This window comes from Balaenoptera acutorostrata, chromosome 2 (genome assembly GCF_949987535.1).
Source record: "Balaenoptera acutorostrata chromosome 2, mBalAcu1.1, whole genome shotgun sequence".
NCBI lineage: Eukaryota > Metazoa > Chordata > Mammalia > Artiodactyla > Balaenopteridae > Balaenoptera > Balaenoptera acutorostrata.
Genome location: NC_080065.1, coordinates 38,996,262 through 39,068,350, shown reverse-complemented (window position 1 = coordinate 39,068,350; position 72,089 = coordinate 38,996,262). Strand labels below are relative to the sequence as shown.

The window sequence follows — 72,089 nt, the reverse complement described above, 5'->3', positions numbered from 1 at the left end:
CAGAAGGCTAATGGCAAAGGAACTCTATTTCTTGGTCTCAAGCAAAGTCAGCATTTAAGTCTTGGGAGTGTGATTAGGGTGAGGAAGGAACCAGATTAAGCATGAAGTCTTTCTCACAGATAATTTTCCCTCTTGGTCTAGCTAAGGAGCTGCACTTTGGTCTTTAGTTTCAGGGTTCTTTCAACCCTCCACACTCACTCTACCACTAGGCTCAGCCCCTCACCACGAGACTCCGGATGCCCCAGTCTCTGGGCTACTTCAATGCCCAGCAGGGATTAGAGAAGTTCCTTGCTCCTGTCCCAGGAGCCCTGTGTTAAAAAGGTTAACACGTACAAAAGAGATTCAAATGTCTTTATTAGAATGGTTTATTTAATTCGTGATGGAAGGACATGTAAGAAAGGAAAGATGTAAAATTTCAGGATAAAATACTGAGGGAGCATTTTCATCTTTTAACCTTATGGTCTCATCTAAAAACCAGGATGAATATAAAACAAACATTCTCAAAGCATCCTGAAGAGCAAAAGAAAAATGTGAACATTTACATATGCTATTAAGGACCTCTAGATTCATTCTTCTAAGATTTCTAAAAGAAAAAGATTGTAATAAGTAAATATAATGTTGGCTGTGATGTCCCTGTTGTATTTCTTTTTGTGGTTTTTAGGAACAGAAATGGAATAACTCAAACAGTTTAAGCATAAAATAATTTATTAGGGGATAAAAAAATAACTTGTGGGGCCTCCACCGGGCCCCGCACAGCGGCCGCGGTGGCCCTCGGCGTGCGGGTGGCGCCTGTGACAGCGGCGCCGCTCTGCTCGCGACCCCGGCTCCGCGCCGGTGTCGACCTCCTTGGCGCGGCAGCGTCGCCCGGTAGGATGGACGGCGAGGCGGGGTCCGCGGCGGGGGTGGGCTCCGAGGGCCGCTGTTCGAGGACAGGCGCAAGGGCTGCGACTCGAGCGGCGAGGCTGTGGTTGGGCACGTGCTGCTGGAGGCTGCCGAGCCGGTGACCCTGCGCGCGCAGCGCCTGGAGGCCCAGGGCCGCGCCGCCAGCGCCGCGGACCCCGCCGCCGCCTCGGGGGTGGAAAGCCTGACCGTGCGCCTGAGCCTGCGCGAGCCCCCGGCCGGTGAAGGCATCCTCTTACTACAGCCTGGAAAACATGAATTCCCATTCAGCTTTCAACGTCCATCGGAACCTTTGGTAACCTCATTCACCTGGAGATACGGAAGTGTTCAGCACTGTGTGAGAACGGTTTTGGAACGACCTGATCAGATTGTTAAGCGGGAACTCCAGGTCGTCAGTCACATCGATGTCAACCCACCAGCATTACTAACCCCTGTACTGAAAACTCAACAGAAGATGGTTGGCTGTTGGTTTTTCACTTCTGGTCCAGTCTCGCTGAGTGCCAAAACTGAAAGAAAGGGATACTGGAATGGAGAAGCTACTCCAATCTATGCAGAAATAGGAAATTGTTCCTCTCGTCTGATTGTTCCCAAAGCTGCCATTTTCCAGACGCAGACGTACCTGGCCAGCGGGAAAACAAAGACCGTGCGGCCACGGTGGCCAACGTGCGGGAGAACCACACCGCCTCCGGGAGCACCGGCACCTGGAACGGGAAGACCCTCAAGATCCCGCCCGGGACGCCGTGCTGCATCATCCGAGTGGACTACTCCTTAGCTGCGTATATTCACATTCCTGCTGCTAAAAAATTGATGCTTGAGCTGCCCTTAGTGCCTGGCATGGTCCCATACAATGGTTTTGGCAGCAGGAACTCCAGCACTGCCAGCCAGTTCATTATGGATATGAGCTGGTTGACACTGACTCTGTGAGAACAGCCTGAAGCACCACCAAACTGCGCAGACATGGTATCTGAGGAAGAATTCTCTAGACACATTCCTCCTTACCCTCAACCCCCTAACTGGGAGGGCGAGTCATGCTGTCCTGTTTGCCTGCACTCAGGAATTCAGATTTCAGCCTCTGCCTCTTTATTCAGAGGTTGATCCACATCCTAGTGACATAGAAGAGACCCAGCCTGTTTCCTTCATTCTCTGAACATATTTCAGAAATCACTGTGTTCATCATCAAATTAGAATGTCAGTTCCTCCCCCCTGCCTTTTTGGGGAAGAGGGAGGGAAGATTAGCTTAAGAACATAAATGAACATCAAGACTGAGGTGATAGAAATTAAAGCAAGAGTGAACTTTCCAGTCGGCGAACAGGATTGTTGCACAAGTTTGTGATGTGGTCTTGTGTCCCCTTTGAACAATGGGACGAAGATATGAAAAGTCACAGAATGTAATGGAAGTCCCGATGGTGACAGAGTAAGTGGAGGGATGCCTGTGCTGGCCCAAGAGAAAGTGCCTGTAAATAGTGGAAACACTATGCGAGTGTATCTTTACAAAGGTTTCTGGAAGTGGCACAGATGTATCCTAAGCTTTAAGGCGGTATGGACGCACTGCGGGGAGACTCGATTTTGGAGAAATAGCAACACACGGTTGTATGTACATGGACAGGAAAGGGGCCCAGTCTACAAAGCGAGACCCTCCGGTGTCAGGGCCTTCATATTCCATAGGACTGAAGTCCTTAAAAGAATCCTTTTCTGAGGTCATGGTCTTATGAGGTTCTAGTGAAGTAAAACAGTTTTCACTCTTTTAATCGTAGTTTAATAGGTAGTTTATAAATTGGCTATATGGTATTATGAAACCAAGAAAGAGTTCCTTGAAAGGCTTGTCAGTTGAAAGGGGAAAGGTTGCACTTTTTATTCCCTTTAAGTACTTTAGCAGGGTACCTATTTGCTTTTCCTCATCTTATTTACCTAGAAGCATATTAGAAAAAGAAGAGGTTTTATTTTTTATTTTTTATTTATTTATGGCTGTGTTGGGTCTTCGTTTCTGTGCTAGGGCCCTCCCTAGTTGCGGCAAGCGGGGGTCACTCTTCATCGCGGTGCGCGGGCCTCTCACCATCGCGGCCTCTCTCGCTGCGGAGCACAGGCTCCAGACGCGCAGGCTCAGCAATTGTGGCGCACGGGCCCAGCCGGTCCGCGGCACGCGGGATCCTCCCAGACCAGGGCGCGAACCCGTGTCCCCTGCATTGGCAGGCAGACTCCCAACCACTGCGCCACCAGGGAAGCCCAAGAGGTTTTTTTAGAAAAAAAAAAAAGGTTGCATTCTTAGGATGCCTTGATAACTGCACAGGGGTGGGGAAAGGCCTTTTCTTACCTACCTCTAGTGGGGTTATCAGAATCAGATATGGTTGAAAACTCCAGGCCTGAGAAGTCTTCTTTGGAGTTTCTGCTCATTTGCAGTAGCAATCTCATCTCTTCTATGCCTCAACCTGAAACTGGACCAAGGGCAAAATCTATAAGGTTAGCACTAGATGAAAGTTACTATGCGTATACCAAAGGGTATTTCAAAATAAATACAAAACCAAGAAGGCAAAATTACCATTTAAAAAAAAAGTCATAAGCTTAATTTCCGTCAAGAGACTTAAGTCGACTGACAGTCACTGTGTTGTACATTGTTATTCCAGTTCTTTAGTAATTCTGTTCAAACTGTGATTTTTTTTATTGTTTTGGTGCAATATTTTATTACCATTCAACCTCAGGATATTCAGACCAACAATATTGTGTTGCTGCTAAAAGTCTGAGCAGTGTTTTTACTGTTCCCATCTCTCTTCCTAGTCATGGTCACATGTTCACTTGTGAACATTTTGGACCAGCCCAGTACTTTGGTTTTCTCCATGTCCTAAGTGTTTGATCTAGAAACCCTGGTACTTCCCATGCAGAATACTGTACTTCATTCAACCGAATGATTAGCTTTTCTTTCAATCAGTATATTCAGTTAGAAATAGAAAAGTTCTAAGGTTAAGTTAAATTTTGTATGTAAAAATTAGTTGGACATTTGATCAGGGATTTTTATACAAACATTAGGTAAATGTATGCTTTTCACCCTTCTGGATATACCTCTCTTTTTTGTAATCATGTAAGCATCTTAAGCTGTTCTTTCATTGTAAGCCACTGTTGAAAATCACCGTGCAAACTGTTTTACCAATAATTGTGGTACTGAAATTGTCACAAATTTTTATTCCCTGCTTTGGTTTTTTGGTGATCTTTTATTGTGCTTCACTTTTGTGTGTTTGTAGCTATGTGCTGTCTAAACTGTTTTATTTTTACTTTAAAAAAAGATCAAAAAAAAAAAAAGATCATCTTCAGCTATTTCTTGACCTCTGAGTTGTAGTTTATACGTTTTGTCAAGGCGTTGTCTATCTACATGGTGCCAAAACAAAGTGAAATAAACAAAACAAAATGATATGGAGGAAGAGGAAGTTTAATTGTCTGGTTGCATGTAGAAAAGCAACTGCTTACTGGAATCTTTCACTAGGATTGTTTTGTCACCTTTTTAAAAGAAATCATGAAGTGCACCCACCAAATTAAAACAAAGCTGATTTTGCAGCACTTAAGAGAATAGCTAAAATGTATGATTTGCCTTTTTGAATTAATATTGGTATATCTGACCTTAAGAAGTAGGTTGAAACTGTATATCTTTTTGTAATCAAGAAATTATTTGATGAATGTTGAAGACTCTACATTAGAACAGAGAATACTTGGGAATGAAGATAAAATTTTAGCTGCTATTGGCTTGTTTATTCTCCTCTTGTTTAGTTTGCAAAGAAACCGTGGCCTTAGAATTTTCTTTTTGATGCAAAAATTTTGAAATTGAGAATGTGCATCTTTTGGCACACAGAATCCTTCCATGAGCAGAACTTTACTTTCATGTTTTTGTTTTGCACGATAAGAAACTCAGTAGGCAGGGGTTATGTTTTCAATAAGTTAACTATGAAAGCTTTTTATTTTTATTATAAAAATGTAACAATTTAACCCACAGGGAGAAAAAATGAAGATTGTATTTTGTACTCTGATCTGAACACCATGGGTTCCTTTTGTTAATAAAATGATTACACTGAAAAAAAAACCTTGAAATTTAATGGAATAACGAAGAGAGATTTTTGCCTGAACTTCAGGAATGGCTCCCAGAACCAAACAGCCACAAAGTGGCCCCCAAAGATAGACACTGTCAGAAACCAAAAAACACTGAATTTACCATCAGCCCCAGAGCTGCTCTTTTCAGATTCACGAATCCCCTGGGAAATGTTAAAAGACTGTGGTCATTCCAAATGTTTGCGGGAATGTGTGCATCCCGTTATCTTCACACATTATTGTTGGAGGGTCAATGTCACATGCATCCTGAAGAATAATATGGCAATACTCAATAAACTTAGGTGTATGCATTTTAATGACATAATTCTGCTTATGGATATATATCCTAGAGAAGTTCTCTCACGAGGGTTCTATCATATGTGATGAAGGTGGGTAACTGGCAATGTGTTTGTCCACTGTGGGACAGCAGATAGGCAAAATGTGTCAGGGGTTCACCAGAGGTTAACATGGCAGCATTGGAAGCAATAGATGAAATGCACAGATAACAATCTTAGAAACATGCAAATGAATGAAAAATAATAAACTGTTATTAGTTTATAATAAACTGATAACCTTACATGAACTGAAGACATATGTACACAAAAGTATGTCACATATGACAAGTCTGATACAAAAACACACATAGAAAATAGCTTCAAATGGCAAGAATTGCAATAGAAGTAGGGAGAGCAGAGAGAAAGAGGAGCTTCTAATAATAGAATGAACACAATTACATAAAAAAGGATAGGAATTCTGCAAATAAACAAAAAAAGGAAAAAATCTTGAAAATGTGGCATTAACTCAATGCATTTGTGAATTAGGTATGAAAAGCACAGTATATATGGCATCTCCCTTTGATTCAGATCTTCTAGTGAACAAAAAAAAAAAAAGAATATTGCAATTCTAAGTAGGCATGGGACTCTCCTTTTCCCACCCCAACCTGATCACTCCTTCACTTGTTTCCCTTCCTGATATGCCTGCATGAAGACCTGGAACCTCGATCCAGCTAATGCCCAAACTAGCTTTGTGTCCTGGCAAGAATCTATCATCGCGGAGTCTCAACTCTGAAACCAGGCAATCCTCTCTAATATGCTAAATTATTAGACATGCGAAGCGTAATTTGTCAGCCTTTCCTGACGAGTGGAGAGCTTTTTCCCCCAGTGAATGGAAAAGACCAGGACTGGACCTCTCTCCCCAGGGACCCTCCTTCCCCTCCCATCCCCCTCCTTTAACTCCATCACTGAAACCACTCGGAATTTCCAAACCCCTCCCAGCAAGATGCAGTTTTCTCCTTAATCTCGCGAGGCGCCGAGGCAATTTGAAAGGCAAATGAGTGTCTATGCCCACCTATCTGCGCAAGGGTTTCCGATCTCCTGTACTAGACAGACCCTATAAAAGGCACACTCAGGACGGGGCTGAATCACTCGCCCCTGTGCTTAGACCCGCTACGCGTCTGGCCTGGGAGGAGGCTGAAGCCATGGAGCCGCACGCGTACTACACCTGGGAAGAGCTGTCCCGGAGGAGGGCGCATCCAGAGCCCCACGTGCCACCGGGCCTCAACCGAGAACAGGCCTGGGCCTGGGCTCTGGATAACTTCCCTGCGCTGAGCCGCCCCTCCTGCCGAAGCCCCCGGTTCTGCGAGGACGCGCACTACTGTGCATGTGGGCTGCCGCGGCGCGCTTGCCCCGGACACGCAGACGGTCCCCAGGTGGAGAGCGGCCACAAACGCTGGCGAGACCCACAAGTCCAGGAGCCAACGGCTAATCCGGGGTGGAGCGGCAGTCCCGTCAAGAAGAGGCCGAAGCCACACACCGCAGGGCACAATCGGGCCTGAACAGCCAGGAGATGCCCGCAGCAGCGGAGGCCGACAGACACGCGGCCAGATGGCCTCCAGGAGCCCAGGACGATCCCCGTCCCCTACCCCGAAGCTGCGGAAACCCTGTGGAGGCTGGAAACCCCGTGGAACTCGGCAAGGAAAGGAGTCGCAGCCTTCTGTCCGGCCCACGGCGCCCCTTCAACCCATGCCCTGGCCTGGAGCCTGAGTCACCCCCGTGGAGGCCTCCTTCTGCCTGGCTGGGCTTCTCCCCTGGGCCCTGCTTCGCGCCTGGATGAGCCTGGAGGACTCTGTGGGGCAGACCAGTCCTTATTTGTCCCTCCTTTCCTGGATTACTGACAGCTTTCTCAGAGATCTCTCTTCAGGGAATTCATACTATCTTAAGGAACTTTCTTGCAGTTGTACTCAGAATTGTTATGTTTCTTACGTTGATTCCAATTATGAGCAATGATTAAAACGTGCTTCCTTATTCTCTGCCTGTGGATTGATTTGGGTGGGTAGAGTCAGGCCTGGAAGCGGTATAGGGGGTTCTGTGGCTGAAAGGGGAGCTGGGACCCAGGTCAGGGCTCCTTAAGATCAAAGAAATGTAAAGTGAAACCATGACATATAACTTTGACTACCACAGTGGTCTGTATTAATCTTTTCCATTTGTTCTAATATTGGTAAAGTAGTAACTCCCCAACGCAGCTTTTGAGAAATGAATTTGAAAGGACCTTTGGAAAGCCAGCATGACAATATGCATTAAGCATTTCAATATGAATACCCTTGGGGACTTCCCTGGTGGTCCAGTGATTAAGACTCCGAGCTCCCGATGCAGGGGGCCCCCAGGTTCGATCCCTGGTCAGGGAACTAAGATTCCACATACCACAACTAAGCCTGCTCGCTGCGACTAGAGAAACCTGCACACACCAATCAAGAGCCTGCACACCAAAACGAAGACCCAGCGCAGCCTAAATAAATAAATAAATAAATAAATAATTCTCCAAAAAAATATATGAATACTCTTGACCCAGAATTCCACTTCTACAAGCCAGAAATTGTGGTTAACAGGCGATTTTCCAATATAAGATTAAAAATAAATGATAGTCATATTTGCACAGTTCCAAACTATGCTGCTCTTAGAGGTAAAATGGAAGGCATGACTTTGAAAAGATACCCAGAAGCTGAATGTACCAGGCTAAGCCCTGGACAGGTTGACTGTAGCAACTAAGGGTGGTTCTAAGCAAGTTGGAAGGGAAAGCACTAAGGCACAGCCACCCATTAGGCTGAGAGAGGGCAGGGTTTCCAGAGCCTTGCCTATGTAAACACTCTGCTGCAGTTCCTTCCACGAGTGCCTACCTTGGGAATTTGCAACTGAGACTTAGAACTTGATCATGATATGTAAGTCAAGCATCAGGTTGCCTCCCAATTCCTTGTTACCTGTCTCAAGTCTACGTGTAAAGGGATTTTCTCACATCTCTTCCTGGATTGACATACAGCCACACAGTCCCCACTGCAGTCCACCCGGATATTCCCAGCTCCTCTATAAGAAAACTTTGCATCACTGCTGGTCTCCCCCTGGATGCCAGGACACGGTCACCAATAGCACACTGTTGTCTGTGAGCTGGTTCCAAAAAAAGGTTGCTCTGTTTCAGGATGCATTTCATCTAGTGCCCATTCTTTAATCCCACCAAGTATCATTACACAAGGTTGAACGGCTGTACCAGTTTTTATTGAAGGATTGGGATAACTGAAGGAAATTACACAGCAGAAGGGAAAAATTTAAACTAAATATTGAATTTTTTTGAAGTTATCATTACTGAGAGTACCTTATGACCTACTATAGAAGACGAACCTCTTTAGAATTAGTTTCCTTACAGGGCACAATAATGGTTCCAAGGAGAATCAGAATGTTTACTGACCCTGTGCACTAAACAGTGCCAACCAGGTTTCCCAGACTCTCCAGACCATAGTTCTCCCTTAAAAAATGTGGACCCGTGGCTGTCACCTAATTGTGCTGCTAGGGCTGAGAGATAACACTGTGGTTTTCCTCTTAGGAGCCTGCGTTTTGTTTCACTTCTTTCTCAAAAGCAAAAAGATTAGCAATAAGAAGACAATCCATAGGCAAGACCTCCTCACCCCAAAACTGGAATCCCAACCTGCAGGAAAAGGGACCCACTTTTTGAACCATATACTTAGGATCCCTGAGAATATTTTCCCCACACTAAGACTGTCCCTGACTCTCTCCCAGAAGGCAATCCCTGCCTATACATGTCCTTGTTAACTCTTCTCACAGATCCATCTATATTCTTTCATGACACCCTTTTCCCTAACAGTAGACCAAAACTTAGTTTTGGTATAGGTGGAAAAAGAAATGGACTTATTTTATTCTAAAATCCATCTACTTTATTTCACATCCATTTCAATGATTATTTGTGGAGTCTATAAAATACTCTTTCTGCCTTCCCTTCTTGAAATCACCTCATTCCTGTCTTGAGAAAATAGCTACCTGGTAGATACCTTGCTATTTCACATGCCCAGTATTGAAGGATGAGTTTGCTCCATGCTGGTCTATATGGTCATTGGAACTTTCCTATTTTTGATGCTTAGAAAGGTTGTTTATGAATGAAACTTTAAAAAAAAAGGTGAGACATTGTACTTGACATACCCTTTTCTTCAAAAAATAAAAAGGAAAAAAAATAGAAGAGTTGGGGAAATCCTACAGATTAAAAGAAATATTAAGACATCCCAACTACATGTAATGGGTAGACTTTATCTGAAATCAGTTGTTCCCCACTTTGTTGGTGACTGATATTGATCATCTGCAGTCTGACCACATTGCTGGTTCTCACTGTAGTGGCTTCTTTCTGCTGCATGTATAACACAGGCTAGCTGCTCCTAACCTCTGTGGGGAAAACCAAATGTCACTGGTGTTCAAACAACTTTCTGAGAAGGTTCTACACCACCAGGGCCTATTAGCGCCATGTTGAGCCTTCAAAGGAAACAGTGTTGTTGTCCTTCCCTTAAACCCGGCCAAGCAGAGCTTTGTGTCTTGAATATCTTTATTAGATTCCCCCAAGTCAGTTACAGCCATTGCATGCTGGTCTAATGAACCCCTTCAACTTACCACTGTTGGCTGCCTTGACCAGAACTTCCAACTCTCTGCCTCTTGCATTGTCTATACATTCATCTTCTTTATTACCTTATTTCTCATTTTTGGTTTTGATTCTCTTCCCTCTTTTCTCTGTTTCCTTACTTCTCTCTTTTTTTTTATATATATATTTTTTAAGTATTTGTTTTTTTTTTTTTAATTTTTATTTATTTATGGCTGTGTTGGGTCTTCGTTTCTGTGCGAGGGCTTTCTCTAGTTGTGGCAAGCGGGGGCCACTCTTCATCGCGGTGCACAGGCCTCTCACTATCACTGCCTCTCTTGTTTCGGAGCACAGGCTCCAGACGCGCAGGCTCAGTAACTGTGGCTCACGGGCCCAGCTGCTCCACGGCACGTGGGATCTTCCCAGACCAGGGCTCGAACCCGTGTCCCCTGCATTGGCAGGCAGATTCTCAACCACTGCGCCACCAGGGAAGCCCACTTCTCTCTTTTTTTTAAAAGTTACTTCTTTTTTAAAAAATTTATTTATTTATTTATTTATTTATTTATTTATTTTGGCTGCATTTGGTCTTCGTTGCTGTGTGCAGGCTTTCTCTAGTTGCGGCAAGCAGGGGCTACTCTTCGTTGTGGTGCGCGGGCTTCTCATTGTAGTGGCTTCTCTTGTTGCAGAGCACGGGCTCTAGGCGCACGGGCTTCAGTAGTTGTGGCACGTGAGCTCAGTAGCGTAGCTCGCGGGCTCTAGAGCGCGGGCTCTGTAGTTGTGGTGCACCGGCTTAGTTGCTCCACGGCATGTGGGATCTTCCCGGACCAGGGCTCGAACACATGTCCCCTGCATTGGCAGGCGGATTCCTAACCACTGCATCACCATGGAAGTCCCCTTATTTCTCATTTTTATTGATACCATTTCTTTTTATCTCAGCTCATGCAAAACACTGGCTTTGGTGGGAGTCATCTTAAATGTTAGAGTTTTCTTTCCTGGCAGAGAATCAACTACCATAAGGAACAAGTTTTAGCTGTGTCCTCATGGTCTCTTAACTGTGACTTTGCTCTCCCCTTAAAATTCAGCTCTGCCAAAGCAGGACCCAGTTCTACAACTCTGTATGTGTAGCACCATCACAGCAGCTTGCCCGTGGCAGGCTGTCAAAACATGCTTGTTAAAAACTCTGAATTTAACTGACTTTGTTACATTGAAGATGAATGACTGATCAAGGAAGTCTAGGCTTAGAGGCACTGACATGTTTGCCAACAGAATGTCTGAAACATCTCAGGAAGGATGTAAGGGAATACGATTTCACTATAGATCTGACACAGAAGGAAAAAGCAATCCATTCAGATTAAACACACACAAAAAGACAACATTTTGAGTTTGTTATTCATTGATGTTATGTTTAATATCCATGTTTAACATCACTAAGAATGACAATGAAAATAATAATAATTCTAATTGAACAACTTATTTTCTGCCTGGGAATATCTAATTACATGACCTTTGTTATTGAATTTAATCATAAAAGTTACCTTGTAAAACGTTAAATTTTAGCTACCATCCAGGTAAAAACATGAGGATAAGAGAGGTTAGGTAACTAATTGAGTCATATAGAAATAATAGACAGAACTTGTACCCAAACAGTCTGCATCTAGATCTCTAGACTTTGAGCCCTCCCCTCCTACATGTTGGCTGAAAGTCTGAAGCAATTTTAACTTAGAATTGAAGATCAGAGTGTCAGTGTGACCAGCAGTGTGATTTCATGCAAAGGTGGCCAACTTCTCATTTTGATCATCTGGGTAAAATCTGATGGTACTTTCCAAGCAGAAGGGCCCTGAGAATCAATGGACATACAGTTAACTAAAAGTGTCAGGCACATAGGATACTTTTCCTAAAAGAGTAACCTTCCAAAGAGCTCGTCTTGGCAGAGTCCCTGTACCTGTAATTCTTTAAAAAAAAAAAACAAAAAAACAAAAATTTAATTCTATCAAATCAACAAAATCGATTCAACTTCGAATAACTCCATCCAAGATGACTGGATTTTCCCCTAATCTCCTCAGGGCCCGCCTTCTGAAGCAATCTGAAACCTGACAAAACGGCACCACCCATCCTCATATCCTCTGGTTGGACCCCTAAGAGCCCGGGAAAGTATATATCCTCAAGGAACGGATCCCTGAAAACTTCTCCTCCTCTCAGGGGCTGAAGCGATGGAGCCGAACTTTCCCCGCTGCGTGCGCGAAGCCTGGGATTCCGCAGAGGAGTCCCAGGAACCAGAGACGCTGCAAATCTTGAGCTTAGCGGACCCTGAGGAATGGCAGCTCTCTTTCTATCCTACGCTGGGCCAACTCTCTGGGGACTACGAGGACTTCAGTGGGGAACAACTTTCTACCCCCTGCGGGCGTCTGCACCCACACTGCCCGAAACACGGACCCCGAGCGCAGAGCACCTGCAGGCGGGGGGGCGCTGGGCCGCCCGCCCCGGACACGACGCCCGAGACCCGCCAGGAGCCACAATCGCCCTCAGGAGGTGGGGCCGCCGCCCACCCGCAAAGCTTCCCTGGGCGGGTCTTGCGGCATCGGGGACCCAGCATCTGGAACCCGAGACCTCTGACCGCGGGGACCCTTCCGGAGCATCGCCCTCCTCCTGGCCTGGAGAGACACCACCGGACGTCCCAAGGCTGGTGGCCGCGGACCTACACGCAGTGGCCGGCAAGACCCTGGGCTGCCTCTCCCGCCGCCTTTGGACCCAGGAGCCCTCATCTCCGCTGAGACCCGTCATTGGATGATCCCTTGCGATAGATGGTATTACAACAACACCTCTCCGTTTAGCAATCATGGAAGAATTCGTCTTCAGAGACATTTGTGAATTTTCCTTTCGCTTACTTAATAAATTATACCAAATTCCAACGCCTTTCTCTCTCTTACTTTGGCTTTTGGGGAAGGACCCGACGCAGGGGCGGGGTGGCCGGGGCCAGTTCTCACCGGGGACCCTCAGTCCCCTGATTTGCTGGGCGGGGGGAGGCCGGTGGGGTCTCTTGGGCACACCGGGCGGCCAGGGGTCCAGCATAGTCGTTGCCAAACTGGGTCCCACGTGCTGGGCTCCGAGACATCCAGCAAAGGGCGGCCAGCAGCCCTGAGAACTCCACTTCGCCCGATGAACGCTCCTGCGCCCTGGCCCTGGCCCTGGCCCTTCCAGTGCATCTGTGGGGCCGTCCAGTCACCTTCACGTTGCTCCACGGCCCCCAGCGCCTGTCGCCGCTCCCAACGCATCGAGAAGCACTGGCCTCCGGTAGCGCAGAGCTTCCGTCTCCCTCAGGCACTCTCCTGGGCGTGTCCCTTCTTCCTGACTCGCCCCAAAGCCGACTTCCAGCTCCCACCTCAGAGCTGACCTGCAGCCAGAGCGCTGGGGCCCCCGACAAGAGAAAACTAGGGATTGTCTTTCGCGGTGGGGCGTTTCTGCGGCCAGATTCTGGAGCGGTTAGGCTCGCGTCACTTCCTAACTCCAACCTGGCCACTTTCCAAGGCGCCTGACTTCTCATTACCATTCGGAGTTGAACTAGAGTGTCCACCCAATCCGGGGTTTGAAATGGGGCCTGAGACAACAATGGCAGGCAAAGTGTAAGTGCTTAATAAATGTTAATGCAATTATACTGAGAATTTCTCAACTGCTGTGATTTCTCTGGGGGCAAAATCCTTCACTGGGATTAATCTCACAGGAGTCTGAATGTGGGGACTCCCGGCCTCGGGAGCGGTTTCCTGGAGTCCCTTCCCCTCATCGCTCTGGTTTCTGGCGTCCCACCCAACCTCACCCTTTCTCTCCTTTCCCTGCCAGGATTCCATGGGTCACCTGTGCAGCTTGGATGCTGGGGCTCAACCAGTATGTAACCCTGGCCTGTCCCCAGGGAATTGCAAAAGTATTCTTTTCACCCATCCATTGGACCACAGAGTGATATTTCACTTTTTCAGATTCAAACAGAACTTTTCCATTGAGGCCTGAACATGGGAAACATACAGCTCATAACGAGGATGTGATGACATGGGTGTGTGTTGTAGACACTGCTATGTCTTTATTAATGTACTTTAATTTCCTACTTTGTCTTTTATTTCTTAAAGAGTGTATATGAAAAATGAAATCAGTGAGAACTGGAAATAAAGAAATCACTTTTAAATTTCATCCTCACTTTTTCAGTAGTCATTTCAAATACTTAATCTTTTAGGCAAATAAATGAAATATCCCTTGAATTCATGGAAAGACACAATTGTCCATAAACCCACTTGTCAGGAATCACTAGCAGAATTTGGAGTGCAGTTCTACAGTTTCTTTAGCAATTCTAAAATCCAAAATTTTATGCAACCTACACTTTGGTGTGTAAATTTTGGTACAAAACTCTTTTGACAGCAAAATATGGCATAGACTGATGTGAGGCCATAGTGTACTCTATCCAAAGTAGCATGAGTATTCATAGGAATGATTGATTACTGGGACTGTCCTAGACCATGCAGACAGGTACACTCTATCAGGCAAGCTCTTATTGTCACTTTATAATTCCTTACATTTTAAATTATAACATATATCTAGACCCCAGTATTTTAATAAATATATTAGAGTATCTTTAATATTAAATAATGTATTAGCAATACCTAAAAATACAATTTTAGGTTGTTTTTGGTTGTAAAACTGACTAGTAGTGCTGAATACTGTAGAAGTGCCCTTTACTGGTAGAAAGCTGGAGTCATTGCAGTATTTGATCATCCATAACATTGTTAAAGAAAATTCTGTTCTGGAATAGATTGCTTCTGCCATTACCTGTAACTATTTCTAGTAATGGGGTTTGTGTGATCCGTTTTTTCTTTTCTTTTTACTTAAAAAATTTTTTAAATTGACTTGAATTAGCCACCTCTACCTCTGCCCTTTGTACTTCCCAACAGCCAAAGCAATGACTCACAGTATAAAGAGAATTTTTTTAAGCTGTTAGGTTTTATTATCAAAAAAGATTGGTTTTTTGTTTTGTTTTTTTTTAAAATAAATTTGTATTTCTAGTATGTCTTCTTGATAATGTCAATTTTTTGGTCAACTTCTCATCAGCTCTCACTAGATCATGCCAGTTTTTGCCTTTTCGTGTGGGTGATGATGCACCTGTAATCGGGAGCGGGAGAAAGCGTCAGCTCTGATGTTTTCCTGTGGCTTTCTTATGCTTGCATTGTTAGTTTTTTTTTTTTAAGATTTATTGATCGATTGATTGATTGATTGCTATGTTGGGTCTTCGTTTCTGTGCGAGGGCTTCCTCTAGTGGCAAGCGGGGGCCACTCTTCATCGCGGTGCGCGGGCCTCTCACTATCGCGGCCTCTCCTGTTGCGGAGCACAGGCTCCAGACGCGCAGGCTCAGTAGCTGTGGCACACGGGCTTAGTTGCTCTGTGGCATGTGGGATCTTCCCAGACCAGGGCTCGAAACTGTGTCCCCTGCATTGGCAGGCAGATTCTCAACCACTGCGCCACCAGGGAAGCCCAAGATTGTTTTTTTTAAAAGAGATGTTTCTGTGTAATTTTTAAGTAAGGGAAAGGAATTTTCACAAATGTACACAATGTCAAAATTTCTTACATGATTGCTAATTCATGCAATTCAATATGGGGCATGTGAACAGCAAGGTAACTGTATGTAGCTATTTCCTCAAGTCTAGAAATGGATAATTTCAAGAAGGGAAGGCAGGCAGGGGACACAAAAGCAAAAATAAACTAATGGGACTACATCAAACTAAAAACTTTCTGCACAGCAAAAGAAACTATCATCAAATTGTGAAGGCAACCTACTGAATCAGGGAAGATATATCTAATCACATATTTGACAAGGGGTTAATATCCAAAATATACAAAGAACTCTTACATCCTCTTAAGGTTTTAACTCAAGTTATACAACTCAATTTACATGATTTAAACTCCAAAAAAAGCAAACAACCTCACTGAAAAATGGGCAGAGGACCTCAACAGACATTTTTCCAAAGAAGACACACAGATGGCCAACAGACCCATGAAAGATGCTCAGCATCACTAATTATCAGGGACATGCACATCAAAACCAGAATGAGATATCATCTCCCACCTGTCAGAATGGCTATTCTCCAAAAGACAATAAATGACAAGTGTTGGAGAGAATGTGGAGAAAAGGGAACACTCATACACTGTTGGTGGGAATCTAAATTGGTGCAACTACTATGGAAAACAGTATGGAGGTTCCTCAAAATCTAAAAATAGAAATACCATAGGATCCAGCTTTCCACTCCTGGGTATACATCCAGAAAAAACGAAAGCATGAATTCAAAAAGATACATGCACCTATTTACAATATCCAAGACATGGAAGCAACCCAAGTGCCTAAAAAAGGATGACTGAATTAAGATGTGCTAAGTATATACAGTGGAATATTGCTCAGCCATAAAAAGAATGAAATTTTGCCATTTGCAGCAACATGGATGGACCTAGAGAATATTATGCTTAGTGAAATAAGCCAGACAGAGAAAGACAAATAGTGCATGATATCACTTATATGTGGCATCTAAAAATAATACAAATGAATGTGTATGCAAAACAGAAACAGACTCACAGATACAGAAAACAAACTTGTGGTTACCAGAGGGGAGAGGGAAGAGTGAGGGACAAATTAGGGGTATGGGATTAACATATACAAACTACTATGTATAAAATAGATAAGCAACAAGGATATACTGTATAGCACAGGGATTATAGCCATTATCTTATAATAACCTATAATGGAATATAATCTGCAAAAATACTGAATCACTATGTTGTATACCTGAAACTAATATAATATTGTAAATCAACTGTACTTCAATTTAAAAGAAGAAGAAGATGTGGTATATATACACAATGGAATACTACTCAGTCATAAAAAGAATGAAATCCTGCCATTTGCGACAACATGTGGACCTTGAGGGTATTACCTTAAGTGAAATAAATCAAAAGATAAAAGACAAAAACTATATGATTTCACTTATATGTGGAATCTAAAGAAACCCCAAATCAACCCCCCCCCAAAAAAAACTAAAACAAAACAAACAAAACAAGAGAACAGATTGGTATTTACCATAAGGGATGGGGGTTGGGGGCTGGTTGGAATGGGTGATGGGGGTCAAGTGCATGGTGATGGATGGTAACTAGATTTTGAGTATGATCACTTTGTAATGAACATATGTGTTGAATCATAACGCTGTACACCTGAAACTTCTATACCAATTTTACCTCAATAAAAAGGAAGGAAAGGCAAAAAGAATATTTTATAGATTTCATAAGTGATCATTAAAATTGATGTGAAATAAATGTAGATGGATTTTAGAATAAAAAAAGTTTCCTTTCTTTAACCACTATTCCCACCTACAGGATATATCCGAAGTCATATACCTAATGAATGCCTACACAATCTATTCAATTTACTTTTTTTTCAGGAAGGAAAGATAAAAATAATATACATTTCCTGGAAGATTTGGGGGAAATAATGTGGCTTCAAAAGAGTCCCTGTCCAGCAACAAATCCAGAGAAATGAGCCTGCACCCTGCAGTGTAATATCCAATCTAGAGAAAGAACAGATAAATACTATTTACGCTAGTAAATAGAGAGCCTTACTTAGAAAGTAGAACGGAAACTCCTGAAACCAGAAATTTCAAGAGTCTCTGTAAGTGGACTCTAGGTGTCTAGATGGTGGATCCTGAGAGCCGGAGAAGCTTCGAATGGCAAGTGATTATTGGGGAACTTCAGAAGTGGCTCCAGGAAGCTGACTGCAGCTTTGCTGTGCTAAGTAGCAGAGATACGTCTGTCCAGGTGTGAACAGTGAATGGACGTTTGCATCGTGGAGAAAGGAAGGTGCCTGGATGGCAGTAACACACAGAGGAGTGAGGTTTCCCAATGGGGAGCCCGATTCCCTAGACAAACACCTACTGAGCAGCCCTCCAGCTGACATCTATCTCCCTCCGAACTGTGCAAATCATGGCACTAGTTCCTTTCAACTTCCCTAGACAGAAGCTGCTCACTGAGAGGGGAGATGATGTATTAGGGGATCTTCAATGTACACACTCCAGATTACACTGTTATACTATTTAAATCAAATTTTACTGCTCTCTAGTGTCTTGGAAAAGCTTCTTGAATAATCACAATATTTTTCTCTTCCATTTTATTTATTTTGTATCTACCCTGGAAAATACCGTGTCATAACATAGAAACTAAATAGCTCGGCTCATATATGGGGTCATATAATCTGACAGAGTGAAGAAGAAATTGTGAACACACCTTCAAATACCATCAGTTAGGTCTCCCCTATCAATTCCTTGGCTACATCTATGGTCAATCTGATAACTGATTAGGTCAATAGCATATATTTGAGCAGTCAAAGTCAGCAATTAAACTATTCAATCAAATCTAACACAATATTTAAATCTTTCATCATAATTACCTATTAAGTATGATTGGATGCTAGCAGAGACAGAGGACTCTGAGATTGCTGTGGTACAGATATATCTCACTAGGGCCACAGAAAGCCAGTATTTGCCTTCCCTCCATCAATGACCATATTAATCTTTTTCTAGGCTGAGCCTGTGAACTGGATGTTCTCTCTCGATGATGAGATTTTCCTTCCTCTAGATTTTCCATCACACTACTGAGATCTAAGTTGAAAGGACATGCTCATATCTCTAATAATGCTATTTTGACTCTTCAAAGTTAGTACCCTCTCAGTTACCTTCTTTCAATTAACTTAGAAAACATTCTTTATAGCACTTATACTAAAATAGTTCTATTTGCTTATTTGTTGGCATGTTTACTGTCTGTCCCTCCCATGAAAGTCAGACACTTTAGGACTTCCCTGGTGGCGCAGTGGTTAAGAATCCACCTGCCATCGCAGGGGACACGGGTTCGAGTCCTGGTCCGGGAAGATCCCACATGCCGCAGAGCAACCAAGCCCGTGTGCCACAACTACTGAGCCTGCGCCCTAGAGCCCGTGCTCTGCAACAAGAGAAGCCACCACAGTGAGAAACCCACGCACCGCAGTGAAGAGTAGCCCTTGCTCACCGCAACTAGAGAAGGCCCACGCTCAGCAACGAAGACCCAACGCAGCCAGAAATAAATAAAAAAGAAATTAAAAAAAAAAAAGAGGGACTTCCCTCGTGGCGCAGTGGTTGGGAGTCTGCCTGCCGATGCGGGGGACATGGGTTCGAGCCCTGGCCTGGGAAGATCCCACATGCTGTGGAGCGGCTGAGCCCCTGCTCCACAACTGCTGAGCAACCCCCACTCTCCGCAACTGGAGAAATCCCACACGCAGCGACGAAGACCCAGTGCAGCCAAAAATAGATTAAAAAAAAATAGATTAAAAAAAAAAAAAAAAAAGAAAGTCAGACACTTTACGGCAGATCCCATGTCTGCTGGTTGATGGCTTTAGCTCCAGGATCATGTATACATGTAGTATAATATTCGTGCTTAGTAAGGCTTTGGGGATGAAGAAGGAATGAATATAGAAAAAAATATTCTCCAGCCACAGGCTGAACAGAGGAAGATCAGATATCACTGAAAAGGAGAAAAATAACTCTTGGGAGGATTTATTTGTTTGTTTTTCCTTGCTGCTTCTCAGAAATGCTGGTAAACATGCTGTGAGCATCAAATGCTGGGATGACCCAATCAATCAGATCTGAACAAAGCCACATTCAGCTCGGTTTTATTGGATGTCATTCAGAAGAGGATATTAATTTGCTTCTTCTCGGGGGTCTGGTATCCTGAAGCAATGTGCACTGAAGGTTAACACCAACGTCTGTGTTTCAGCATCTTAATTCTGATGTCTTAGAGGTCCTAGGCTAGAGGACTTCTGCTTCCTGCTCCTCTCTCTTGGCCCAGACATGCTGTTTCACGGTATAAGAGAGTGAAGGTTTGGAACTTCATCTGTCTTGCTGTGAGGGTTCGGTTGTCTGCAAGCAAGAGGCAGGAACCTGGCTACTGCCTTCCCTGCACTGGGTAGAAGCCTGGGTCTGGACAACCTCCAGGGACTGAGCAGAGGCTCAGGGGAATGCTCCACTTCAGGTAGGATAGGACCTACTGTGTGGGAGAGAAATAATGGGACTCAGAGACTTTCTCTGTGCCATGAGTAGTTCGGAAGCTCCCAAAAAGGCCTACCTGGGAGTTGACACTTGGGTTTCTGCCTGGTCCAACTTCAGCCCCAGAGAAGCCGAATACGGCAGATCAGGTGGCTGCCTGGATCCAGAAAAGCTACAAAACCCCGGTGCAGGTAGTCACGGGGTGCCCACAGGGCAAGGACATGGAATTCTGCCCTCTCCGAGCCTACCTAGTTGGTTACCTCAGCGCTTTCGCCTCTAACTTGGTTAGAACCATCCCCTTGAATTCAAGTCCCGTTGCTACAGTCACCTCCTGCCCAGTGTTCTAGTCCCCCTACTCTACATTTGTTCTCTGGGATATCTTTTCATAATCATGCCTTCCATTTTATTTCTAGGGCTGCATAGTTTGGGATTGTGCAAATATGCTTATTGTTTATATATTTTTTTATCCTGTATTGGAAAAAACGTCCGTTTTTTGTTTTGTTTTTTTTAAATTTAATTTTATTTATTTATGGCTGTGTTGGGTCTTCGTTTCTGTGCGAGGGCTTTCTCTAGTTGTGGCAAGCAGGGGCCACTCTTCATGGCGGTGCGCGGGCCTCTCACTATCCGGGCCTCTCTTGTTGCGGAGCACAGGCTCCAGATGCGCAGGCTCAGTAATTGTGGCTCACGGGCCAAGTTGCTCCGCGGCATGTGGGATCTTCCCAGACCAGGACTCGAACCCGTGTCCCCTGCATTGGCAGGCAGATTCTCAACCACTGCACCACCAGGGAAGCCCAACACGTCCGTTTTTTAACCACAATTTCTGGCTTGTAGAAGTGGAATTCTGGGTCAAGAGTATTCATATATTTTTTTTGAGATTTATTTATTTATTTAGGCTGCGCTGGGTCTTCCTTTTTTTTTTTTTTTATGGGGTCTTCGTTTTGGTGTGCAGTCTCTTGATTGGTGTGTGCAGGTTTCTCTAGTCGCAGCGAGCGCGGGCTTAGTTGTGGTATGTGGGATCTTAGTTCCCTGATCAGGGATTGAACCTGGGGGCCCCCTGCATTGGGAGCTTGGAGTCTTAACCACTGGACCACCAGGGAAGTCCCCAAGGGTATTCATATTGAAATGCTTAATGCCTATTGTCATGTTGGCTTTCCAAAGACCCTTTCAAATTCATTTCTCAAAAGCTGCGTTGGGAAGTTAACACTTTACCAATATTAGAACAAATGGAAAAGATTAATACAGACCACTGTGGTAGTCAAAGTTATATGTCATGGTTTCACTTTACATTTCTTTGATCTTAAGGAGCCCTGACCTGGGTCCCAGCTCCCCTTTCAGCCACAGAACCCCCTATACCGCTTCCAGGCCTGACTCTACCCACCCAAATCAATCCACAGGCAGAGAATAAGGAAGCACGTTTTAATCATTGCTCATAATTGGAATCAACGTAAGAAACATGACAATTCTGAGTAAAACTACAAGAAAGCTCCTTAAGATAGTATGGATTCCCTGAAGAGAGATCTCTAATTGAGAAAGCTGTCAGTAATCCAGGAAAGGAGGGACAAATAAGGACTGGTCTGCCCCACAGAGTCCTCCAGGCTCATCCCAGAGCGAGGCGCGGCCCAGGGGAGAAGCCCAGCCAGGCAGGAGGAGGCCTCCACGGGGGTGACTCAGGCTCCAGGCCAGGGCATGGGTTGAAGGGGCGCCGTGGGCCGGACAGAAGGCTGCGACTCCTTTCCTTGCCGAGTTCCACAGGGTTTCAAGCCTCCACAGGGTTTCCGCAGCTTCGGGGTTGGGTATGGGGACCGTCCTGGGCTCCTGGAGGCCATCTGGCCACGTGTCTGTCGGCCTCCGCTGCTGCGGGCATCTCCTGGCTGTTCAGGCCCGATTGTGCCCTGCGGTGTGTGGCTTCGGCCTCTTCTTGACGGGACTGCCGCTCCACCCCGGATTAGCCGTTGGCTCCTGGACTTGTGGGTCTCGCCAGCGTTTGTGGCCGCTCTCCACCTGGGGACCGTCTGCGTGTCCGGGGCAAGCGCGCCGCGGCAGCCCACATGCACAGTAGTGCGCGTCCTCGCAGAACCGGGGGCTTCGGCAGGAGGGGCGGCTCAGCGCAGGGAAGTTATCCAGAGCCCAGGCCCAGGCCTGTTCTCGGTTGAGGCCCGGTGGCACGTGGGGCTCTGGATGCGCCCTCCTCCGGGACAGCTCTTCCCAGGTGTAGTACGCGTGCGGCTCCATGGCTTCAGCCTCCTCCCAGGCCAGACGCGTAGCGGGTCTAAGCACAGGGGCGAGTGATTCAGCCCCGTCCTGTGTGTGCCTTTTATAGGGTCTGTCTAGTACAGGAGATCGGAAACCCACGTCCAGATAAGTGGGGATAGACACTCATTTGCCTTGCAAATTGCCTCGGAGCCTCGCGAGATTAAGGAGAAAACTGCATCTTGCTGGGAGGGGTTTGGAAATTCCGAGTGGTTTTGGTGATGGAGTTAAAGGAGGGGGATGGGAGGGGAGGAGGGTCCCTGGCAGTTTCCATTCACTGGAAGAAGCCTCACTACTTGGGAGGAACAGCTATGCATATCACACCTCAGGTTCTCTTCTTTTAGCACAACAGAGAGGATGGCCCGGTGTTAAGAGATGAGACAGCCAGGTTCCATCTTTGCCAGAACACAAAGGTAGTTCATGCTGCAGCTGGACTGAGATTCTAGGTCCTCCTCCTCCCACATCAGGTGGGGAAATGAGGAACGGAGTGATTAGGTAGGGGCGGGAAAAGGAGAGTCCCATGCCTACTTAGAATTCTAATACTTCTATTTTGGTCTACACTAGCTCAGCCGAATCAAAGGGACACCTCAAGTTTGCCCTGATTTTCAAAGCTACAAGGCACACTGAATTGAGTGAACACCATGTTTTGAATCGTGTTTGTTGGTAGGGCCCCTATCCTGTTTTATGTAATTATGGACCTTCTATCATTACTGATTCTCATTTCTCTGCTCCCCTTAGGTGTAATTTTTCCTATTAATAACTATTGTATTTTTAATATGTATTTGGTATTTTTCAGTGTTGTACTGTATAATACTGTTTTGCATGCCCACATATTCAATTCATGTAAAAGGAAATGTGTTCTATTCTGATTTTTTTCATTACTTTCCATTCGTTTGGTAATTTACAATATCTCTATATGCAAATTTCATCTACTGCTTCCAACTCATGCCTATTCCCCTCTGATGAGTTTCTGCCACACTTCACCCCTCCACTGTACCCCAGGGGACCCTCAGATTGCTACTGAGTTACCATTACTGTATGGAATCATCTCTTACGGATCAGTGAGACACTTTCTCTAGGATAGGTACCCATGAGCAGAATTGTGGCACAGAAAATGTATAAGCCCAATTTAAGAAGAGTACTACCAGATCATTCTTTGGGATGACTGTGTTACAGCAGGCAGGTAGCTAGATATGAGTAGAGGAATGGGGGCAGGGGCCAGGTGGCAGGAAATTACGCATCTTGTAAACAGCAGGGGTCCATGGGAAGACAAAGAAAAGCAGGAACCTCCAGACTGACAGGAAACCACAAGTTTGGGGTGATATGTGTCCTGGAAGCAGACAAAGAAAGGCGAGGAAAGGTGGGAATGTCCTGCACCTGAATGTAACCTGTTGCTCGTTATGCTCTCATTACAATAAAATTATCCTTGCAGATAAGAAGTACCCATCATCTTTTCAATTATGTTCGCAGCCACCGCTGCGATGCCGTTCGCTCTCCAACCCTAGCGCCTTCTCTAGCTCCCCGAGCTCCAGCTGAAGGTGAAGTGGGGTAAGTAAGGAAGTCTCTATACCATGGCTCTTACAAAGCAGACTGCTCGCAAATCGACCGGTGGTAAAGCACCAAGGAAGCAAATGGCTACCAAAGCCGCTGGTAAGAGTGCGCCCTCTATTGGAGGGGTGTAGAAACCTCATCGTTACAGGCCTGGTACTGGGGCATGCCCTGAAATTAGACGTTATCAGAAGTCCACTGAACTTCTGATTCGCAAACTTCCCTTCCAGCGTCTGGTGCGGGAAATTGCTCAGGACTTCAGAACAGATCTGCGCTTCCAGAGTGCAGCTATTGGTGCTTTGCAGGAGGCAAGTGAGGCCTATCTGGTTGGCCTTTTTGAAGACACCAACCTGTGTGCTATCCATGCCAAACGTGTAACAATCATGCCAAAAAGACATCCAGCTAGCGCGCCGCGTATGTGGAGAACGTGCTTAAGAATCCACTAAGATGGGAAACACTTCATTCTTTTAAAAAAAATTCTCTTCTTCCTGTTATTGGTAGTTCTGAACGTTAGATATTTTTTCCCCCACGGGGACAACAGGTACCTAAGTATATGATTGCAAGTGGAAAGATAGGGGACAGAAATAAAATATTGGCAGTTTTTCCATTTTCATTTATGTGTGAATTTTTAACATAAATGCGGGGTCATAAAGCATTAATGCAGGTCAAAATGTTTCAATGAACAAGTTCCAGCAGTTCAACTTTATAACAATTATAAATAAACCTGTTAAATTTTTCTGGACAATGCCAGCATTTGGATTTTTTTAAAACAAGTAAATTTCTTACCGACTGAAATTAAATGGTGTTTGTAGCATTTTTATCATACAGTAGATTCCATCCATTCACTATACTTTTCTGAGTTGTCCTACATGCAAGTACATGTTTTTATTGTTGTCTGTCTTCTGTGCTGTTCCTGTAAGTTTGCTATTAAAATACATTAAACTATATTTAAGAAAAGTACCCATCATGCACCGACGCCATGACACTTCTGATCTAAGCTAAATAAAGACAAAAAGCCCTCCTCCCCTCGGGAAGACGGAGCTGGGATGAAAATCACGGAATATGACCCCCAAACTCCTCCTTCCCCAGTGAATACTCCGCCCCTTCATTTGTAAGCCCCTCATAACCAGCTTGCCAAAGAAACCCAGGGCAGCCGCTCCTCACCTGCCCGCTCTCCTTCTGAGAGTGTATTCTTGCTTAAATAAAATCTCACTTTACTTTCTTAACCTCCCTGCTTCATCTCCGAATTCTTTTGCGACAAGAACCTTAAATTCACCGGGACCAAATGCAGCCTTGACACACAACAGTGCAGGAGGATTAAAGATTACTCTATGCATACATTCCCCACATATTTGGTACGACCCAATATTCTACCTCATGCCATGAGCTGCACGGTTCCGAAGAGAGCAGCTATGGTGGGTGTTCTGATTCAGCGTTTTTTTTTTGATTTCTGACAGTGTCTCTTTTGAGGGGCCAGTTTACAGTGTGGTTCTCAGAGTCTTTTCCCAAGGAATGTTCAGTCTGATGTCTGCGTCTTCCTTTTCCATCAAATTTCAGTTATCTTCTTTGTCTAATAAATCGCATGTGTAAACAATTCCAGGGTTCTGTTTGTTTCCTAAAAAGCATAAAATAAATAAAACAGTGACAGCACACTCATCTTCATCCTTAACTAACTTATTACAATCTTCTTTCTTTAATTAACCTCTTAAAAATGAATCTAGGTGCCCTGAATGAAATATATATTTTTGAAGTTTACTTTCTGCGTTCAGGGTATTTTGAGGATGTTTGTTTTGTTATGATCATGATTTTTCAATGAGAAAAAAGGAAAAAGGAGAAAAATTCCTCACAATATTTCATCTTGAACTTTTACAGTTTTCCCTTTGTACATGTATTTCCATCAAGAAATAAATAAAATATTTAAATAATGACGTTTTGTTTTTTTTGTATGTGTTACTTTAATTAATGTAGGATCCCAGGACAAAGCCAGGAGCTCCTCTGATCTTTGCTGGTCACTAAAGTAGCCCAGTGATTGGGGCATCAGGAGTCTGAATACGGGGAGGGGCCAGGAGTGGTGGTAGATGAGGGGCGCAGGGAATGGAGAGGAATTGAAACTGAAGATGGAAGAGCAGCTCCTTAGCTAGACCCAGAAGGAAAATTATCCAAGAGGAAGGTTTCTAGCTGAACCAGAATCCAGAGCCACATTCGTCTTGGTCCCAGATTTGAAGGCTGACTTTGAGACCAACAATTGGAACTCCTTTGCCACTGGCCACTCTGGACACCCACCTCATACACACACCAAGCCTAGGGCTAGGAAGGGCACCTGCCCACACACCAAGAGGAGGAAAGAGCTTCTGGAAGTCCATGCTAGCATGACCCTCGCAAAAGTCAGGATCAGAGATCTGTCCCCTACCCCTTTTCATTTGCAGACTACTAATTTGATGCAAATCATTAAGAAGCCAGAGGAATGAGGTAGAGATGCCAGAGCACCTGGAAGATTTCAGAAAGGCCCCCGAGGAGGGCTAGGACCCTAGGAGGTACAGGAATACTTAGCTGGGGTAGATCCCAGACCCAGTGACTTTCTCAGAGATCCTGTCTGCTGGATCTCCTAGACGACCAGTGCAAGTCTGCAAATTTGACAAGCAGCCACCTGGCCACCTCCGTGTGCACAGGGGACTCCACCACCCTCTTCACACCCAGGAAAGCGAGAGCACCAGCCACCTCCACCCCTGCACCTCTTCCATCGTCTACAAAGTAGGAATAGATCTGAGAAAGAAGAATTTCGCATTTATGGACAATTTTATTAAAAGAGCGGAAAAATGGGTACACATTTTTTGAAGACACAACGTCGCCCATCGTGTGAGCAAACGGAGGGATGTTGCTGCAATATCCGTAGCGGAGGATCACCCAGGGAAGGGTTTCAGCGGAAATCTCACGCTCCTAGGTGCCGAAGATGGAGGCAGCTTAGGATCCGCTACCACCAGCATTGGGACGTGCGGTGGTGGCTCCCGGGGCAGGAGCAGGGCGATGCTCCGAGGGGTCCCCGCCGTCAGGGTGCTAGGGTTCCACTCATTCATCCTAGGAAGCAGCGTCACCTGCTGAGGGAGGCTGCCTGGCCGTGGCTGCGGAGCTCCTCGTCATCGGCGGCCACCTCTCCCGGGGGCTCCTCTGGCTCCTGGTGGGTCGCGGGCATCCCGTCCTGGGCTGGCGGCTCTGCGCCCCGCCTGGAGATGGTCTGGTTTCTGAACCCTAACGCAGAAGCTCGCAGAGACTGGAAAGCAGTTTGCAGTTTAAATCCAGGTGATCCCAAGAGAGGTGGCTCGGGCGGGGTCCAGAATCTATCGATCTTTAGGCTGGGAGCGTCTTCGGCGCTGGCGACTCTTTTGCGCAACCCCAGGCCCGCTGCTCACCACCGGGAAGTTCTATTCCAGCACGTAGCTCTCAGACCAGCTGACACAGAGCTCCATACTAGTAGTGCTGGAGTAGAGACTGAAGCGCAGGTCCCTGCCCAGGGGAATGGCCATGGAGGGGACGCCTAAAGGATGGTCTGGGATGTGGGAGCCAGGAGGACTGGGGTTTCGGCTTCTGATCCTATCCCACGGTGAGCCAGCTCTCTTGGGACCTCCAGTGAGAATTGTTTTCCGGTCTCTGGGCTTGTGCATTGCAACTGTCGGCGACACAGACCCAGATCGCAGCGCATCCAGTGGCGGGGCGCAGAGACGGCCGGGGGCCGACCCCCGCGACCCGTAAGGATCCATAAGAGGCGACCCCAGGAGAGGCGGACGCCGCGGAGACCCGTTGATGACGGATCTCAGAACCTCTCCTGGCGGGGTCGCCCGGCTCCGGGGGCTGAGCACTGGAGCCTGAGATCTCTCGTGGTGTGGACCCTTCCAAGCCTCATAGCTCAGCTCCTGCCCCCAAGGAGCCACCATCACCCGTCCCAGTGCTGCTGGAAGCGGAGCCTCTGCCTCCGCCGTCTGAGCTCCTAGGAGCCCTGGGATTTCCGCTGAGACCATTCATTGGACAATGCCTCTGGTTTTACTCACACGGGATGGGAGGGCTCAACAGAATAGGCTTGTGGAATAGAAACAGCAAAGAAAAACCAGAAGGCTGCTAAACTTTGGAATCCTAGGAACAAGAATAAGCTAGCACAAAGAAAGGAAAATTCCAGGAAAAAAATTTTTTAATTTAAGATCAGAGTATAGGAAGGTTTGAGAATATGAATGAGAAGGGTTGAGAGGAAATAGTATAGAACAGGGAGAAGGTAAGAAAAAAAACAGCATGTAAGTGGAGCTTGTAGACTGAAAAAAATGCACAACATAAAAGTTGAGAATTATGTTTTATTCAGTGGACTTTCTGAGGACTTCAAGCTGGAGAAGCAGCCTCTCAAATAGCTTTGAGGGACTGCTCCAGAGAAGTAAGGAGAGAGCCTATATGAGAGGATATAAGTAAGGAGAGCGCCTATATGAGAGGATATATGAGTTTTGCAACGAAAACCAGGTAGTCAGAACATCACAAGATTACTGTTAATTTTTAAAAAACAGATTTTTCAAGTTAGTGAATTTAGCACTTTTCTATGTATGGAAGATGCAAGAGTCTGGGCTCATTGAAAACATTTCTTTGATATGCACCTTAGCTATCTAAGGCCAGTATCCTGTTCTTTCCCATCTTGAATTCCCTCAGGACTCACCGTCTGGGGTGGCTGTAGTGCCTGAGGGCTTGACGGCTGCAGCATCCTTTGTTTGCTGATAGGGTAGGCAACATTTTTCATCCACAGGCTGTGATGAAAGAAATTGAACAATAGGAACCGAGTATCATGTATCTCTGATGTGGTAACTGTTGAAAATTAGACTGTGTCAATTCATAATTTTTTTTTGAGTGGTAGATTTGTCAGTTTAATGCATTATTGTAAACAAGTAATAAATGTAAATGTATGCACCATTTGGGAAAAATGTGTCTTTAACAAAAGATTAGGATTACTCTGTTGCTCAATATCATGTTTCTAATGGCCACTTGGGGGGGGGGGAAAGGAAAACCTCTAAGTATTCTGTAACATTTTAAAAATTTTATTTATTTTATTTTTGGCTGCTTTGGGTCTTCATTGCTGCGCGTGGACTTTCTCTAGTTGCGGCAAGTGGGGGCTACTCTTTGTTGCGGTGCTCGGGCTTCTCATTGTGGTGGCTTCTCTTGTTGCGGAGCACGGGCTCTAGGCCCATGGGCTTCAGTAGTTGTGGCACATGGGCTTAGTTGCTCCGCGGTATGTGGGACCTTCCCAGACCAGGGATCGAACTCGTGTCCCCTGCATTGGCAGGCAGATTCTTAACCACTGCGCCACCAGGGAAGTCCCTTTTGTAACATTTTTACTCTGAAAACATCATGGGTCAAGGAAAAAAAATGTGAATGGAGGGGGAATTTGGCAACTGTGTGTTTGGCAGGCGACACTGTAGTCATTTAAGGATGTTTTATTCTATTTCCTCACATCTTACTTTCTTGCAACTTTGTAAAGATAGATGAGGCAACTCTCTGAGCCATAGTTTCCCATTGAGGATGTGAAGTACTTTGCACAGCTCCTACCTCAGGAGTTCAAAGTTAATGATATGGTTTTCTTATTCTTTTAGCATTTTACCACTTGTTGTCCTTGCCCTGGGCTTCTGTTCCCAGTTGTCCAAAGAAAACTGAATGTAAATTCAGAGCGTAAAAAGAAAAAGATGAACACAAATGTTAGTCTTTGCTCTCTCTCCCTTTAAAAAAAAAAAAAACCCTAATAAAAGTTAAAAGACCAAGAAGTGGGGGAATAATTTTAATTTTTTACAAAAGGTTAAATTCCATAAATAGAAAAAGCTCTTTCAAACAAGAGAGATAAGACTGGGCTCACTAAATTTTTTAAAAATACAAATTAAAACAATGAGATATAATTTAGACTAATATATGCTAATATGTGAAACTTTTCATTATAACCAATGTTGGTGAACTAGTCACTCCCAAACACCGCTGGTAGGAATGAATTTGATAGGATCTTTAGAATCGTAATATGGCAACGTGCATTAAACATTTCAACATCAATACTCTTTTGACTGGAAATTTCGTTTCTTGTATAAGCAAGAAATTATATTTAAAAACACACGTGTTTTTCAGTAAAGGACTGAGAAACATGATGCATCCGCACAATCCAAAATTATGCAGTCCTTAGAAATAGAATGGATGCATTATTTTGAAAATACATCCCAGAGGTTATCATTATAGTATGGGGTCCTCATCTCTGGACAGGCTGGTGGCCGTAGCACCAGGGTTTGGAAGGCATGGTCTGAGTGGGAGGGGGAAGCACTGGGGTTCCCATGCCCAGCTACGAATAGAGAAGAACAGAATTCCAGGACCCCTGCCTCCGTGAGCACTGTCTCTCAGTTCTGAGTCCAAATGGGAAATTCTGGCATTTCTCCATCACATGCAGCTACTTTGTATGCAGCACTCTTCTCTGCTGGAGCTGAATTAGGCTCAGACGGGAGCCAAGACAAGACTCGGTCCCAGAGCCCCGAGCACCTTGGAACCAAGCCCAGCCCAGCTGACCCCGGCAGGAGAGAGGGACCGGGCCGAGGAACTCGACGGCCCCGTGCTCCAGCAGCTTCCCTTGGCCAGGCCGGTCAGACCCGGCGGCAACAGACAGCAGGACATCGAGACTCCTGACAGCGGGCCCCCTTCTGAGAGCCGCCCTCCTCCGGTCCCCGCTTGGTGGAGCCACGAGCGGCTCCCCTCGGGCTGCTTGGAGTGGTTTGGTCGCACCCTGCGCACCTTGAGCTGCGGCTGCTGCAGGCCCATCTTCGGCGCCTAGGAACCCTGAGATTGCAGCCGGAGTTTTGGGCACTTGCCCCGTGAAAAGATTCTGGGTTACAAAACCTGCCCTCTTACATGTAATAAAAATGCAGTAAGACCTAACTTCCGAGTTCGTTGTCAATGTTTGCTTTTCTTTCCCCTTGAGTTTCTCGTTGCAGTTCTGGTCACTTAGCACTTGTAACTTGCTTGTTGGACAGCGAGCGCAGGGAAAAAAAATATTGATATATCCGCTATTTCGCCCAGCTGGTCGTTTGCCCGTGGCAGTACAGCCCGTTTTGCGGAGCCGGAGATTGCTCGCCGGCTGGTAGCAGCGGTAGTTGCTTTATGCGGGCGCTCGCTCCTTCCCGGTACTTTTAAGCGTCCGGGGACGCTGTTTTCTGGGTCGAGTCTCTGATTGGTGCACCGGGAGGGCGGTTTCCCCGTCCATCCGGAAGTGTTTCCGACGGAGCGCGCCAAACCCGGTCGCGTTTCTGGGCCGCAGGCGGGTTGACTCTTTCTCGGCGACAGCACAGCTACTTGAGCAGCCCCGGGTGTTTTCTTGGCAAAAGCGGTAAGCTGCACCGAAACCGCCGGTTTCTCACCCTCCAGTTCCATCGGAGTGCGGGGCGTGGCGAAGCTCTCCGCTGCAGAACCCCTAAATTCGGCCAGGAGCTAACTGGGTCCTGGCACCGCCGCAGCCCCGCCCTCCCACGCCTATCTCATAGTCGTATCCCTTGGGGTGGCACGGAGCCCCTGTTCCCGTTGGCACTTTCCGCGGTTGTTCTGAGCCCGAGGGTTTTCTCTCACAGAACGCGTTTGCCTAGATGTGATTACGGTGAAAATAAGGACCTTTTTTTAACCTTTGAAATTTTGGTAATTACTTTGGGGGGTGTCCAGACTGCACGGTTTGATTATTAGTGATTACCTTGTTCCATTTCCGAAGGATGACATTCTTTTATTCCTATCAGAGGCATTTTCAAGAAATAACATAAATTCAAGTGTTGCTTATGTTTATGAGATAACGTAGGTTTAATATTGCCTAGGCGGCCTAAATGGTTTGGTTGGCTCTAGTTATTTTGAAGCATGGTGGATTGTACATTCATTTACCATTCTTCATTGAAGGTACTGAAGTTTTAAAATTTTGTATTGTTTTATGTACACCTTTAAGTAATTAATTTAGTAATTAATTTTCAGTATATTAGCTTATTTGGAAATGATTTAGATATTCAAGAACATCCATCATTTAACTTTGTATAAACATTTATGTTACTTATCGCTCCTTACATTGCTGTGTATTATGTATATGTTTGGATTTGATATTAGACATTTAACTGTCATCTTAGGTTACTTTTCTTGCTGACAAATTTTGGTAGATAGAGATAGCATGAGCTTATTTGACCAGTAAGCTCATGTAGATAAAGTTTTATGTTTGCTTTATAGTAATCTTTACAATTCTGAAGACATGGGCATTTTATTGAAACCTAAAAACTTAAAGTAGCCTATATTTACCAAAGATTATTCCAGGACATATGAACTTGAAAAACCTTTTGGGTTAGTTTCTATAATTCTGAGAGTTTATGACGTAATTTATATAATTACTTATTTTTCTTTTGCCAATTAGAGATCTTTAAACATAGCACACATACATAACATACATACTTACATATACATAAACCTTTAGATACACAGTAACAGATTTACACAAATAGACATACACAGATTGTAGATTTGTACATATTGTAGATTTTATTTTAAATTTTTAACTATGTGTCAGGTGCAATAATACAAAACTCAAAAGATTAGCTGACTCAAGACTGTGATGCTGGGAGATGGATTAAGTTAACGTTACCCGTTTAGATGGCCAAAGCTTTCTACTAATGTTTTTTTTTCCCATTATAAAGATTCTTTTAGTGAAGCTATTTATGGAATCATTTTGTCTTTTAGTAGCTTCTGCACACAAATGAAAGAATGAATTCTATTGCCTCCAGAGTTTCTGGGATTCTCTGTTTTTCTGGGAACCCTGAAAGTGGTCTCATGTAAAAGTTCCCCGAAGTGGCTATAGTAATTACAATTGTTGATGAAAATTCCGTTAACAATCAAGTTAAGAAGAAAAAAGGCAATTTTATTTGAGTCAAACTGAGGATCATAATGTGGGAGACAGGCTGTCTGAAGCTCTGATAACTGGTCCTACTGTTAGCAAAGACACAGTCATTTACATTTTTGAAACCAAGGATCCTTCATCAAAATGACATACTGATGTTTTACATAAAGTTTACCAAATATACACAGTCTAGGTAAACACAAACACATCGAGCAGTAAGTCACAACGACCACCTACAGAGTTGGAAAGAATGCTAATCTTTAAGAAGTCACATTGCTAGCATCGGAAGAAAGGAACAAATTGATCTTTGCTATGGAGCAGGCATTCCCATCTTTGAGGAGGTCTGGTTAATATGTGATGCAGATGTATTAGGGAGGGAGGAGGCTCAAATGAAGACAGAAGAGAGAATTTTATGCTTAACTTTTCTTTACCTGTCTTAAAATATAATTTCCTTTTTCATTTTCCCCTTTTGATCATTAATCTTTAGATAGCATTAGGTGATCAAATATTTGTTCCCCCAATAACAGGGTCTTTGCTTACTTGCTCTGGATCCATCACGTCCCTCAGTCTTAATAGCCCAGTTCTTTCTTTCCTTTTTAGGAGTTATGCTAGTAGAATGCTTGGCAAAGGCTGATAGACAATCGTGCTCCAACAGACGCTTACAGCTTTTTTTAAAAATTAGGTCCAAACCATATTTGTGTGGTGGGGTCAAAATTCCACCTTTTTGTTACCGTATCTGTTTGTCTTCTTTAGTAGCAATTTCTTGAGCTTATAGATGACATCTTTTACTGGATTAGCAGGGTTAACAGAGAGCAGTGGACAGAAAATTTCAAGGCTTTATGGCGTGAGTATTTAAAGCTGCCTGTTCCGCTGCAGCATCAGCAAGCTGATTTCCTTTAGCTTCCATAGTGTCGGATTTGGAATGTCCTGGTGTCTTAATAATTGCTGTTTTTTTGGCAGTTGTATAGCAGTTAATAATTGCAATCTGTTTTTCGTTTTTTAGGTTGTCCTTAAGAGGTTAAAAACCTCATTGTTCCCATAGCATTCCAAAGTTGTGTGCCACTCCAGAAGGCATTGCAACTGTCAGTATAAATATTTGCTAGCTGGTCTTTAGCAAGTTGAAAAGCTAAGGTTAGGGCAATTAATTCAGCTTGTTGTGCTGACTTTTTCTGGTAAATAAGAGCTTTCACTTATATTCACTGTGAATGTTATTGCATATCCAACTCTATAATGCCCCTGCTTATCCTTTAAGTAGAACCCATCTGTAAATCAAATTAGATTAGCCTTATCAATAGGAGCTTCTTGTCAGTCATTCCTGGGAACAAGAAGACAATCTGTTAATAAAATGCAGTCGTGATTGTCTTCTTCCTGTAGTTCTGGAAGCAAAGTTGCAGGCTTAAGGTTATCACAGAAAGCAATAATACTTCATAAGAAATTAGTCGGTTTACAGAAGTGCTGAGTGTGGTGAGAGTCTAGAAGGACTCAACTGAGTGTGGAACATAAATAAAGAACATCCCCATTGCTATTTCGTCAGTAGTCTTACATAAGAGTAAAACAGCCCCCATACAAGGTGGAAGTCCTTTTGCTACGGAATCAAATTTAGTTTTAGAGCATAAAAGCAAGTCATCTACAAACATTTTTGTAAAAGCATCAGAGTAAGACAACTCTGTAAGTGATAAAAGACTTAAAAAACATGGTTAAAGACCTGATTACAATGCAGTTGTCAAGGAAATTTGGCTATTTCTGTGACATACAACAGTTAAAAATAATAACTAGAAATATGACTGAGAACATACCACAACATTTCAAATTTTAGGGAGTTCATATAATTTCTAGAACATGAGAACCTTCTAAGAAGTTTTATCATTACTTATTTGACAATATTTCCCATGTAATTTAACATAACCAAATAAGGCTAATTAGTTTACTATCTCTCTTTGAGGTGTTCAGGGACCCTCTGAAACATTCCAAAGTTAACTAGAGGTCAAAAGAACATTTAGAATTTGATTTGAGGAAGTTTGTCAAAGATATCAAAAGGTTTTAAACGTTAGGCTAAGTAGGATCATAGTCGCTGTGAAACAATAGTCATTTAACCAAAGTGACAATAAAAGATTTCAAAGGCAAGTACAGAAAGTTACAACAGATTGCTTAAGAGTTAGTAAAGAAACTTTACAAGCTATTTATCAAAAGAGATCAATATTTCAAGAAAACTTTTTTCTCTTAACAGAGTGAAAAAACAAGTTCTAGTTTTGTACAACTTTACTATCAAAATTCATTCACTTGATTAAATTCAGTCTATTCTTAGTCTGTCCTGACCATGCATAAAACTCTTTTTTCAGGGTTCCTTTTTAAATTCTTTAAAATTTCTTTTATTAAAAAAATTTTTTTCTGATCCATGCATCCTTTATTCCATGACCAACCCCTGTGCTGCATCCAAGCAACAGTACACAAACTGGCAACCAACCGCAATTCACCTGTACAACGATCTGAGGCTTACAGTACATTTAAGGCTTCTAAATTTGGAATAAATTTTTAAAAATAAAACCAAAGAACCCTCAAACCCAAACCCCCAACCAATCAAGTAGTGTAGCAATTTTAACCATCTTACACTTCTGATGCTTACTGGAGCAACTCCAGTGTGAAAACCCAAGTAACTCCTAAACTAGAAAGATTAGTTTAGTGAAATTTTAATTACATAAATTTTTCAAAGCATAAGCTTGTAATTTTTTGTCTTGGAAGTGTTATTAAATTTTTAATAGAAAACATAGGAATAAAAACATATTAACAAAATGTAGGCAATCATTTACATTACAAACAAGGAATTTGCAGTTTGTTGTTGTAGACTGACAAAAGAAAACTACCCATTAAGAATCTATGCACAGGGCTTCCCTGGTGGCGCAGTGGTTGAGAATCTGCCTGCCAATGCAGGGGACACGGGTTCGAGCCCTGGTCTGGGAAGATCCCACATGCCACGGAGCAACTGGGCCCGTGAGCCACAATTACTGAGCCTGTGTGTCTGGAGCCTGTGCTCCGCAACAAGAGAGGCCGCGATAGTGAGAGGCCCGCGCACAGCGATGAAGAGTGGCCCCTGCTTGCCACAACTAGAAGAAAGCCCTCACACAGAAACGAAGACCCAATACAGCCATGAAAAAAAAAAAAAAAAAGAATCTATGCACAATGTAATTGCAAATATGTAGAGTACTTTAAAAAAGCCTACAAGGAGGACTTTACAGGACAGTCGGCTAGGTTCTTTGTTAGACCAACCAGACGAACGAAATATTAAAACTCTGTGGACTAGTAATAAATTTACTCTTAAAAAAAACCCCCAGGGCTTCCCTGGCGGCACAGTGGTTAAGAATCTGCCTGCCAATGCAGGGGACACGGGTTCGAGCCCTGGTCTGGGAAGATCCCACATGCTGCGGAGCAACTAAGCCCGTGTGCCACAACTACTGAGCTTGCGCTTGAACTAAGCCCATGTGCCACAACTACTGAGCTTGCGCTTTAGAGCCCACGAGCCACAACTACTGAGCCCGTGTGCCACAACTACTGAAGCCTGCACGCCTAGAGCCTGTGCTCCGCAACAAGAGAAGCCACCACAATGAGAAGCCCACGCACTGCAACAAAGAGTACCCCTGATCGCCACAACTAGAGAAAGCCCGTGTGCAGCAACGAAGACCCAACGCAGCCAAAAATAAATAAATAAATTTATTTTTTTAAAAAACCAGTTTCCTTTTGTTTAAGAATATTCCAGAATATTCTTAAGAATATAATTTATAATAATTATAAATATTATATTTATATGGTTCCAGTTGATGAAGCTGTTCACAACAGTTCCAGTAAATTACCCTTTAACTGATTTGTTTGGGGGAAAGATCGGCATGTTAACAAAAATTAACGAAGGAATTTTCATCACAATGGTTTCCAGTTACACTATCACAGTTTCACAAATGGACTGGACCCCTGAATCCAGTGGCTGAAAGAGAGCTGCAGATCAAATACTGAGAACGCGGATGGAGAGAGTTTGAGTCGTGCATAAATGAATCCTACTGTGATGGGTTAGGTAGAGAAAGGGGTGTGAGCATCCTTTTTACAGCACGAGAGAACGGTCCCCCCACTCAGCTCTCATTCCCATTCTGCAAAGCAATGAAGCTGGAAATCACAACTGTTCAGTTTAACATGTGTGAAGTGGTAGAACCTCTAGATACAAAAGACCAAGATGTCCTCAGCTCTTTGACTGATTAGGACGCCCGAAAAGCTGGGCATTTATTTCCTCGTGATTATCACGCCATGACAGCTATCCAGTTAAAGGATGTGCAAAACAGAGGACTCTTGTAGATGAGATAAAATCAAGTCATCTTCAGGAATTAGGAAGTTCGTGAGATATGAACTGTTTTAGTCTTTCTAGGTATTGTGCATAAAGCTCTATGTCAGTATGCCCGGCCCCTTTGGCCCAGAGGGGCTCCACGGCCCGGGAACAGTGTTCATACATGGCCAGGCCATGGGAGAAATCGATGACCTTGTCCTTTGTACCGTGAATGACCAACACGGGAGAGGTGACTTTAGATATCTTGTCAATGCTGGGGAAAGCATCAAAGCACTATGTTTTCCTGGTATCGGGAAAAGCCACACGCAATCCAGAAATCAGAGGCGAACGGAGAATTAACGGCTGCACACTCATACCTGGAGGCCAGGTGTACAGTGGGGACGGTCCCAATGCTCTGACCATACAGGATGATGTTCTCAGGACTTAGGCCATACCAGGTGCGCAGCGCCTGCCACGCGGCGTCGATATCAGCGTAGAGGTTCTTCTCAGAGGGCTTGCCCGAGCTGACGCGCCGTAGCCGGAGTAGTCGTAGAAGATGTTGCAGTTGATGCGCGAGCGGAGGCCGATGCATCAATAGGAACTACACGTCTGGCCCAGGTCCACTGCATTGCCGTGGGAGAAGAGCTGCGTGTAGCCACTGGAGGGCGCGCAGCGCACGAACATGCAGCCGAGCCGGTTGTCCCGGGCCGTGCGCGAGAAGACCTCGACGGCGTCCAGCTTGCGCCGCGAGTACGGCCAGTCGGCGCGCTAGCTGCCTGCAAGCGCCGAGGCCCGTGCCCTCCTCGGGCTGCTGCTGCGCTGGCTAGGCTGCTGCGCCGGCTGGGGGCCGCGCTGCTCGGGCGCCAGCACCGTGTAGGTGGGCTCGGGCCGCAGGAAGGCCAGCTTGGCAGCGATGCGGCTCGGGCAGGGCGGGCAGCAGAAGAGCCAGCACAGCTCTCCCGGCGAGAAGCCGTTCCTCCTGACGCCTGGTTCGGGCATCGGGGCATCCTCGAGCGGCCAAGCAAGGCGGCTGCAGCTCGTCGGCCCTGCGGCAGGAGGAGGAGGAGGAGCGGAAGGGGAGGCGCAGGAAGGGCGAGGCGGGGCTGGCCTGGCCGGCGTGGTGCTTCGAGCCGGGGCGGGTCAACTGCGGCCCGGGTGGCCAGGCGAGGCGCAGGCGGCCGGGGCCCGCGCGCAGCACAGAAAGCCGCGGGCCGCGGCTGCGGCTGACACGCCGGCTCCAGCGCGCCGCCCCTAACCCCCCTCAGGCCCGCCGCCCACCGCCACTTTTGGGTTACCCAGGGTTCCTGTTTTTAGATTTAAATTAATTTCTACAAACACTCCACTTCATAACACAATCTATCAATAAAACAGAAAATATATTTATTAGTAGTCTGGAACATATTCTGTGTCTCGGTAATAAGAGGTCAAAAGTAGGTAAACATAAATTCCTTTAGCAATTAATGTTCAGTATTTTATCTTATTAAAAAATGATCTAGAGGGAATTCCCTGGCGGTCCAGTGGTTAAGACTCCGGCTTTCACTGCCATGGACCCGGGTTGGATCCCTGGTGGGGGAACCAAGATCCCACAAGCCGAGCAGCAAGGCCAAAAAAAAAAAAAGATCTAGACATTCAATGAATTTCCATCATTTAACTTAATTTAGCAGAACTCTAAAGCTTCAAGTTACCAAATACCTGGAGAAACTGTTTTTAGGCAGATATAAAACATTATTTCTAAAGAGCGCACCCAAAAACTTTTATCTTATTTATCTCTATTTCATTACTTATGAAAATATCATACCAAGTTAATTTTATTGTTGACCAATTTTATAACAGAGATAACATGAGCTTACTGATTTTCAGTAAACCTAGGTTTAGTATAGTATATTGTATAGTACAATAAAAGTACTAAATGTTGATGACTCTAAGGACATGTCTGTATCAATTAAACCATCAACTTAATCTTATTTTTATTCATTAAAAATTAATCCTAGATCATGTGATTCTTTAAAAAATTTGGGCTAGTTTATGTTATATTTAGAAATATTTGATTTGTAAGTGCTTATTTTTAAGTCAACAGAGCTCTTTTAACAAATTAATTTTGATAACACCATCCGAAGGTAGACACATACTATATTTATAACATACACACAGACATATGAATATCCAGAAAGACACAGAGCTCTCATAGTTTTCCTGCTTGAGTTTAAAAAGGTTTCTTTTCCCTTTTATTCTCTCAGTTTTAAGTTCTAATTTAGCCAAAGCTGTAGTCTCAGGCGATGAGCACTGTGTTTAAATTTCAAGGGCATGATAAGTATTATAAATCCAAGCTTTCCCCTAGGAATACTTTTATTCTCTGAGTCAGAATTTTGGGAACATGTTTTATCAAGCTCGCTTTCTCTGCTTATGAAAAAAACAGTTTTGGAATGTCAAAAGAGCTCTATCCTGGCCATTTAAGAGTTAAGATAATACTTGCAAGTGTTGGCTTTGTTCCAATTGTACATGAAGCCAGCTGGAGTTCCAGTGGCTGGCTGTCCATCAGGGAGCTGTAGAGCCTTTGAAGCATGTTTTCCCATTACTAATTTGGTAGTCTAATTTAGATATGATCTGAACAAATTTCTCAGGGCAGTGTGATGAATCCCATGTGTGCTGCTTCTGAGTCTAGCTCCCCAAGGAGTTACCCTGGGGTTGGTTCCACTCTTCTATGTGTCTCGGTTTCTCCCTCTTGACAGTCTAAAACTGCCGTGAGTGCTTGGAGCACTGGGTGATCAGCCATAATTATTGTGCATCCCCATGAGCAGAATTTATTTAATGGTTGTAGTGGGATCCCCTGTGGGACCACCGCTAGTCATGAGGCTTGACCCTCAGACACTTTCGCTAGGTTCTCAGTTGCCTGAGAATGCCTTGTGGCCGGAAGGAGCAAGGGTCTCTTTTCTTTTGAGCTGCAGGCTAAGTCTCTCATTTCACTAGCAAACATATATACAACATATACACCATATACACATATACACAATCTTTCCAACTTAGCCAAAAACTTAAAAAGCCAGCCAAGCCAGTTCACTCTAAAATTCCCCCTAGGTCCTTGCCTAGGAAATGTCAGTACCTCCCTGGGACTCCAAGACCCAAGAAAAATAGCTTGAGTAAAATTTAGGATGTCATTTAAAGCAATTTTGTCCAGACATCAGGAGAACTCACCAAAGCACCTGAGGAATACCTAGAAGCCTGTGGGGCTCAAAGGGTTGGGGCTGGTACCAAGCACCGGTTCGGGGTAGACTCCAGGTTTCCACTGGTGGGTGTCTCTGATATCCTGCCAACTATGCCAAGCAAATGTTGACGGAAATTCAATTAAGAATCAAGATAAGAAGCAAAAGAGAATTTTGATTCAAGTCAAACGGGATTATAACGCAGGAGACAGACGTTGAGAAGCTCTGAGAACTGTTCCTCCTGTTAGAAGGCACAGTCATAAACATTTTCGAGACAAAGGATCCTACAACAAAATGACATGCTGACATTTTACATAAAGTTCACCAAAAATACATTGTCCAGGTACACACATACTAAGCAAGTGGTATGTCACTATGACCCCCTATAGAGTTGTGTAAGAATGATAATCTTTAAGAAGTTGCATTGCTAGCGTCAGAAAAAGAAAAAAAAAAATCTTTGCTGTGGAGCAGGCATTCCCGTCTTTGAGGAGGTCTGGTTGATGTGTGATACAGATGCACATTAGGGAGGGAAAGAGGAGGCCAAAAAGGGTGCAGGAAGGGAGAGAGAGAGTTTTATGTTTAAATTTAATCATCCAATCGTTCACCCATTTTCCCAAAAGGCACAAGATTGTATTTCCCGTTTTGGACCAAGTAGAACCCATCTTTGCCTTTAGATTCCCTAAGGCAACTTAACTCTGCCCGTTTTTCAACAGCGGTTCAAAAACCATGGAATCACGAGTTTTCCCCCTTTTGAACAGAGCAGGGTGACTTACCAAGAAGCTTCCACAAAGGTCCCTCAACAGAATTGGAGAGCTCAACACAAAGGGAGTAGAGCTGGGTTCCCAGATCAGTCACAAATCAGTGAGCACAATGGGTTCCAGCACCAGTTACTCACCAGCCCCCGGATTCTTAAGGGGTCGTCTTTCCATCCTACTTTTAACGACAGTAATTGTTAAAAGAAAACTCGGAGTTTTACTGGATATTGAGGAAGAAACAAACTGTTCGCAAAAAATTAGATTTCAAACTGAAAACTCTTATGAAGCTCAAAGGTTTGACATCTCCGGGAAGCTTATAAAATAAACAAGAGGAAGTCGTTTGACCTTTACAATGATTGGTTATTAAATACAATGGGGGTATCCAGAGGGCAGGGGATTGGTTAAAGTGATTATCTTATTCCGTTTCAGTAAGACAAGGGTTTTTTGGTTTTGGTTTTAAATGATTTTCAAAGGCATTTACAAGAAATAGCTTGAGTTAAATTTTCCTTATGTTTTAAAATAAACGCGATTTAGTTTTGTTTACATGGCTTATTCGGTTTTGTTTGCTAGGGGGTTTTTCAAACCTGGTCTCTATTTTATTTCATTTCACCCCACCTCATTCACCTCATCTTATCACCTGCAACTCCCATATTTCCCGGTGTGAGCACGGCTCAGTTCTCAGTGTCCGCAGTTTCTAGGTGGCAGCACCCTCGAAAGCGCCAAAACGGACATTTGACTTTGGCCACAACGCCGCTATCTGCGCTGTGCCTGCCTTGCTGGGTCCCGGCAGCCTTAGGTGCTCTGTGTCAGTGTTTGGTCGGTCGCGGCCCCGGCAAGTGCACTGGGCCGGCGTTTCCTCAGAAGTAGTTTCCACTAGAGTGCAGCCGGAGCTTTCTCAGGGTCGCAGCCCCGCGGCCTTCTCCATCCCTCGCAGCGGGTGGCTGGCAGCAATGCACTTGCTTTGAGCCGGTTTCAAATAGCGAGTTCCGCATTAGCTATGCTGCCCATTTCACTCGCATGCTAGTCGGAGTGTGCCCGGGAATGCGCTTTGGAGCGTGGCAAACACCGATTTAGCGAGAGTGACAGCGATCATCTAATCCTAGGACTGCCCCTTTCAACGGTGTTTTGCTGTTTGTTTCTTGTAGGGCTAGTTTCTCTGAACGGTTGGCTTGTAAAAGTTCTTTTCCGGTGTGTTTTGCTGTTGTTTTGTTTTCGCTTGTATCTGCATTTTAGGATTTCTTATGCATTTGTAGTATTTTAATTTACGTGTAGTTTTCTACCGAGTTCCTGAGTGTGTCTGCGCTCAGCGGCAGCTCCCTGGGCCGCCTGCGCCCGGGAGCGGAGGAGCGCCGCTGGGTCTCGGCCGCGCCAGCGCCCCGTTCCGCGCGCCGCGGGTGCTGGGCGGGGCCCGGCTCCTGCCGCCCAGTCCGCGTTTTCTCAGCCGCACTTTCGCCAGCAGCGCGGAGCGGCCGTTTTCATTTTGGCCGCCACCCTCACGGCGCCAAAGGGAACTGTTCTCCCTTGCGTGGGCCTGGGTCCTCTGTGCCGTCGCCTTCTCGGTCCTAGCACCGCTCCGTTCGTGGCCAGCCGGTTCAGCGTCGCGGCACCGTGATTCGCGCCCACCTGGCGCTCCGTTGGCGTTTTCGCTAGGAGCGAAACGGGCCGCCGTTTTCCCGACACAATGCGAATTTGCACCCAGTGGGTGTCCTGTAGGCGGCTGCACCGTTCCTTCCTCCAACCCCGAGGTTTCTCGGCCGCTGATCGCTAGTTTCTCAGTTTCTTGGGGACTTTCCAAGGCGCCAGGCGCCTTACCTCGCTGAAGAAAAGGGGAATTCAACTAGAGTATATGCCGCGTCCAGGGCTGGTATGGGGCACTGAGTTATAACCCTGTCCAGCACGGTATAAACGCTCGGTTAATGTTAACTCCAGTTCTCCTTATAATCGTTCTCCTACAGCGATTTCTCAGGGGCAACGAAGTTCAAGAGGATTGAACTCGGCGGTGTCTGAAAATTCGTACTATCATCTCTGGGAGCTATCTCCTATAATCTTCTCACCTCGCTTTTCTAGTTTCTGGCACTGCAACCCAACCGCACCCTCCCCCTCGTTTCCCTGCCAGGATTCCATGTGCCACCGCTGTAGACGTGGGTGCTGTGACTCAGCTGTTGCAGAAACCCTGGCCTGTACACTGGGAATTGCAAACATATTATTTTTATAATCTGTTGGACCACGGGGTGATGGTTCACTTTTTCAGACTCAAAAAGAAATTTTCCAGTAAGGGCTAGCTTGTGGAACGTATAGCTTTAACAGGAGGGCTGCTGATGTGTGTTGTAGACACTGATAAGCCTTTATTTGAATACTTTGGGTTTCTACCTGTCCTTTGTATACATGAGGAAGGAAATCAGAAAGCATAGGAAATAAATGACCTTCTTGAATTTAATAAATTTTTCGTTTAATCCTCAACATTTCCAGTTAGTATTTCAAAATACTTAATTTGGGGAGAATAAATGAAATATCCCTTGAATCATGGCGAGAGTGATTTATCTGTATTAACTTGTTTGCCGTTATTACTGGTAGTATTTGGAGTACAATTCTACAGTTATTTTGAGCAATTCTAAAATCCAAAATTTTCTGCAGACATACCCCTTTGAGTTTAACCTAAGAAGAGGTTAAAGTGTACTCTATATCCAGTTAACATGAATATTAATAGGAGTGGATGATTACTGGATAATGTCCTGACCCCACAGGCAGGGTTACTGTCTTGCAGGGTAAGCACATATCATCACTTCATGATTTACACATTCTGAATTCCAACCAAAATAATTTCTGAGACGATTTTGTAGACCTGTAATTTTTCTAGTTATATAGAAATGAAAAACAGAAATGGAATTATGATATACATACCATTATGTAACTAGCTCTTTTTTACTTAATATCTTGTATCTACATAATAACATTGCATTTGTCAAGTGCATATATTCCATTTTGGATTCAATTTTTTAAATTTCTAATATTATTACAGATTTCCCAACATCCATGTTTTGGCTTTGATCATCCTCAACTTGTGGGAATTTTGTTTGTGTGTGTACTACAGTGACCAAAAGTTAACATTATGTTTCAAGAATATGTTCGCTGTGAATTTAATTCATATCTTTATATTCCCCTTTAAATTACTGTACCAAATGTACTGTCACTGCATTACAGAAAGTGTATATTGCCCTACAATGTCATGATCATTGGTGTAATAAGGTATGTTTTGAATTTATATGTTTGTTTAATATTTTGTTTTCAAATTTTGGTGAGTTTGAACATCATTTTACTGTATTTTTAAAGAAGCTCATGCTATTTTATTGCATTATGCTTTCAACAGATATTTTATAGCTAATTTTTTTGGATTATGTTTAAATAGACTTCATTTTACCCTATTCCCAAAAAACTGTAGGTAAAAGTGAGAAGAATGGCCAATTTAGTTATAAATAAAGCAAACAAAATTTTTAACTACATTCAACTTTTAATTGATATAAATGTTGGGACAAAATCCACTAGTTACATTATACAATTACTGTTTTATGAACCCTCCTCTCAAATATTCTTGCATTCTCATCCACCACTATGTCTTTGCTTATGTATCTGGGTTTTACTTCATACTTGCTAGCTATGTGATCTTGAGTTTCAAATGAAAAATGCAATATTAATACATGACATCTATGGAGTAAATATTTAAATCCTAATACTTTATGTCATAGAAGATGATTGGAATAAGTGAGGATACCTCTGCTCCTCTGGATAGAACCATGTAATTTAATTCTTTTGGAAGAATACTATATTTATGGACTTGATGACATACTTATGATTGTTTAGAAAATAAAAATGAAGTAACTATGGTTCAGGCCTCCAAAATGGAGCCAAGTGGCCATTGTGAATATGGTTTCAGGCACGTTTCTGCATCACTGAGAACCTGAACTTTCTGAACTGTATCAAATTCAAGGACACCACCAGTCCTTTTCAAAACAATACCTGCTAGCAGCTGCTAGCCCAACCTTGTAGTTTCAAAGTTCCTCCCCTTCACAACTGTGTAATGATTTCCAACACCAACCAAACCCTGCTTAGCAAGCAGTCTTACTTCTTGCCAAGGCCAATCCTAATTATCAAAAAATAATTCCTGTAACCTTGCTCTATTTTTAAGCTTCCCCCATTTTGTAGTTCATCAGAACACAATGCAAGTGCTTTCTTGAATCTATGCATCCCCTGCTGCAGTCCTAACAAAGCTCAAATGCAAGTTTTTTTTTAAACATCTTTATTGGAGTATAATTGCTTTACAATGGTGTGTTAGTTTCTGCTTTATAACAAAGTGAATCAGCTATACATATACATATATCCCCTGTGTTCTTGGAATTCTTGGTTAACAGACTTGTGCACTTGCACAAGCTCAAGCATATAAAAGTCTATCACAGAGGGCTCACTGCTAGAGGTTGAATTGTAAGTGATGGCAACCTTGATGTATTCCAGAAAATGATCTCCTGTAACAGTCAAATGGATGATCAAATATTGCAATGACTCCAGGATTACACTGAGCAAAGTGCACTTCTACAGTATCCAGCATTACTATTCAGCTTCATAATTGAAAGAGCCTATGATTGTGATTATGTATGCTCTAACACACTATCTAAATATTAAAGACACTCTAAAATATTTACTAGAATCCCAATTATATATCAAACAACGAATAGATTCAGCAGAAAGAAATTTACCTAAGTCCTTATCCTTAAATGTTTGAGAAGATTCCAGCACCTTGATTCTCACAGAAGTTAAGTCAAATGCACCCAGCATGGTTCATCATTATGTCTTACATGATTTAAGGCTTTGGCTAGTTCTGTAGATGGTTTCTTCATCTGGTCCTTCAGTGGTTACCAGCTGCAGTAGTCATGGTTTCCAGCAAAATAGAATCAATATAAAGGAGATTCTCAAGGTATCCTTGAGCTTGTGCAAGTGCACAATCCTTAAATATGGTTTTCTTCCAAAAGAAACAAAGACCAAAGTAGAAAATGAAAGTATTTAAGAATAAAGGCATATCAGTGTCCACAACACACATCAGCAGCCCTCCTGTTAAAGCTTCCTTTTTGTTGGCAGTCTTAGAGTCTTCTGTTGTCTCATCATTGGGTCTTTCCCCCCTTTCAAAGAAGCTCTCCAGCAACGTTTGTTTTTTACTCATCTTGGCTAGGGTTAGCTTGTGGGCTTACCGAAACTGTGACTGAGAAAAGTGTGCAGTGTGGGAAAGAGGCATGGATGGCAGTGGTAAATAAAATAATAGGTGGGCTATGCATGGACTAAAATAAGTGTCAGATTCTGACTTGAAGCCTGCCACCAGATGCAGCTGTACAATTGAAGTACATCAACTCACTTGCCACTATAAAGCCTGCCACCAGATGCACCTTAATTGTCACTTGCCACTCACTGATAGGGTTTTGATGAGTCTGCAAGCAATTGATTTATTATGGTCTCTCTGCTAATGATAATCTGTATTTGCAGCTGCTCCCCAGCTCTAGCATCACCGCCTCAGCTCCACCTGAGATCATCAGGCATTAGATTCTCATAAGGGGCGCACAGCCTAGATCCCTTGCACGTGCAATTCACAGTAGGGTTTCCGCTCCTATAAGAATCTAATGCCTCCGCTGATCTGACAAGAGGCGGAGCTCAGGCAGTAATGCGAGTGATGGGGAATGGGTGTAAATACAGATGAAGCTTTGCTCGCTTGCCTGCTGCTCACCTCCTGCTGTGCGGCCTGGTTCCTAATAGGCCACAGACCGGTACCTGTCTGCGGCCCAGGGGTTGGAGACCCTTGTCCTAGAGTAATGAAAATAAAGGCAATAATAAACTAATGGGACCTAATTAAACTTAAAAGCTTTTGCACAGCAAAGGAAACCATAAACAAAACGAAAAGACAACTCACAGAATGGGAGAAAATATTTGCAAATGAAGCAACCGACGGGATTAATCTCCAAAATATACAAATAGCTCATGAAGTTCAATAACAAAAAACCAAACAACCCAATCAAAAAATGGGCAGAAATGGAAGCCGATTGATGTGCTGGAACACCGAGCACTGGAGGTTGGTGGCTGGAGAGCTGATGAGAGGTGGGGTGGAAGCCAGCGGCAGTCTGAGGAACCCAAGAGGGCTTTTGGACTTCACCCTGAGGGCCACATGGAGGCGCTGAAGGAATCTTTCAAAATAATAGGTAAATTATTCACATGTAAAAATAGTAAATTGCGCACATTACAAAAGGATGACGAAGTCTCCTGCCACTTTAAGCTCCCAGTTCTCCCCAGAGGCAACCACTGCTACTCACTGCTTCTGTGTCTAAATAAATTCTTCACGTCTACACGTTAAAAAAAAAAAAAAAAATAGGGCAGAAGATCTAAATAGACATTTCTCCAAAGAAGACATACAGATGATCTGTTTTGTTATGTTTGTTCCTTTGTTTTTTTAGATTCCACATATAAGTGAAATCATACAATATTTGTCTTTCTCTGTCTCACTTATTTCACTTAGCACAATATCCTCTAGGTCCATCCATGTTGTCCCAAAGGGCAAGATTTCATTTTTTGTTTCTGAGTAATATTCCATTGTATAGTTATACCAAATGTTCTTTATCCATTCAACTATTGATAGGCACTCAGGTTGCTTCCATATCTTGGCTATTGTGAATAATGCTGCAGTGAACATAGGAGTGCATATATCTTTTCGATTCAGTGTTTTTGTTTTCTTCAAATAAACCAAGAGAAAATGTAAAGATTTTAAATATTTAAAAAGTAAAGCAGGACTTCCCTGGTGGCCCAGTGGTTAAGAATCCGCCTGCCAATGCAGGGGCATGGGTTCGAGTCCTGGTCTGGGAAGATCCCACATGCCACAGAGCAACTAAGCCCGTGAGCCACAACTACTGAGCCTGTGCTCTAGAGCCTGCGTGCCACAACTACTGAGCCCCTGTGCCACAACTACTGAAGCCCGCGTGCAGCAACGAGGACCCAACACAGCGAAAAATAAATAAACAAAATAAATACATTTATTTAAAAAAAGACCCTGTGCAGCCAAAAGATTATATAAATTTATGGGGGCTTGCCTGGTGGCACCGTGGTTAAGAATCCGCCTGCCAATGCCGGGTACACAGGTTCGATCCCTGGTTCGGGAAGATCCCACATGCTGCAAAGCAACTAAGCCCGTGCACCACAACTAATGAGCCTACACTCTGGAGCCCATGAGCCATAGCTACTGAGCCCATGCACCACAACTACTGAAGCCTGCACACCTAGAGCCCATGCTCCGCAGCAAGAGAAGCCACTGCAGTGAGAAGCCCGTGCACCGCAACGGAGAGTAGCCCCCGCTCACCACAACTGGAGAAAGCCCACAGGCAGCAACGAAGATCCAACTCAGCCATAAATAAATAAATAAATAAAATAAATTTATTAAAAAAAAAAAAAGTAAAATAACAGTATAAAATAAAAAATAAATTTTAATGAAATAAAATAGTAAAAATTAAAATTCCTAAAGTTGCACATAAAATATTAAAATTAAAAAATTTTTAAATAAAATATGATAAATTAAAATAAAATAGACCATGCTTGAAAATCCCCCAAGCTAAAGTATTTAAGCCCCCTAAGCAAAACTAAATCTCTCCTATTTCAGGAACATAAGCGAGACTTAATTTAGGGCATTTCTTGTAAATGCCTCTGAAATCCATAAAACGAATGTCATCCTACAAAAATGGTACAAGGTAATCCCTTTTAATCAAACCCTGCAGTCTGGACACCCCCACCGTAGCTACCATCCTTTGCTAGGTTTAAGAAAAGTCCTCATTTTCACTTTTAAGCCATCGTGTAACGTCATGCCTTTGAGCTTCCTACTAGACTTGGGGCAAATGTGTTGGCATTCTTAGTAGCATTAGAAAAAGCGCCATTTAAGCTCTATTTACAATAGCCAGGACATGGAAGCAACCTAAGTGTCCATCAACAGATGAATGGATAAAGAAGATGTGGCACATATATACAATGGAATATTACTCAGCCATAAAAAGAAACGAAGCTGAGTTATTTGTAGTGAGGTGGATGGACCTAGAGGCTGTCATACCGAGTGAAGTAAGTCAGAAAGAGATATGCAGACGTATCTCTACTACTTGGCAAAGCAATGCTGCAGTCAGCTTGTGGGGGTCACTGCTGATGTTCCCCAATAATCACTTGCCAGTTAGATGTTCCTGCTCTCAGCATGCATCACCTAGACACCTAGAGTCCACTTATGGAGGTTCTTTACATTTCTGGTCTCAAGAGTGTTCCCATTCTGGTTTCTAATGTAAATTTATTTACCTCTTGGTTCTGTTGATGAAAATTCAATTAATAAGCTAAGAAAAAAGAGAATTTTATTTGAGTCAAACTGAGGATTATAACCCAGGAGACAGACTGTCAAAAGTTCTGAGGACTGTTCCACCTGTCAGACACTAGATGTGCAGTTTTATACATTTTTGAGACAAATAATTATGTCTCATTGAGAGGTTAACATTATACATAAAGTTCATCAGGGATGTTTTGGTCAGGTGTGCACGTATAGAGTGAGTTGTTAGGTCAATGTGACCCCCTGTGCCGGAGGAGAAAGAAATAGTAATCTTAAAAATTACAATGCTGGGCTTCCCTGTTCGCGCAGTGGTTGAGAATCTGCCTGCCAATGAAGGGGACACGGGTTCGAACCCTGGTCTGGGAAGATCCCACATGCCGCGGAGCCACTAGGCCCGTGAGCCACAACTACTGAGCCTGCGCGTCTGGAGCCTGTGCTCCGCAACAAGAGAGGCCGCGATAGTGAGAGAACCGCGCACTGCGATGAAGAGTGGCCCCTGCTTGCCACAACTAGAGAAAGCCCTCGCACAGAAACGAAGACCCAACACAGCTAAAGATAAAATAAATAAATTAATTAAAGGGCTTTTCTTTAAAAAAAAAAAAATTACAATGCTGGTGTCAGAAAAAAGGGACCATTTTTCTCAAAGGCTGATTGCATCCTCCTGCCTTGAGGAGGTCTGGTTAATGTATTATGCAGAGGCACATTGCAAACTGGGAAAACCCCATCCCAAATGGGGACATGTTATGTGGGTTTCAATTCGGACTTAGCTTGTCCTGCCATAGAGAAATTTATATTTTTCCTCATCAGTTCTCTAGATTAGATACTGCAGTGCAGTGTGGAGGCTTATTTTTCTGGATTTGTCACTAGATGGGGACTCTTTTGAAGTCACATTATTTTCTCCATATCTTACAGGAAATGTACATCATTTTTATCTTTCTTTACTGAAAAAAATAAATTGAATAGATTGTGTGGGCACTCATTAGCTATATAAATTTGGATATGTCTCTCTAGGTGGGAAGAATGGATACAGAAATGGAGCTTATTTTATTCAAAAATCCATCTACATTTATTTCACATCAATTTCAATGATCATTTGTGAAATCTATAAAATATCCTTTCTGCCTTTCCTTCTTTTTTTATGGAGGTAAAATTGGTGTATAAGTTTCAGGTGTACAACATTATCATTCAACATCTATGTTCATTACAAAGTGATCATCCCCAAAAGTTTAGTTACTATCCATCACCGTACACTTGACCCTCTTCATCCATTTCAACCACCCCCAGCTCCCTTCCCCTCTGGTAACCACCAATCTGTTCTCTGTGTCTATGAGTTCATTTCCATATCTCGACTGTTGTAAATAACACTGCTGAGAACATTGAGGTGCATCTATCTTTTCAAATTAGTGTTCTTGTATTCTTCAGATGAATACCCAGAAGTAGAATAGCTGAATTGTGTGGTAGTTCTATTCTTAACTTCTTGAGGAATCTCCATACTGTTTTCCAAAGTGGCTGCACCAATTTACATTCCCACCAACAGTGTATGAGGGTACAATTTTCTTCACATCTTCACCAACACCTGTTATTTCTTGTCTTTTTGAGAATAGCCATTCTAATAGGTATGAAGTGATATCTCATTGTGGTTTTGCTTTGCATTTCCCTAATAATTAGTGATGTTGATCATCTTTCATGTGTCTATTGGGTCCTCTGCATATTTGAAAAATCAGGTTGTTTGGGGGTTTTGTTGTTGTCAAGTTGTATGCGTTCTTTATATATTTTGAATATTAACCCCTTGATGGATATGTGATTTGCAAATATCTTCTCTCATTCAGTAGGTTGCCTTCTCATGTTTTAAAAAAATTGTTTATTTATTTGGCTGCATCGGGTCTTAGTTGTGGCACATGGGCTCTTCATTGTGGTGTGCGGTCTTCTCTCTAGTTGTGGCAGGCAGGCTCCAGAGTGCGCGGGCTCAGTAGTTGCAGGGCAGGGGGCTTAGTTGTGCTGCAGCGTGTGGGATCTTAGTTCCCCAACCAGGGATCAAACTCGAGTCCCCTGCATTGGAAGGCAGATTCTTAACCACTGGACCACCAGGGAAGTCCCAGTTGCCTTCTCATTTTGATGATAGTTTCTATCGCAGTGCAGAAGTTTTTAGTTTGATGTAGTCCCACTAGTTTATTTTTGCTTTTGTTTCCCCTGCCTACCTTCCCCTCTTGAAATCATTCCATTTCTAGACTTGGAAAAATAGCTACCTGGTAGATACCTTGCTGTTTCACATTCCCAATATTGAATTACATGAGTTAGCAATCATGCAAGAAATTTTGCCCTCATAGACATTTGTGAAAATTCCCTTTGCTTGCTTAATAAATTCTACAAAAATTCCAACATCCTTCTTTATCCCATGGGATCCTGCTTTGGCTGTTGTGGAAGGACAAGGAGCCCAGGCAGGGGTGGCTGGTGCCATTCAGGTTCCAGACAGTTCAAAATAAAAGAAAAGGAAAAGGAAAAAAAGGAAAGAAAAATAAAATGAAAACAAAAAAAAGGAACACATAAACCCCATTACTAGAAATATTTACAGGTAAAGGCAGCAGCCATCTATGCCAGAAAAGAACTTTCTCTAACAGTGGAATAGATGATCAAATACTGCAATGACTCCAGCTTTCCACCAGCAAAGGGCACTTCTATAGCATTCAGCATTGCTTGCCATTTTCATAACCAAAAACAACCTAAATTTGTAATTTTACATATTGCAAATACACTATTTAACATTAAAGATATTCTAATATATTTAATAAAATACTAGGGTCTAGATGTATGCTGTAATTTAAAATGCAAGAAGTTATAAAGTGGGCTTCCCTGGTGGCGCAGTGGTTGAGAGTCTGCCTGCCGGTGCAGGGGACACGGGTTCGGGCCCTGGTCTGGGAGGATCCCGCATGCCGCGGAGCAGCTAGGCCCGTGAGCCACAACTACTGAGCCTGCGCGTCTGGAGCCTGTGCTCCGTCCGCAACGGGAGAGGCCGCGATGGTGAGGGGCCCGCGCACCGCGATGAAGAGCGGCCCCCACTTGCCGCGACTGGAGGAGGCCCTCGCACAGAAACGAGGACCCAACACAGCCATAAATAAATAAATAAATAAAATTAAAAAAATACAAATTGAAATAATAGTAAGTATAAGCACTTTATAAAAAAAAAAAAAAAGAAGTTATAAAGTGATAATAAGAGCTTGCCTGGTAGAGTGTACCTCTCTGCATAGCCTAGGACAGTTCCAGTAATCAGTCATTCCTATGACTACTTATGTTAGTTTGGAGAGAGAACACTATGGCCTCACATCAGTCTATGCCATAATTTGCTGTCAAATGAGTTTTGCACAGAAATTTACACACAAAAGGGTAGATTCATACAATTTTGGATTTTAGAATCGCTAAAGGAACTGTAGGACTGTACTCCAACTCCTGCTAGTGACTCCTGACAAGTGAATTTATAGAGAACTGTGTCTTTCCATGAATTCAAGGCCTATTTCATTTATTTGCCTAAGAGCTGAAGATTTGAAATGACTACTGAAAAAGTGAGGATGAAATTTTAAAATGATTTATTTCTTTATTTCCAGTTCTCACTGATTTCATTTCTCACATACACTCTTTAAGAATTAAAGGACAAAAAAAAAAAAAAAAAGAATTAAAGGACAAAGTAGGAAATTAAAGTAGATTAATAAAGACATAGCAGTGTCTATAACACACACCCATGTCATCACATCCTCTTGTTATGAGCTGTATATTTCCCATGTTCAGGCTTCACTGGAAAAATTCCGTTTGAGTCTAAAAAAGTAAAATATCACCCTGTGGTCTAGTAGATGGGTGAAAGAATATTTTTTGCATTCCCTGGGGACAGGCCAGGGTTACATACTGGTTGAGCCCCAGCATCCAGGCTGCACAGGTGGCCCATGGAATCCTGGCAGGGAAAGGAGAGAAAGGGTGGGGTTGGGTGGGGTGCCAGAAACCAGAGCGATGAGGTGAAGGGATTCCAGGAAACCGCTCCCGAGGCCGGGAGTCCCCACATTCAGACTCCTGTGAGATTAATCCCAGTGAAGGATTTTGCCCCCAGAGAAATCACAGCAGTTGAGAAATTCTCAGTATAATTGCATTAACATTTATTAAGCACTTACACTTTGCCTGCCATTGTTGTCTCAGGCCCCATTTCAAACCCCGGATTGGGTGGACACTCTAGTTCAACTCCGAATGGTAATAAGAAGTCAGGCGCCTTGGAAAGTCGCCAGGTTGGAGTTAGGAAGTGACGCGAGCCTAACCGCCCCAGAATCTGGCTGCAGAAACGCCCCACCGCGAAAGACAATCCCTAGTTTTCGCCCCAGCGCTCTGGCTGCAGGTCAGCTCTGAGGTGGGAGCTGGAAGTCGGCTTTGGGGCGAGTCAGGAAGAAGGGACACGCCCAGGAGAGTGCCTGAGGGAGACGGAAGCTCTGCGCTACCGGAGGCCAGTGCTTCTCGATGCGTTGGGAGCGGCGACAGGCGCTGGGGGCCGTGGAGCAACGTGAAGGTGCCTGGACGGCCCCACAGATGCACTGGAAGGGCCAGGGCCAGGGCGAGGGCGCAGGAGCGTTCATCGGGCGAAGTGGAGTTCTCAGGGCTGCTGGCCGCCTTTTGTTGGATGTATCGGAGCCCAGCACGTGGGACCCAGTTTGGCAACGACTATGCTGGACCCCTGGCCGCCCGGTGTGCCCAAGAGACCCCACCGGCCTCCCCCCGCCCAGCAAATCAGGGGACTGAGGGTCCCCGGTGAGAACTGGCCCCGCCACCCCGCCCCTGCGTCGGGTCCTTCCCCCAAAGCCAAAGTAAGAGAGAGAAAGGCGTTGGAATTTGGTATAATTTATTAAGTAAGCGAAAGGAAAATTCACAAATGTCTCTGAAGACGAATTCTTCCATGATTGCTAAACGGAGAGGTGTTGTTGTAATACCATCTATCGCAAGGGATCATCCAATGACGGGTCTCAGCGGAGATGAGGGCTCCTGGGTCCAAAGGCGGCGGGAGAGGCAGCCCAGGGTCTTGCCGGCCACTGCGTGTAGGTCCGCGGCCACCAGCCTTGGGACGTCCGGTGGTGTCTCTCCAGGCCAGGAGGAGGGCGATGCTCGGGAAGGGTCCCCGCGGTCAGAGGTCTCGGGTTCCAGATGCTGGGTCCCCGATGCCGCAAGACCCGCCCAGGGAAGCTTTGCGGGCGGGCGGTGGCCCCACCTCCTGAGGACGATTGTGGCTCCTGGAGGGTCGCGGGCGTCGTGTCCGGGGCGGGCGGCCCAGCGCCCCGCCTGCAGGTGCTCTGCGCTCGGGGTCCGTGTTTCGGGCAGTGTGGGTGCAGACGCCCGCAGGCGGTAGAAAGTTGTTCCCCATTGAAGTCCTCGTCGTCCCCAGAGAGTTGGCCCAGCGTAGGATAGAAAGGGAGCTGCCATTCCTCAGGGTCCGCTAAGCTCAAGATTTGCAGCGTCTCTGGTTCCTGGGACTCCTCTGCGGAATCCCAGGCTTCGCGCACGCAGCGGGGAAAGTTCGGCTCCATCGCTTCAGCCCCTGAGAGGAGGAGAAGTTTTCAGGGATCCCTTCCTTGAGGATTTATATTTTCCCGTCCAACTTTTTAGCTGTCCAACCAGAGGATATGAGGATGGGTGGTGTCGTTTTTCTCAGGTTTCAAATTGGTTCAGAAGGCAGGACCTGAGGAGATTAAGGGAAAATCCAGTCAACTTTGATAAAGTTATTCAAGTTGATTTTGTAGATTGAGAGAATTAAAGTTTTTGTGTTGTTTGTTTTTAAAGGAACAACAGGTACAGGGCTCTGTCAAGACAAGCTATTTTGGAAGGTTACTCCTTTATGAAAAGTATCTTGTGTGGTGACACTTTTAGGTAACTGTAAGTTCATTGATTCAGGGCCCTTCTGCTTGGAAAGTACCATCAGATTTTACCCAGATGATCAGAATGAAAAGTTGGTCATCTTTGCATGAAATCACGCTGCTGGTCAGTGACAGAAGTCAGACTCCCACCCTGGTCTTCTGTTTGTCAATTTGTAAGTTAAAATAGTTTCAGAATTTCAGCCAACATGTAGGAGGGGAGGGGTCAGGTCTAGGGACCTAGATGCAGACTGTTTGGGTACAAGTTCTATTATTTCTATATGACTCAGCTAGTTACCTAACCTCTCTTGTCCTCATATTTTTACCTGGATGATAGCTAAACTTTAACATTTTACAAAGTAGCTTTTATGATTAAATTGAATAACAAAGTCAAGTAATTAGATATCTCTGGCAGAAAACATGTTATTCATTTACAATTATTATTATTTTCATTGTCATTCTTAGTGATATGATCATGGATATTAAACAACATCAATGAATAGCAAACTCAAAATGTTGTCCTTTTGTGTGTGTTCAATCTGAGTGGATTGCTTTTTCCTTCTGTGTCAGATCTATAGTGAAATTTCATCCCTTTACATCCTTCCTCAGATGTTTTAGACTTTCTGTTGGCAAACGTGTCAGTGCATCCAAGCACAGATTTCCTCTATCAGTCATTCATCTTCAATGTAACAAAGTTAGTTTAATTCAAAGAGTTTTTAACAAGCATGTTTTGACAACCTGCCATGAGCAAGGTGCTGTGATGGTTTCTGCACATACAGAGCTGTAGAACTGGCTCCTGCTTTGGCAGAGCTGAATTTTAAGGGGAGAGCAAAGTCACAGTCAAGAGACCATGAAGACACAGCCAAATCTTGTTCCCTATGGTAGCTGATTCTCTGCCCGGAAAGAAAATGCTAATGTTTGAGATGACTCCCACCAAAGCCAGTCTTTTTGCATGAGGTGAGGAAAAAAGACAATGGTAGGATAAATATGAGGAAAAAGGAAACAGAGAAAAGAAGGAAGACAATCAAAGTGAAAAAAAATGAGAAGTAAGGAAATGAAGATGGATGAAAGTATGGACAACAGAAGAAGTAGAGGGTTGGAAGCTCTAGTCAGGCAGTGGTAAATTGAAGGGGTTTATTGGAGCAACATGGAATTTTTGCAGCTGACTTGGGAGAATCTAATAAAGACAGAAAGCTCTGCTGGCCAGGTTTAAGGGAGGGACAACACTATTCCTTTGAAGACATGGAGCTATTTAGCTCTGGTAGTGTAGAACCTTCCCAGAGAGTTGTTTGAACCCGTATGTAATTTCCCCCAGAGAGGTTAGGGACAGCTAGCCTGTGTCATAGATGCATAGCAAGAAGCCACTACAGTGAGAACCAGCAATGTGGTCAGACTGTGGATGGTCAATATCAGTCACCAATGAACTGGGGATCACCTGATTTCAGACAATGTCTACCCATTATTACATGTAGTTGGGATGTCTTAATATCTCTTTTAATCTGTAAGAGTTCCCATTCTTTTTTATTTTTTCCCTTTCAATTTTTGCAGAAAATGGTATGTCAAGTACTATATCCTACCTGTTTTTTAAAGTTTCATTCATAGATGACTTTTCTGAGCATCAAGAATGGGAAAGTTCCACTGACCCTGTAAGCCAGCATGAAGCAAACTAACTCTTCAATACTGGGCACGTGAAATAGCAAGATATCTACCAGGTAGCTATTTTCTCAAGACAGGAACGAGGTGATTTCAAGAAGGGAAGGCAGAAAGAGTATTTTATAGATTCCACAAATAATCATTGAAGTGGATGTGAAATAATGTATAGATGGACATTAGAATAAAATAAGTCCATTTCTTTTCCCACCTATACCAAAAATAAGTTTTGGTCTATTGTTAGGGAAAAGGGTGTCATGAAAGAATATAGATAGATCTGTGAGAAGAGTTAACAAGGACATTTGTAGGCAGGGATTGCCTTCTGGTGAGAGAGTCAGGGACAGTCTTAGTGTGAGGCAAATAGTCCCAGGGATCCTAAGTATATGGTTCAAAAAGTGGGTTCCTTTTCTTGGGGGTTAAGATTCCAGTTTGGGGGCGAGGATGCCTTGCCTATTGACTGCCTGTTTATTGATAATCTTTATGCTTTTGAGAAAGAAGTGAAACAAAATGGAGGCTCCTTAAGGAGGAACCGGTTATGTCTTTCAGCCCTAGTAACACAAGTAGGTGATAGCTGTGGGCCCACGTGATTTAAGGGAGCAGTATGATCTGGAGAGTCTGGGAAACCTGGTTGGCACTTTTTAGTGTGCGAGGTCAGTAGATATTCTGATTCTATTTTGAACTGTAATTGTGCCCTGTAAGTGGATGCATTCTAAAGAGGTTCATTTTCTATAGTGAGTCATAGGGTACTTTCAGTAGTGATAACTTTAAAAAGAAATCAAAAAAAAAAAAAAAAAAAAAAAAAAGAAATCAATATTTAGTTTAATTTTCTCTCTCTTGATGTGTAATTTCCTTCAGTTACCTCCATCCTTCTGTAAAAATCGATACAGCTGTTCAACCTTGTGTGATGATACTTGGTGGGATTAAAGAATGGGCAGTAGAGGAAACGCATCCTGAAACAGAGTAACCCTTTTTTCGTACCAGTGCACAGACAGCAAGCAGTGTGCTATTAGGGTGACCGTGTCCTGGCATCCAGGGGGAGAGAAGCAGTGATGCAAAGTTTTCTTATACAGGAGCTGGGAATAGTGGAGTGGACCACAGTGAGGACTGTGATGTAATGGCTGTGTGAATGATCCAGGAAGAGACATGAGAAAATCCCTTTACACGTAGACTTGAGAAAGATAACAAGAAATTGGGAGGGAAATTGGCACCTGGAGTACATATTCAGATCAAAGTCTAAGTCCCAGTTGCACATTCCATGGTAGGGACTTCTGACTTGGCTTGGGTAAGATGCCAAGACCTAGACCATCAACCAACACCCAGTTAGCAGAAAGGTTAAGCCTTAACTTGCCTACTCCTGCAGACATATGGATGGGGAAGTGGGGAGCAGTTGTTAAAATGGGAGAGGGTTTCCTGCAGATATATCATAATTTATTTTCTTCCAATCCTTTACTGAAAAGCACATTTGTTTTTTAAAGTATAATTCCTTGCTTGTAAGAAGTGGAATTCTGGGCCAAAGAGTATACATATTGAAATGCTTGATGTGTATCTGCGTACAGTATTGCCTTTCCAAAGATCCTTTCAGATTCATTCCCAAAAGCTGTGTTGTGGAGTTACTACTTTACCAACATTGGATACAATGAAAAAGTTTAATATAGGTCACTAAGGTAGTCGGAGTTATGTCATGGTTTCACTTTGCATTTCGTTGATGTTAATGAGCCCTGACCTGGGTCCCAGCTCTCCTTTCAGGAGAGGCCCACCTGTACCACTTCCAGTCCTGACTCCACACACCCAAGTCAATTCCACAGGCAGAAAATAAGGAAACAGGCTTTAATCATTGTGCACAATTGGAATACATAAGAAGCATGACGACTCTGAGTACGAGAGAAAGCTCCTTAAGATAGTATGGATTCCCTGAAGAGAGATTTCTAATTGAGAAAGCTGTCAGTAATCCAGGAAAGGAGGGACAAATAAGGACTGGTCTGCCCCACAGAGTCCTCCAGGCTCATCCCAGAGCGAGGCGGGGCCCAGGGGAGAAGCCCAGCCAGGCAGAAGGAGGCCTCCACTGGGGTGACTCAGGCTCCAGGCCAGGGCATGGGTTGAAGGGGCGCCGTGGGCCGGACAGAAGGCTGCGACTCCTATCCTTGCCGAGTTCCGCAGGGTTTCAAGCCTCCACAGGGTTTCCGCAGCTTCGGGGTAGGGGATGGGGACCGTCCTGGGCTCCTGGAGGCCATCTGGCCACGTGTCTGTCGGCCTCCGCTGCTGCGGGCATCTTCTGGCTGTTCAGGCCCGATTGTGCCCTGCGGTGTGTGGCTTCGGCCTCTTCTTGACGGGACTGCCGCTCCACCCCGGATTAGCCGTTGGCTCCTGGACTTGTGGGTCTCGCCAGCGTTTGTGGCCGCTCTCCACCTGGGGACCGTCTGCGTGTCCGGGGCAAGCGCGCCGTGGCAGCCCACCTGCACAGTAGTGCGCGTCCTCGCAGAACCGGGGGCTTCGGCAGGAAGGGCAGCTGAGCGCAGGGAAGTTATCCAGAGCCCAGGCCCAGGCCTGTTCTCGGTTGAGGCCCGGTGGCACGTGGGGCTCTGGATGCGCCCTCCTCCGGGACAGCTCTTCCCAGGTGTAGTACGCGTGCGGCTCCATGGCTTCAGCCTCCTCCCAGGCCAGACGCGTAGCGGGTCTAAGCAAAGGGGCGAGTGATTCAGCCCCGTACTGAGTGTGCCTTTTATAGAGTCTGTCCCGTATTGGATTTCGGAAACCCTTGCGCAGATAGGTGGGCATAGACACTCATTTGCCTTTCAAATTGCCTCGGAGCCTCGCGAGATTAAGGAGAAAACTGCATCTTTCTGCAAGGCGCTATGAAATTTCTGAGTGGTTTTGCTGATTGAGTTAAAGAAAGGGGATGGGAGGGGAGGAAGGTCCCTGTGGAGAGAGGCCCAGGAGAGGCCCATTCCTGGTCGTTTCCATTCACTAGAAAATGCCTCTCTGCTTGGGAGGCACACCTAAGCAAAGTCACTGGGTTGGAGTGGGGACTGCAGCGATCACGCCCCTCCCGAATCCGAGGGCGCTCAGCCCATCCTATCAAGGCAGGGTGGCTGGTCTCCCCAGCCGCTAGTCCAGGGTCGTTATCCCCTTGGCTTCCACGCCAGCAATCTCACAGCGGGTCAGCTCGGCCAGTCGCTGGCAGGCACTGGGCAAGGGGGCTTCGGAGGGTCGGAGGGGTAAGGGACACTTGCTGGGATTTGGTTAGCGCCTGAGGAAGCCTGAACTTCTGGGCAAGTTCGGGGAGGGGTGGGGGGAATGCGGTGGAGGCGGCGCCAGAGCCGCCTGCAGATGCCTGGAGGGCCCTGAGAAGGACTCGGGGCCAAAAAGGGCCAGGGCCACGGAGGAGGGACGCTTCCCGGGCGAGTGGAGTCCTCGGGGCTGCGGGCGGCCCCTCTGCTGTTCTTGGAGGCCCAGCGTGTATCCGGGAGTCACACGAGAGGCCATGCTCCACCATCCCCGGCTCCGTGTGCACAGGCTACCCCAGCATCCGCCGGCGCCCAGCAAAGCCGGGTGACCTAGGTTCCCCCCCGGGAACCGGCAGCGGCCACCGCTGCCTGCGAGCCTCGTCTTCCCAAATAGACAAACCAGGGACTCACGGGAGGAATAACAGACTGTGACATCGTTTTTCGTCATCTTTACTGACTAGCGAAAGGGAAATTAGAGGAAAGGACTCTGAAGACAAAGGGCTTCCATCCTTGTGGAGCAAAGGCAGAGACGATGCTGTAACATAATTTGTCCGCGGAGATGAGGGACTCAGCGCAAATCTCGGGGCTCCTGGCAGCCCTGGGTCTTCCGGGCCACTGCGCGTCGGATCCGCTGCCACCAGCCTTGGGACGTGCGGCGGCTCCCGGGGGCAGGAGCCGGGCGACGCTCCATAGGGTCCCCGCCGTCAGCGTTCTCGGGCTCCGCTCGTCCGTCCGGGAAGCGGCGCCACCCGCCGAGGGAGGCTGCGGGGGCGGCGGTCGCCTCTCCTGGGGCGCCTCTGGGTCCGGGTGGGTCGCGGGCGTCTGGTCCGGGGCAGGTGGCTCTGCGTCCCGTCGCGAGGGCTTCGGCCTCCAGCAAAGTGTCCGTTTCGCGAACGGTCCCAGCGCAGAAGCCCGCCGCAGGGACTGGAAAGCATTTCCCAGTCGGAGTCTGGGCCGTCCCAGGAGAGCTCGCACGGGGCGGGGTAGAAAGGGAGCGTCCAGGGCGCAGAGTCGGCTGAGCTCGGGGCTGGCGGCGTCTGGGGCCCCGGCGCTCACAGCCGGGAAAGGGCTGCGCCATCGCGTGGGTCTCACACCAGGCGATACCGAGTGTCTGGGATTCGGAAGCCCCCAGCCCGCGAGTTTTTATGCTCTTCCGGCCTCCTGGCGAGATAGGAGGAGTTTGGGTGGTGACATTAATCCTACAAGATAATTGCATCAGAAGACCTGATAATATTAATACAAAACCCAATCATCTTGGATAAAATTATTCATGGTCAAATCTCTTCAAGATACAGATTACGGTTGAAAAGGAAAAGTATTAGCACACTGGAGGGGGAAAATGTTTGGGCGGACACTGGGGTGTAGAAAGCTCCAAATTGCTTTCTTGGAACAGAAACCGAAACCCAGGTCTCCAAGCAGAAGAATGCTTTCGGGAGAGGGAGGCGTGTGGTGGAGAAGGGGGCAGAATGCCAAAGGCGGATTTTCCAGTGAAAGAAGGGCAAGGGTGGTGACCCAATTCTAAACTTGAACTTTCACTCTGCTAATTTTGTCTTCGCCTGGTAAATTGCTCAATTCAAAGGAATTAGACTGTGTTCAGACCAGTGTCATGGCAAGAAGCCCCAGAAATGGACTGCTTGGGTGGAGGGGCAGTTCCACCCCTCTCTGAATGAGTGACTCTCAGCAGATTATCTCCTCTCTCTAGGCCTCCTTTTGTCATCTCTGAAATGGAAGGCATTACAAGGCAGCTTTCATGAATGTATTCAATAATAAAAGTAAATAGGATTACCTGGCAGAAATTTATTTGCCCAATTATTATCATTATCATATTAACGATATCATCATGGATACAATTCCAGTCTTAATGAGAATAAATGTTAAACACTGCCTTTTGAGGGGAGTTTTTTCCTTCTAAATGGATTTTTTCCTAGGCATATCATATCTATGGTGTATTGCACTGTAATGCATCCTTTTCAACCTGTTGAGAGAAGTATAAGTAGATACATTGTAGATTTCCTTGACTAGGAATTTATTTTACTGTGATGTTATAGTCATTCCTAAGACTTGGGAAGCACATTTTGATGTTCTTCCCTGTACCGGATGCTGTGATTGGAGCCACACACAAAAAGATGAAAACCTGGCTACAGTTTTCAGTCCTTACATCTTAATGAGAGAGCAAAAAGGCAGTCAAGAGACCATTCAAGAATACAGCAAAGGGACTTCCCTGGTGGCGAAGTGGTTAAGAATCCGCCTGCCGATGCAGGGGACACGGGTTTGAGCCCTGGTCCTGGAAGATCCTACATGCTGCGGAGCAACTAAGCCCTGCAACACAACTACTGAGCCTGCACTCTTAGAGCCCGCGAGCCACAACTACTAAGCCAGCGCGCCACAACTACTGAAGCCTGCACACCTAGAGCCCGTGCTCTGCAACAAGAGAAGCCACCGCAATGAGAAGCCCAAGCACCACATGGAAGAGTAGCTCCCGCTCGCCACAACTAGAGAAAGCCCGCGCGCAGCAACGAATACCCAACACAGCCAAAAATAAATAAATAAATAAATTAATTAATTAAAAAAAAAAAGAATACAGCCAAGTCCATGAGCATTGCCATAGCTGATTTGATGACCAGAAAGAAACATTCTAAATGTGATGCCTCCCTTCAAAGCCAGATTTTTTTTGTTCCCTGTCCTATACAGTAGGTCCTTGTTGAATATCAGTTTTATGTATAGTAGTGTACATACGGTAATCCCAAACTCCTAATTTATCCCTCCCCTCCAGGCTTTCCCCTTTGGTAATCATAAGTTTGTTTTTGAAGTCTGTGAGTCTGTTTCTGTTTTGTAAAGAAGTTCATTGGTATCATTTTTTTAGATTTCACATATAAGTGATATCATATGATATTTGTCTTTCTCTGACTTACTTCACTTAGTATGATAATCTCTAGGTCCATCCATGTTGTTGCAAATAGCATTATTTCATTCGTTTTTATGGTTGAGTAGTATTCCATTGTGTATATATATATATACATCTTCTTTATCCATTTATCTGTTGATGGACATTTAGGTTGCTTCCATGTCTTGGCTAGTGTAAACAGTGTTGCAATGAACATAGGTGTGCATGTATATTTTCAAAGTATGGTTGTCTCTGTACATATGCCCAGGAGTGGGATTGCTGGGTCATATGGTAGTTCTATTTTTAGTTTTTTAAGGAACCTCCATACTGTTCTCCATAGTGGCTGTACCAATTTACATTCCCACCAACAGTGTAGGAAGGTTCCTTTTTCTCCACACCCTCTCCAGCATTTATTGTTTGTAGACTTTTTGATGATGGCCATTCTGACCAATGTGAGGTGATGCCTCAATGCAGTTTTGATTTGCATTTCTCTAATAATTAGCGATATTGAGCATCTTTTCATGTGTTTTTTGGCCATCTGTATGTCTTCTTCGGAGAAATGTCTATTTAGATCTGTCCATTTTTTGATTGGGTTGCTTCTTTGTTTTGTTTTGTTTTTGATATTGAACTGCATGAGCTGTTTGTATGTTTTGGAGATTAATCCCTTGTTGGCCGCTTCGTTTGCAAATATATTCTCCCATTCTGTGGGTTGTCTTTTCATTTTGTTTATGGTTCCCTTTGCTGTGCAAAAGCTTTTAAGTTTAATTAGGTTCCATTTGTTTATTTTTGTTTTTATTTTCATTACTCTAGGAGGTGGATCCAAAAAGATATTGCTGCGATTTATGTCAAAGAGTGTTCTTCCTATGTCTTCCTTTAAGAGTTTTATAGTATCTGGTCTTACATTTAGGTCTTTAGTCCATTTTGAGTTTATTTTTGTGTATGTTGTTAGAGAATGTTCTAATTTCATTCTTTTACATGTAGCTGTCCAGTTTTCCCAGCACCATTTATTGAAGAGACTGTCTTTTCTCCATTGTGTATTTTTGCCTCCTTTGTCATAGGTTGATTGACCATAGGTGCATGGGTTTATTTCTGGGATTTCTATCTTGTTCCATTGATCTATATTTGTTTTTGAAAGCCAGATTTTTATTGTTAACTTCAGGGGGAAAAAGACCATAGTAGAAACAATAAATGATAAGTAACAGAACAGAAAAATCAAACAACAGAACAGACAGTAAAGATGGCAGATGACTGAAAACTCTAGCTAGTTGAAAGTTTTATGAGGGCAATTTAGGACACTCGCAGCTGAGGTGAAGATTCGGACAACGATACTCAGAACAGAAGAGCTCTGCCTTGGTGGATGGAGGATGAGGCCAACTCAGAATTGTCTGAACCTAGTCAAAGCTGAAATCCAAGGCAGAGGGGAGGCACAGCTAGTCTGTGGTGTGGGTGCACAAGGAAGAAGTCACTACAGTTGAGATCCAGCAATGGCGTTCGTCTGCAGATGCTCAGTATCAACAACCAACAAGGTGCAAAGTATATGAAAATAATAGCAGGGCAGGAATGAAGAGGTATCTGAGCACTCTAATATGTAATTGTTATATGTCCTGAAAATATTGACATAGTACACTACCAAAAATGGTTGTAAGGAAGGATAGTACATGGAAACAAGAAAAATTTCTATTCATTAGATTACAGACTGGAAGACCATAATATCAAAGTCTAAAATTCAGAAGTACTGAATATCTATGTACAAGCAATGGCAGCTCTGCAAATCAAAATGATAAAGCAGGCAACCCAGAGGAAAAATGTGAAAGAAGGTAGCAATAGGCAATCCATATTTGATCAACATAGAATGTCTAAAACTTAAATGGAGTCTGAAAATCATTATATGTAAGGTAAATATTAATTAAAACTATGAAAGCATCAAAAGGGCAAAAATTAGAAATGTAGATTATTCAAAGAGCTGGTGAGGATTTGCTGTGAACTGACCTCTCAAGAGGCCTGGTGTTAATATTAATTCTGAAAAGCAATATGGCAGTATTTGTGGAAGTTATGTAGGCTTTTGTTCTTTGTCCCTCTAAACCCCCTCCAGCATCTATATCCCAGAAAACATCTCATACAGGTCCCTAAAGTACACACATAATGGTGTTTATCTCAGTATTTTTTGTGATAAAGGGGAGTTGGAGGCATCCATGATGTGTATGTAAAATGCTGTGTATTCATTCTATAAAACATTCTGCAGCAGTTAGATGAAATAAACAAGTTTTATATATATAGCTACATTGATTAATCTTAAAATTATAATCATTAGTGAAAACTTAAACAGAAAGAGACATGTGTCAGCGTACCATTAAATACATTAAAATGCATTCATACACTTAATATAAATTATATATAGAGACACATAATTACATTTAAAATCCACTAATTCAATTAGTTATCTCTTGCTTTGTAACAAACGACTCCAAAATTTAGCAGCTTACCAAAAATATTTATTATCTCACAGTTTCTGAGAATCAGGAATCTGGAATAGCTTAGCTGGGTGGTCTTGCTCAGAGTTCCTCATGAAGGTGCAGTCTGAAGCTTTGCCTTGGGCTGGAGGATCACCTCCCAAGCTCCTTCTTGACAAGAGGTCTCAATTGCTTAACACAAGGGCCTCCCCACAGAGCTATTCATGATGTGGCAGCTGGCTGCCTCCAGGGGGGATGATCTAAGAGGGAGGAGATAGCATGGTAGAGTGATCAAAATGGAACCAGCAGCATCTTTTGTAACCCAATCTCAGGAGAGACATTATCATTTCTACCATATTCTATGGATCACACAGACCAACCCTGGAACAATGTGGGAGGGGATTGCACAAGGCTGTGAATACCAGGAGGCAGGGATCATTGTTGGTCATCTTAGAGGCTGGCTACGAAGGCACTTTAAAGTTTAGTCCAAAGGAAGAAAATGTAGTTGCAACAGAATTCTCAAGGGTGATAGATAATACCGTTAATGCTGCAAAAGCACCTATGAAGAAATTAAAAAACTATGCTCAAATTCCCCAAAATCAAAGAAGTGGAAAAAACTGGGATATACATAGTTTGCCTAGCATAGATATTTTAAGTTGGTTATAACCACTACTATTGAGAGTAGGGCAGTAGACATATAATTCAAGTAGGAAATTATGGCTGCTGTGTTTTGAAGAACATTAAATTATATAAGTTAAGTTTATTATGCACAGAACGTTATACAACATAAAAATTTCACTTCTAGCACTGTATTCCACCAAAAAAAAACTCCATAGGATAGAGATTATTTGAGCCAAAAAGTAAAAACAAGGAAATATCTAATATAGGAAATTTGAAATAGAATATTTTTACACCCACCAAAAAGGGTATATGTAGTTGTTGAAAGAGAGAATTTCATTACGTAGTCATTTAAAAAATTGGCCAGGATATTAAGAGGAGAGAGTTAGTTACATAATAATGTGTATATCATGATTTCATATTAATATGTAACTAGGAAAAATACAAGTCCTCAATATCTTTTACGAAATACTAGGGTAGATGTACTTTAGGATTCAGAATATAGAGGATTTTAGACAGATTAGAAGGTGCATATCTTGAGATAATATAACTGTGACCATCCTGGTGTGGGGTAGCATTCTGTAGCATGTCATTGATACTCATGGTGTGGAAAGAATGAGTATTCATGCTAATTCGAGTAAAGAAAGAGCATAATATACGTTCACCTAAGATCAGATCTGTTTTGATATCACATAGTTTGGGGGCCAAACTGTGATCTACAAAGAGTAGATTGTAAGATTATATTGTAGATTATATTGGACTTTAGAACTACTGCTAAGAAATTGTACTGCAATCTCTGTGTTATTGGCCAGGAGGATTGTAGAATACTGTCCTCTCTAAGTACATTCAGGGACTATGTATTCACTTTTCATCTCCTCTCTCCCAGTGATTAGTTATTAGCTTGGAAAAAAGAAACAAATGGTAGAGTTAAAAGTAAAGATAGAATTTCTGGCAATCTTTTATCTTCAACAATTTCTCTTCTTTATGTGCACTTCTTAGAAATAAAGATCAAACAAAAAAATTGAAGTATTTAAGTAAAGGCACAGCAGTGTCTGCAACATACCCCAATTTCTCAGGTGGTATAATTTATGTTTCACAGGCTAACCCCAACTGAAGGACTCAGAATTGACTGAAATAATAAGAATATCAGCCTGTGGTCCAACAAATGGACACAGACAATGCTTTTTCAATGTTCCATGGAAAGGCCTGAGTAAGTTACAGCCTCAGTTCCAGTGAAGGCAGCCCAGAAAATCTCACAACAGGAAATGATGGAAAGGGTGGTGTGGTATCTTAGAAAGTGAAGAGGTGAGGAGCAAAGGGTTGAGGAAATAACTCACAGGGGAGAAAGTATAAACTTTCAAGAGCTACAGAACTAGTGCTGGTGAAAACCTTACTCCCCAAAATTCCTAGAAGGGAGCAATTAGAATAAAATTCTAGTTAACATTTTTGAGTTTACATTGTGTTAGGTGTCTGCCTAAGGGAGTGTGGCCATTAAACATGGACATGGTGGGTTCCATAATTATACTCTGTTTTCTTAGCGAGGAAAATAAAGCAGAAGGGATCAGCTCACTTCTGGAAGTCACAACTGAAATTCCGTGGGTTTTGGCAGGCAGAGGTAGAGCAGTGGGGTGAGAAGTGTCCAGTTATTGACAATTTCCATAGGCTATAGAAAGCCGCTCCATGTTTCAGACAAGCCTAGACAAATTACTCTCACTAATTTTCTTCCCATATCAGAAAGGCATTGCCTGATTGTAGAGAATAGATTCCATGAGGTTAGATCGTAATTCAAGATCACAAAGCTGCTAGTTCATGCTGTCACTGGACTGAGAACCTAGGTCCTCAAGCATATGTATCAGGCAGGGGAATTAGCAAAGGAATCATTATGTTAGGTTGGGAAAAGGAAAGTCTCATGACTACTTAGAATTGTAATTTTTCTATTTTTCTCTACACTAGATTACCTCAATCAAAGGAACATTCAAAATTGTTATGAATTTCAAATCTAAAGGGCCACTGGGTTGAGATGTCACATTTTCAAGAGTGTTTTTTGCTGGTCCCTATCCTCTTTTATGTAATTGTGTGTATTCTTATTTATTCCCCTTATATGCTTTCCCTTCTTCCACTGCAATTCTTCCCATGAATATTTTATTTAACAAGTCTCTTCTTGTGTCAGTCTTGTAATATGTTACTTATTCTTTTGTGTGCCTATATTTTCAATTCATGTAAAAAGTATTAGGTTATTAGGTGATTTTACTTATTATTTCCCACTCAGTTGCAAATTCCCAAGATCTTTACATGGACATTTGATCTGCTGCTTCCAAGTCTGGCACGTTAGCCTCTGATGTGTCTCTGCCACTTTACCTATCTGCCGTCGTCCCCAGTGGGTGCTCAGATGGCCACTTAGTCACCATCACCATGTATAATAGTCCCTTATAGGACCTGTGAGAAAATTTCTCTAAGATATGTACCCATGAGCAGAATTGTGCCATGGAAAATGCATAAACCTAATTTTACTGACTTTTGCCAGGTTGTTCTTTAGAATGAATGCAGCATTTACCCTCTAACAATAGTGCATGAGGATTACTTGATGCGCACATTCCACACAAACACTTGGAATGACCGCAAATTCTAACATTTGCCAGGGGCTGCATAGTTCCTCAGAGAGCAGCTGTGGGTTGGTGGCCACAGATGCAGAATTTTCTGATTTCTGGCAGAGTCTCTCTTTGTGCATCAGCTTGCAGTGTGTTTCTGAGAGTTATTCTCCGATGTTCAGCATAAAATCTCTGTTCACCTTTCTATTGGATTTTAAGTTAGCTTTATCTCCTAATAAATCCTTTTCTGCTTAAACTATTAAGTGCATTCTATTTCTGTTGCTAGACACCAGAAAAAGAAACAACAGTGACAAAACATTCAACTTTATACTTTTTAAAGCTTGTTGCTGTCTCTTTACCTTTTAACGACCTTGATAGAATGAATCTAGATTTTCCTCAGAAAATATTCAAGTATTCAAAGTTTTTTTTCCCCTGTTTTCAGGATATTTTGAGAATATTGGTTTGACATTGTTCATTTTATTTATTTATTTATTTATGAAGGCGAGTGGCCCCAAAATATGGGGTGGTTAGTTTTTTTTTTTTTAAATTAAATAATTTTATTTTTGGCTGTGTTGGGTCTTCGTTGCTGTGCGTGTGCTTTTCTCTAGTTGCTGCGAGCGGGGGCTACCCCTGGTAGCAGTGCGCAAGCTTCTCATTGCGGTGGCTTCTCTTGTTGTGGAGCACTGGCTCTAGGCACGCGCTCTACAGTAGTTGTGGTGCGCAGGCTCAGTAGTTGTGGCTCACAGGCTCTAGAGCACAGGCTCAGTAGTTGTGGCGCACAGGCTTAATTGCTCTGCTGCATGTGGGATCTTCCTGGACCAGGGCTTGAACCCGTGTCCCCTGCATTGGCAGGTGGATTTTTAACCACTCTGCCACCAGGGAAGGCCCTGTTCATGATTTTTAGATGAGAAAAAGGGAAATGTAAAACAAAACCCCTAAATTCTCAATATTTCATCTTAAAAATTTAGTTTTCCTTTCTTATAAGCCCTTCCATTAAGAATTAAATAAGTTATTTAGGACTTCTCTGGTAGTGCAGTGGTTAGGACTCCACGCTTCTAACACAGAGGGCGTGGGTTTGGGGAATTAAGATCCCACAGGCTGCGCGGTTTGGCCAAAGAATTTTTAAAAATACATAAAAAATAGTTTTGATGATTTCATAAAATTATATAGGTAAGGTGATAGCTTCTGACACAATATAATTAATAACCTTAGTAAAGGTATAATCATTATTATTTGATCAATACTATTATGATAGAAGGATAATCCCAATGAAGAACAAATGGCTTTAAAAAATATCCCTAGATAGATTTTTACATTCTTATACGGACCCACAGTAAAACTGTAACAAGTATAGCCATCTTCCACTTAGCACCTTCCATGACTAAAGTTTACTTTCCAGTGTTATAAACTTTGCATAATCCTTAATTTAACAAGCCTTAATTGAGATCCTGCCTTTTGCCAGGTTTTATGAAAAGAGCTACACATACAAAGACAACTGAGGCCCGTTTCCCCTCTCCTGCCTGAGGCAGATGCAGAATTCTGCAGCCTCAGGGCTCCAGCCTGAACCGCATCAGGCGCTGCGGGATTTCCCCTCGTGGGGAACGCTCGGAGCAGGCTGGAAGTCGGGTGCAGAGCAGAGCGAGGTCTTGAGCCTGGGGTACACAGCGATCCGAGGGCTTAAGGGCCGGGGCCATTTCCTTTCGGGGCCCTTCATTTTCTACGTATTTTAAAAGTTTTCGGAATTTAAATCACCCGCGTTTGGTCAATAATAACGAACAAGATTTGTCCGCACAGGTTTTACGGACTGTGAGGGAATGTTTTTCAACGAAAATTTACCCCCCAGCCCTAAAGTAAGTAATTTCGTTGATTTATTCGTTTAGATGTTAAGGAGGAGAACAAAAGACTCAGTTAGATGGGAAAATGCAAGTCCTTAGCGCTCATCGTTTGCCTTTCATGTTAAGCCCTGACATGTATTTGCAAGTATTAGCTTGCATTTCAAATTTAAGTTTGCTTAAAATAAGACTAGTGACCCAACTGCGCAGCATTATTAGGTAATGATAAGAAACAAAAGACATTCACATTAAAAATGAGCAAGCGGCTAGTAGCTATTAAAGGAAAAAGCTTAAACCTAGCGGAAGAATGGGGAACATAAAGAGAGTAGATCTAAACTGTTTTCAACACACACACACGACTTTGTGAGGTGAAGGATGTGTTAACTTGATTATGGTAATCATTTCACAACATATACAGTATATTAAATCATTATGTTGTACATCTTAAAAAAAAAAAAAAAAGAATGGAAGCACAGAAAGAAGTTTGAACCAGAGACACTTCCTCCAGATGAAACAAGTTTCCTCCCTGTTCTCTCCCCTCCTATCACCCAATCACTTCCGACAACACAAACACAATGCACACACAGCCTTGTCAATTATTCTAACAATTCCAACACCAATAATGTGATAACCCAAATCATTATAATTTGGGGGCAGTTTTTCAAATCTTAGGTCTATCCCACTAGAGAGAAATTGTAACATCACTGTCTTTTAAAGTCACTTGAAACAGTTCTGCTTTGTGTGGTTATGATGCCAACTTGTTACACATTTAGGATCTTTTTTATTCATTTTGGTCTCAATTTTAAGAATTATTTTACATAATTATAAACAATTTTTAAAGTATTAAAAATTTTCCCAAACCAAAATCTACAAATTATAGTCAGAGATGTTTAGCTTCTATCTACATGATACATATATATAGAGAGATAGAGAGAGAGATAGATAGATAGATAGATAGATAGATATATGGAGAGAGAGAGCCTGGCTTCTTCTCCTTTGGCTACAATCCTTCCCCCATCTTTCGGGATTCCATAAGGGAGTTCTCACTACATCTTATTGGTAAAGGACATAATTTGTGATGGAAAACTGAAATTTCTTCCTCTTCCTTCCCACCTTTCTTATTGATTTAGAGTGAGAAAACTAGAGGGGGGAAAATAAAGATAGAGGGTGGAACAGGAGAAAAGGTATTCCCTCTCAGGAATAAAGGTACTTAATTTTGATTCATAATTGACAGCATTTGGATAAATGGATTCTAGTCTTCTGGTTTCCTACCAACAGATGTGAGAAGATAAAGACTCTTTTGATCTCCCATTGTTTATAGTTATTTTGAGGTTTGTGAAAAAATGTTTTAGAAAATAGAGAAAATACTTAAAACATGGCTGGGGTAGGAGATAGTGATAGTTCATAAAATCTATTATTAATCACTTTAGAGATCATTGAACCTAAAATGTAAAGGCATGAGATTTAAAAATGGTTTTCACTGCCTAAAATAAAACTCTTTATTTTCCAACATCATCAAAACCTCAGAGTCATTCAGAAATTTGAAACTGCAGTCTGACTGCTGTCTCTGGACCACAGTCTGGAAGATGAGTATTTGTGACCGATTCATAGCAGACACAGTGCAGAACTTTGTTTATACCTAGATATTATCCACCTCCCCATGCCCAACTG

At 43.8% G+C, this 72,089-nt stretch overlaps 2 protein-coding genes and 3 pseudogenes across 2 annotated transcripts; 3 read left to right on the top strand and 2 right to left on the bottom strand.

Annotated features, from left to right (window-relative positions):
- Window positions 1–872: 872 nt before the first annotated feature.
- On the top strand, window positions 873–2,047 carry LOC103003944 (arrestin domain-containing protein 4-like; annotated as a pseudogene).
- A 10,036-nt stretch (window positions 2,048–12,083) lies between these two features.
- LOC103011617 (annexin-2 receptor) lies at window positions 12,084–12,644 on the top strand. The gene has a single exon (XM_007195625.2). The coding sequence runs from the start codon at window positions 12,084–12,086 to the stop codon at window positions 12,642–12,644; it is 561 nt and encodes a 186-aa protein (XP_007195687.2).
- An 11,138-nt stretch (window positions 12,645–23,782) lies between these two features.
- LOC103003671 (histone H3.3C-like) lies at window positions 23,783–24,194 on the top strand (annotated as a pseudogene).
- A 12,083-nt stretch (window positions 24,195–36,277) lies between these two features.
- LOC103003384 (alpha/beta hydrolase domain-containing protein 17C-like) lies at window positions 36,278–38,258 on the bottom strand (annotated as a pseudogene).
- A 16,032-nt stretch (window positions 38,259–54,290) lies between these two features.
- LOC130707117 (annexin-2 receptor-like) lies at window positions 54,291–54,848 on the bottom strand. Its single transcript, XM_057540348.1, has one exon. The coding sequence runs from the start codon at window positions 54,846–54,848 to the stop codon at window positions 54,291–54,293; it is 558 nt and encodes a 185-aa protein (XP_057396331.1).
- Between the last annotated feature and the right edge of the window lie 17,241 nt (window positions 54,849–72,089).

Excerpts from the sequence above, each read along its gene's own strand:
- LOC130707117 (XM_057540348.1), bottom strand. The coding sequence starts at position 54,848 with ATGGAGCCGAACTTTCCCCGCTGCGTGCGCGAAGCCTGGGATTCCGCA.
- LOC103011617 (XM_007195625.2), top strand. The coding sequence starts at position 12,084 with ATGGAGCCGAACTTTCCCCGCTGCGTGCGCGAAGCCTGGGATTCCGCA.